The 72089-nt window shown below is 40.6% G+C and overlaps 1 long non-coding RNA gene and 1 pseudogene across 1 annotated transcript; one reads left to right on the forward strand and one right to left on the reverse strand.

Annotated features, from left to right (window-relative positions):
• Window positions 1–19392: 19392 nt before the first annotated feature.
• Window positions 19393–20324, forward strand: LOC118722368 (annotated as a pseudogene).
• Window positions 20325–35955: 15631 nt separating this feature from the next.
• On the reverse strand, window positions 35956–52163 carry LOC118724461. The gene is made up of 3 exons (XR_004989597.2): window positions 51996–52163; window positions 48316–48325; window positions 35956–36515 (listed from the first exon to the last, which is right to left on the reverse strand). It is a non-coding gene; the product is annotated as an uncharacterized LOC118724461 (long non-coding RNA).
• Between the last annotated feature and the right edge of the window lie 19926 nt (window positions 52164–72089).

The raw sequence follows: 72089 nt of genomic DNA on the forward strand, positions 1-72089 counted from the left end.
AGTGTTATCCAAGGGGACATCCGTTAATAGGAGTAGAGTGTTTGGGCCTGCCTATGGAAGGTGGAACGTGCACACCCCCATCTACACAGAAACACACCCTGGGGTGTTTTTGGCATCTCCCCGGCACTGCCCAAAGAGACACCCCACAAGTCTAGTAAAGTGTTACGGGCTTGCATGCAAGTGCGCAGCCTGGAGATGCCTGGCAAGCCAAGTAAAGGGTTTCAGGCTTGTGCACAAGTGCTCACTGCCCAGAGACTCTGGGAAGTTGAGTAAAGGGTTTCAGGCTCGTGCACAAGTGCGCCCAGCTTGGGGACACCCAGCAAGCCTAGTAAAGTATTTCAGGTTGGGGCACAAATGCACATGGTCTGGAGACGCCCCTCAAGAAAAGTAATGTTCTGGGCTGATGTGCAAGTGCACGCAGCTTGCGCGTTTCCACATTTCTGCAGTTGGGGAGGGGAGTTGCACTTACAGCTGTGGGATGGTGTGTCTTTGGAGGTCCCAGTGTCCGTGGGTCTATGCTGGGTTAGCAGGATATTGGCTAGAATGTGTGCTGGATCACGGTGCAGTTAAAAGACCTGTCTTTTTGGTAGTGTTGATGAGTTTCTAAAAAAGGCCATTCAAGATGGCATGGGCTCCACGCTGGAGTCCTGCCGTCTGGGAGTGTCCGCAGTGGTGGTAGTCCCTCCTTGTCAAGGGGAGGCTGTCATCCAGTTCCTGCTGCTTCTATGAGATTTAACTTTCCCTCATTTACTCACACACACCCACACTCATCCACACACTCCTTTCATACTCTCAATCACTTCCTCTCTCTCAGGTCTGTCCTGCTATCCACCATATTTTTCCTCTCCTCGAGGTTCATCAATCTTGTTTATCCTTTCAAAGAACCAGTTCTTGGTTTTGTTGATCTTTTGTATTGTTTCTTTGGTCTCTGTGTCATTTATCTCTGCTCTGATCTTTATTATTTCCTTCCTTCTGCTTATATTGGGCTTTTCTTGTTGCTCTTTTTCTAACTCTTTGAGTTGTAAGGGTCAGGTAATTTATTGCCATTGTTTTTTTGTTGTTGTTTGCTTGTTTGTTTGTTTTTGCAGTAGGCTTGTAGAGCAATGAACAGCTTGTAGTTGTGCTCAGTGTTCCAAGCTGCCAGGATGGTGAGCTCTCAGGGTACAGAACTTCTCAAGACTGTTTCTCAAGAACCTCTCAAGAACTTCTCAAGAACCTCTCACGATGGTTTTCGCTGTATCCCATAGATTTTGGATTGTTGTGTTTTCGTTGTTGTTTGTTGCCATGATTTTTTTGTTTGTTTGTTTCTTCTTGGATATCTCTGGTAACCCAGTCATTGTTTAATAGCATGCTGTTTAGTCTCCAAGTGTTTGAGTTTTTTTTGGATTGTTTTTATTGTAGTTGATTTCCAGTTTTATGCCACTGTGATCTGAGAAGATGCTTGATATAATTTCTATCTTATTGAATTTGAAGCGTCTTTGCCTATGACCAAATATATAGTTTATCTTTGATAATGACCCATGTGCACTTGAGAAGAATGTATATTTGGTGGCTCCGTGGTGAAATGCTCTGAAGATGTCAATAAAGTCCATCTGATCTAGTAAGTCATTTAGTATTGCTGTTTTTTTGCTGATATTTTGTCTAGAGGATTTATCCAGTGCTGTCAGTGGTGTATTAAATTCCCCTACTAGGATTGTATTGTTGTCCATCTCTCCCTTAATATCTTTCTGGATATTTTTTTATATATTTGGATGCAATTATATTTATAAGGGTTATATCCTTTTGTTGTATCGATCCCTTTATCATTATGAAGTGGCCTTCATTATTTCTTGGTATGGTTTTTACTTTGAGGTCTGTTTTGTCAGAAATAAGTACTGCTACCCCCACTTTATTTTTATTTCCATTTGCCTGAAAGTTATTTTTCTATTCCTTCCCTTTCAATCTTTATGAATCCCTTGTTTTGAGGTGGGTCTCTTGTAGACAGCATATATATGGGTCATGTTTTTTTACACATTCAGCCACTCAATGTCTTTTGATTAGAGCATTTAATTTGCTTATGTTTAAAATTATTAGTGAAAGGTACCTATATATAGTCATTTTTATTTTTTGTGTCTGTGTTCCTTCTTACCTTTTTATTTCTTTTATATATATATATATATATATATATATATATATATATATATATATATATATACATACATACCAGTCTGTTTAGCATTTCCTGCCTTGCTGGCTTGGTAGTGATAAACTCCCTTAGTTTTGTTTGTTTGTTTGTTTGTTTGTTTGTTTTTTGTCAGTGAAGCTCCTTATTTCCCCTTCAATTTTGAATGATAGACTTGCTGGATAGAGGATTCTTGGATTCAGTCCCTTGGTTTTCATCATTTTGTAAATTTCCTTCCATTCTTTTATGGCCTGATGTGTTTCTGTTACGAAATCATTTGATAATCTAATGGGAGTTCCCTTGTATGTAACTTTTTGACTTTCTCTTACAGTCTTTAAGGTTCTCTCTTTGTCCTGAATATTTGCCATCATAATTATGATTTGTCTTGGCATGGTTCTTTTTGGGTTCATCCTGTTTGGAACTCTCTGACTTTTCTTTGCCACATCAAGGGAGTTTTCTGATATTATTTCTTCAAATAGTTCTTCTTACCCTTGTCCTCTTTCTGTTGTTCTGGCACCACTATTATTCCTTTGTTTCCCAGAGCTCCCTTAGGTTCTCCTCCTGTCTTTTAATTTTTTTCTCCAATTACAATTCAGTTTGGCTCTGTTTTGCTTCCCTATCTTCTAGTTCACTAATTCAATCCTCTGCTTCTTCTAGTCCAGTGGTGAAACTTTCCATGATGTTTTTATTTTTTTATTTTTATTACAGCTATATCATTTTTCATTTCTTCTTGTTTCTTGCATAAGGTGTTGATTTTCTTTTTAAGTTTTTATTGTTTATATTATTACAAATGTTCTTCCCTCTCCCACCATTGCTCTCCTCCACCAGGTTTTCACCCCACCCTCTGCCCTTTCCCCACTCCCCACTGTCCTCACCCATAGGTGCACAGTTTATGTTCAGTCTCTTCCCACATCCCTCTCTCCCCTTTCCCCAAGAATCGTTAGTTCACTCCCCTTCCATACCTCTGATTCTATTATATTCAACAGTTAATATTGTTCATCAGATTTTTTTAATTTCCTTGGTTTTTAGATTCACTTGTTGATAGTTACGTATTTGTTGTTCATAATTTTTATCTTTATTTACTTTCTCTTCTGAAAGAACCCCCTTCAGCAATTCATATAATTCTGGTTTGGCGGTGATGAACTCTTTTAGCTTTTTTTTTTATTAGTGAAGCTTTTTATCTGACCTTAGATTCTGAGTGATAGCTTTGCTGGATAGATTATCTTTGGCTGTAGGTTCTTACTATTCATCACCTTGAATATTTCTTGCCATTCCCATCTGGCCTGCATGGTTTCTGTTGAGAAGTCAGCTGACAATCGTATAGGTGCTCCTTTATAGGTAACTACCTTCTTTGCTCTTGCTGCTTTTAATATTCTCTCTTTGTCTTTTGCTCTTGGAATTTTAATTATGTTGTGTCTTGGTGTGGTCCTCTTTGGATTCCTTTTGTTTGGAGTTCTGTGCGCTTCCTGGACTTGTAAGTCTAATTCTTTCACCAGGTGGGGGAAGTTTTCTGTCACTATTTCTTTCAGTATGTTTTTGATATCTTGCTCTCTCTCATCTTCTGGGACCCCCATAATTCTGATGTTGGTTTGCTTGAAGTTGTCCCAGAGGTTTCTTACATTATCTTCAATTTTCTGGATTCTCTTGTCTTCTAGCTTCTGTGGAGGAGTGTCTTCTGGTTCCGTATGTTCCAAATCTTTGGCTTGATTCTTGCGATCTTCCATTCTGTTTTTAGGACTCTGTATAATATTTTTTTATTTCAGACAATGTATTCTTTATTTCTTGTTGATCCCTTATCATTTCTTGTTGACTCCTTATTAATTCTAGTTGATCTCTTTTCATATCCTCATAGGTCTTATCCATCTTTTCTAGGAAATTCTTGAAAAACCTTATAAGTGTAGATTTGAACTCTATATCCAGTCGCTTTTTGTCCTTCATTTCTTTCGTTTGTGATCTATTTTGTTGCTGCATTTCACAGATACAGATGGGATGGAATTTCAGGGTGGAGCCTACAGCCTTGGCTTCTGTCAGCCCCACCCTTTGCGGTCTCAGTAATCCCCAGGGTCCTTCAGTACTCGCTGCAAAGCACCTCTGAGAGATAGGTGCCCTCAATTTTCGCCTGTTGCCAAACAGTCTATGCTCTCCCTCAATGAGCCCGGTATTGGGGTTCAGTTCAGTTGGAAGTGGAGTTGGAGGTGACGTTCAGAGCAGACTGGAGCCCCAGTCTCCTTCCGGCCAGGGCAATCCCGCTGCACAGCCGACCATCCCTTCTCTGCGTGCAATGTGCGCGCCACCGGGACCTCCTTTCGCTGCTTCCTCGGGGTTCCGCCTTACAGCCCAGCTCCCTATGGATGAGCCTGGGTCCCCGGGGTCTGGCCTAGAACTGGGGTTCAGAGCAGTCAGAACTGGGGCCCAACGCAGTTGGAGTTTTATCTCCTTCCCGCTAGGGAATGCCAGCCAGGCACTCGGCCTCCCTTCTCTCTGGCTACGTCCTCTCCACGTGCTGCATGTCTCCATACCTTAGGCTTTTACAGCTCCTCTGCTCTTCCTTCTGGTTTTCTCCTTGCTTCTCGTTGTAGAATTTCCAGTCAGTTGGCTTTCCTGTAGTTCTGGGTAATGTCCATTTTATATTTTAGTTGTATTTTATTGAAATTGTTGTGTGCAGCTGCAGCTAGGTGTTTACCTGTGCACAGCCATCTTGGATTCCCAAGGTGTTGATTTTTTCTTTCATCCAATTTATGAACTCTATGACCCTTATCCTGAATTATTTTTCTGACATATTTCATGCCTCTGTTTAATTTAGCTGCTTTTCTGGCATTTCCTTCTTTTTTTTTGGAGGTATCTTTGTCTACCCATTTTTGGTTCCACCATCTTATCTATATGTCGAGCTTTGCAATGGCTACTCATTTGGTGGCAGTGGCTTCTCTGGTTGTGGTTTCTCCTTGGGTGATTATGTTAGCAGCTGCTTCTCAGTTGGCACTGGCTCCTCTAGTGGGTGCTGTTTGCAGCAATGGTGCCTCTTTTAGCTGGTGGGGTAAGCTGCTTGTATAGCTGCTATTCCTTGGATGGGGATAGGCTAATTATGAGGTTGCTGCTCCTCTAATGTGGGTAGGCTGCTCACACAGTTGCTGCTTCTCAGATGTGGGCCAGCGGCTCACACAACTGCATCTCCTTGGATTGAGGCAGGTGGTTCGTGCAGCTGTTGCTCCTTGGAAAGGGACAGTCTACTCAAACTGCTGCTGCTTCTTGGAAGGCTGCTCATGCGACACAGCTGCTGCTCTTCAGATAGGTGCAAGATGTGGGCTGCACAGAGCTGCTGCTCCTCAGATGGGATTGGCTACATCGGGCTGCTGCTCCTCTGTAGTAGGTGGGCTGATCCTCCTCAGATGGAGTGAGCTGCTCCAGTGGTTGCTACTCCTTAGACAGGAGAACTGGCTGCTCACACAGCTGCTGCTCCTTGGACAGGAGCAGGCTGCTCACATATCTGCTGTTCATGTGGTTGCAGTGCCCAGGGCTAAAGCATTGGGCCAGTCATAGGGAAACCTGCTACCAAACTCACTGGAGCCTGTGCCCAGGCAGCTGGAGCCTGGTTGATGGTGGGATCACAACTTAGGTAGCATGACCCTGGCAGTGGTGGCTGTAGAGTCCCAGGTGTTATCTGAGGACACTCTGGGTGGAGTTGATAATGGGAATCCATTTACAGCAATGCTCCCATTCAAAAGGCTAGGCCCCTAAATATAAGGTGGGTCCAGTATTGTTTGCAATGGTCGCAGAAGCTACCTAGTTAGGCAAGCCTGATTAGCCTGAACCTGAAGGTCCTATGGGATCTACCTGTCTTCACATACACACACACACACACACACACACACACACACACGCACACACACAACCTAACCACATGCTCTTCTTTTACTTCCTCACTCACTCATGCTCTTTTCCTCACTGCCACATTCTTCCTGCCTCTGTAGTTGAGTCTGCGGTATTACTGACCCTTTCATGAATGGAGTTTCCTCTCCAGGTGTCTGATTATGTGGCTTTCTCTCAAGTCTCTTGGCCTGACCAGATAAAATTCACCTCAACAAGACACAATACAGAGGGAACTAAGCACAAATGTACTCACGACACCAATAACCCCAATATAAGTGACCATCTGAGAAAATAGAGATAGGGCAGAGAAAAGAGAGCATAAATGTTAAATGTTATCAAAGAGAGAGAAAAAGATATGGGATAAAAGACAAAGGAATAAAAAAAAGAAATATATATATATATATATATATATATATATATATATATATATATAATGCAGAACCAATAGATAAACAAATAAAACAAAAAAAAATACAAACACCACACACCCAGAAAGAGGATTGGGGAAGAATCTGTAAAAGCTAAGCTTATATAGTGAAAATAAGATTAAGATGAATATGGGGAAGACTTCAATTTAGTATTGAGGAAGTAGAAAAGGAATAAGTGGATGAAAAGAAAAATAATGAGAAGAAAAAATAATAAACTTACCAAAAAATTTATTTCAAAAATGGTATAAAAAATTAAAAATAGCAAATAAAAAATAGTGATGAAAAATAATGCAAACAAAAATTTTTAAAAAGCAACAAAGAAAAACAAAACAAAGAAAAAAAGAAGAAAAAAGGAAAAAAAATAAAGAAAAAACCGTTTTAATAAAAATAAAAGTGAAAAAGGTGATGTGTCATTCCTTTGGCTGGCTTATGATTCCAGTAGTCTGTGCCCATACTGTTTCTCAGTTTCTGGTTGCTGGGGCTAAAGATTTATCTTTAGGCCAATTCCTATAACCTCAGGGATTATTCAGATTCCTTGTATTGTTCAGGGTGTGATCTGGGTGTGGCTATATTGGTTGCCTAGAGACTGGAGGGAGAGGCTCTAGAGAAAATGGCGACCTGGCTTGGATATGACTCAGCACTAGACTCACTACAACCAGTACTCTCCCTAGATTCCACAAGCTCACACCTTCTGTACCTCAGCCATGGGTAAATGTCTGCATCCGAAAGTTCCTACAAACTAGGTTCAGTGGGGAAAGGCGCAGGTTCCAGTGCGAGGAGGGACTGTGTCCCTGCAAGCTCCTCTGTTGCCAGCACTGTGCAGCCTGGCCAGCACTTCAGGGCTGCCTCTGAGCTCAGGTTCAAAATCCAGACTCCAAGGTCCAAAATCCCTCTTGCAGTCCTGTAGTCCCTTTTTTTCCCCCCACAGACAGGCACTTTGCTTGTCCTCAGGGATGAGGCTTGGCACCCTGTAGTTTCTCCCTGACCCTCTAAGTACAGAAGCCTGGCAGACTCTCCTGCCTAGACCCTTGATTTTACCTTTATCCAGGGGACCTCTGCCCTTCCCGGCTGCAAACTATCTCACCAGCTACATCTCCTCACCAAATTCTGGCTGAATTTCACTCATTTCAGCTGCTCACTCTATTTGCTCTGGGACAAAGCTCAGGACACATCCGTCTATTCTGCCGCCATTTTGTCTCTCTTCATCTCATTTTTAATATGTTGTATTGTCATTCTCATTTGTCTCTATATATCTTTTGATCTCATTTTTTTTTATTATTCTTTGACCCAATCATTTTGTAGTAGTATATTCTTTAATCTCAACACATTGTGAGTTTCCTTACATATTTTTAACATTGATTTCTAATTTTAAGGCATCATGGTCAGAGAATATGCTTGGTATAATTTCAAACTTTTTGAGTTTGTTGATGCTAGTTTTGTGACCCAGCATATGGTCAATCTTTATGAATGATCCATGTACACTTTAAGAGTGTATAATCTGATATTCTGGGATGAAAGGTTCTGTAAATGTCAATTATATCCATTTGGTCTAGTTTTTTATTTAAGGTCAATATTTCTTTACTAATTTTCCATTTGGTTGATCTGTCTAGACCTACAAATGAAGTATTAAGGTTTCCCACTATAATTGTGTTTTGATCTGTTTTTCCCTTTAGTTCTGTGAGTTGTTTGATATATTTCAGTACTTCCTGGTTGGGTATATATCCTACCTAATAAAAGAGTAATATGCAAATTAACCATCACTCCGCTCCACAAGCCACACCCACCAGTCATACTCACCAGCCATTCAGAGAGTGTATGCAAATTAACCCCAACCAAGATGGCTGTGGCCACAGAGACTTGGGTTTCTCTGGTAACAGAAGAAGCCAAGCTTTCTGCCTGCCCTAGCAGACCTAAGCCTCCACTCCAGGCTACAAAGTTTTAATTGTAAAAAGGAAATATATCCCAGATACCAGGGCCTCTGCTTGGGTTGCTGCAGGACATGGCCGGCCTGTAAACCACCACAGACCCCTCATTCAGGCTGCCCCATGCCCCAAGGGAACCCCCACCCTGATCCAGGACACCCTTCAAGGCAAACCAGCTGGCCCCCCACTCTATGCTATCTAATAAAATAGTAATATGCAAATTGACCATCACTTCAACACACAATATGGCTGCCTCATGTAGTCAAAGATCCTGCCCCTATGTGGACACAAGAAGGACATCACAAGATGGCCAGCAGGGGAGGGCAGTTGGGAGGCATTAGGCCTGCAAGGGAGGGCAGTTGAAGGTGATCAACTCTGCAGGGAAAGGTTGTTAGGAGTGACCAGGCCGGCAAAGGAGGGAAGTTGGGGGCAAACGGGCTGGCAGGGGAGCAGTTATACATCAATCAGGCTGGCATGGGAGTGGTTAGGGGGTGATCAGGCTGGCAAGCAGAAGCGGTTAGGGGCAATTAGGAAGGCAGGCAGGCAAGCAATTGGGATCCAGCAGTCTGGATTATGAGAGGGATATCTGTGGGATTGGGCCTAAATGGGCACTTGAACATCCCTTGAGGAGTCCCAGATTCAGGCCTCTAGTATGTGTGTGTGTGTGTGTGTGTGTGTGTGTGTGTGTGTATATATATATATATATATATATATATATATATATAGAGAGAGAGAGAGAGAGAGAGAGAGAGAGAGAGAGAGAGAGAAGGGTTATGTTTTCTTTATGTAGTGTCCCCTTTATCATTATAAAGTGTCCAAATTTGTCTCTTGCTATCTTCCTTATCTTAAAATCTATTTTGTTAGATGTGAGTATTACTATACCTGCTTTTCTGTGGATATTATTTGCTTGGAAAGTCAATTTTTACCCTTTCATTTTGAATCTATTTTTTATTTTTGCAGCCTATATATGTCTTTTAAAGGCAACATAAGTTTGGCGTTTGCTTTTTGATCCCCTCTGCTATTATGTGCCTCTTTACTGGTCAATTTAGACCATTTACATTTAAAGTAATTCTTGATGTATGAGGATTTCCTACAGCCATTTTATCTTTTGTTTTCTAGTAGCTCTGTGGCTCCATTTGTTCTTTTCCTTTGTTTCTGTCTGTTGTTTTTGTTTGGTGGTATTCCATAGTTCTTTCCTCTGTTTCCTCCTTTTTTAAGTTATATGTCCTGGTTTGGGAATTCTTTTTATGTGGTTACCATTAGGTTTATAAAAAAATTAAGTTGCATATATACTATCGCTTTTTTCTTTTGATTGCTTCTGATTATCTTCATTTGCCAGTTCAGAACTTTACCCTCTCCCTTTTTATGTTTTTGTTGTTTCAAATAATCCCTGTTTATGCTTAAGTTTTTTGTTGTTCTTACTCTTAGTGTTGTGACCTTATATTCTTTGTTTCAGTTAGAATAATTTCCTTGAGTATTTCCTGCAATAGACGTTTTCTGGTGAAATCTTTCATCTTCTGTATATCTAGGAACATCTTTATTTCTCCTTCATATTTAAAAGATAATTTTGTTGGATATATTATTTGTGGCTGTGATTTTACTCTTTCAGATATTTGAATTTTTGATTCCACTCTCTTCTGGCTTGTAGAGAGGTCCTGCTGAGAAGTCAAATGAAATTCTGATGGATTTTTCTTTGTAGGTCACATCATTCTTTTCCCTGGCTGCTTTGAGAATTTTTTTGTCATTAATTTTTGACAACTTCAATACCAAGTGCCTTTGAGAGAACCTCTTTCAATTGGGTTAACTAGATGTTTGGTATGCTTCTTGGATTTGAGGATTTAGGTCTTTCCATAGATGTGGGATAATCTCATCCACTATTTGTTTGAATAGACTCTCCATTCTCTGCTCCTTCTCCATTCCCTGCTTCTTCTCTTCCTCCTCTGCAATGTCTATAATTCTAATATTGCTTTTTCTGAATGAGTCAGATAGATCTCACAGAGCTCTTTCTTTCTTCTTTATGCTCAGGTCTCCTTCTTCCCTGTGAGTCATTTCTAGATTGCTATCTTTAATATCACTAATTCTTTCCTCCATCCTGTTGAATCTGTTTTCTCTATTCAGTATTTCACTCTTAATCTCCTTAATTACATGCTTCATTTCTAGGATTTCTTATTAGTTTCTTTTCAAAATTTCAATCTCATTCATAAAGTACTCATTTTGTTCATTGATTTGTTTTGAGTGCACTGAATATTTTCTCACATCTTCTTGAATATTTTTAGAACTTCAATCTTGAAGTCTCCACCATTTATTTCACATATTTTCATGTGTTTCAGTTTGCTTTCTTTGGAATTTTCCTTTTTTTTTCTGTCATTTTGGTAACCATGGTTATTCATGGTTTACATATAATATGCTCCTGAACCTGACTCCAATGGCAATGGGAACAAGTTTTGAGAGTTTAAGTGATGGCAGGGCTCTGTGGTTCTGTTTCTTTGTCTGAAACAACACTACCCAGTCCAACAATGTTGAGGCTCATGACATACACCTGTGCTCTGTCAGAGTTCTGCTAACTCAGCCACTGTTTGCTGTCTTACTGCTTGCCCTGCTGGGCTGCCCCCCACCCTCTCCCAGCTCTTTGATCCTTCAGGATGAAAGAAGCACCTGCTGCCACATGCTTACTCCACTCTTCTGGCCAGATAAACTATTAACTTCCAGTTGCAGGGCTGCATTTGCAGGCTGTCTGAGCTTTTTCTACCTTTTATCTTCTCATTTATTCCTGGTTGCCCATCTTTAGATGTTTTAGTATGTGGGTCTCTCAAGCATGTTCTGAGTTGAGCATGAATTTCTTTGTTGAATTATAGTTGATTAACCTTTTGAAATTTCAAGGGAAGAAAACAAGGTATGTTCTCATGCTGTCATTTCTCTGATGTCACCTATAAGAATTTAATAATGCACCTCAGTGTGTCTGACAGCTAGGAACTGTGGCCTAGCAGGAGGTAAGGTAGCTGACAGGTTTCAATGCAGAGAGTGAAAACAAAAGGAGGTAGGTAGGGGATAAGACACTAGAAGGAGAATCAGGGCTGAATGAAGAAGCCAGTGCTTTAAGACAGTCTCCTAAAATGTCCTTTCCCTTTTCCAATATGAAACATAAGCCCAATCTAGAAAAGAATGAATTACTAATGTGCTGAGTCTCTAACCCTATAAGATGATTTCTCCAACACGCATTCTAGGCCCATTGCCCATATCATGTGAATTCTTCAGGGATCAACAAAAATTTTTGAGGTCAGAATATAACATTATTGACTTTAAAATATGAAAAGGATCCAGCAAAATATAAATTAATAATTGTTTATTGCCAAAATATAAATTTAAATTCATTAATTGTTCAGTTTATTATTCATAAAAATTTCATTATACTTGGAAACCATTTGTAAATTAGATTTGCTAACCTTGCAAAACTTCCCAAGTAGGCAGGATGATTGCCAAGAAATCCTAACAAATTACTAAGTTTCTAATAGCCAATAATGTCTGAAACATCATACAGAAAACTTTCCTTATTTTACACAAAATATTTATTTTTTAATGCTGACTTTGGATGTGTGCATTAATACCTGTGATAATGTGATTTGAGGTCTAAGATATGATACTGACCTTAGAAGGTGGCAGTTCTTTGTAAAAAACTATGTACTGAAAGGGGCATGTGAATCTCCAGGTGACAATAATTATCCAGACAAAATTATGGGATTCATAAGGTTTAGATTCAAAGTAGTCTAAAAATAAAGGAAACAAATTAATTCATTCATCAAACTTTAATAGTAAGCACCTACTATGTACCAGGCACTATTCTTGACAAAAGGATTCAACAGTAAAGAAGTTAGATAAAGCATCAGGTAACAATGATAGAGCTCACTAGGCCAAACTATCCCTACCTACCTTGGTAGAGCCAGATGAGCCTTACTAAAGGAAAGTGGACTTTCAGGACCCATAAAAGGCCATCTTGCTTCAAGAGAATAATGACAATTCACATAATTAAGTGCCTACTTTGTGCCAAACTGTACTAAGTGCTGTCTAATTCATTGCTGTTGAGCCCCCTCCCTGACAACTCTGTGGAGTCTCTTAATTCTCATATTAACAGCAAGGAAACTGGGCTCTGAGGGCCTGGCCACCTGCCCATGATCAGATAGATAATGAGTGTATCACTTAGGATTCAAGCCCATACACATTCCTGAGGAGTGGCCAACCCTGATCACTTCACTTTTGGGGAAAGTTATCTGAGCTGGCATGGTTACTGAGAACTCGAGACCTGGGCTATTCATGCTGTGCCTCTACTCAGGAACACAGTCCTGCCCAGGCCTTAACTCTGTCAGAGCACCTCCAAGATACTGGATGTGTTTTGACTCTGTCCTTACTTATCAGCCCTTAGATAACCTCTCACTGGCCTGGGGAATGGTTACTTGCATTTGGAGAACCCTTCACTACCCTCCCAGCTTCTCTTATCCTCCGGGTGGTTATCTGTAGCTGCAGTAATTCTTCACCTCGGGATCCAAATTCAAATGTCCTTCACATTCCGACTAGCATGGCTCAGTGCTCCTTTTCTCTCTTGGTGTCCTCAGTTCAGGCCAGCTGCTCTCCCAGCCTCTGACAGGACTTAGCGGGCAGTGGATATGCCTCTCCTGGGCTCTGCTGTCCAGCCATCCCTGATCTTTATTCCTATTTATGTCCACTGCCTCTCAGATGAGGCCTGGCCTGTCTCTCATGACTGGCTGCAGGAGTACCAGAGATAGGATTTTCTTAAGACCAACTATCCAGGGGCCTTACCTGCTCACTTTTAAACACCTGATCTGGGCATCCTCCTTTGCAAGCTGCTAGGGAAATGATTAATGACCCCCACATCTATGTGATGAAGAAAACAGTCAGCCTTCTTCTTAGTTTGTTAGCTTTTATTCCCCCACTTTTTTCAAAGTACATAGGTATGAAGAAAGAGGCAACAGTAATTACATTTATTTTTCTTCCTATGAAGAGTTAGTCTAAAAAATTTTGGGGTTCCTAGTTACTAGACTTTTTTCCTTTAGCTTCTGAAATAGAAAACAATCTCTTTGTCCTTCTAGGGGCAGCTTAAATACCATCATAAAAGCCTGGCCAGAAGCTATCCTATTGTAGTAACATAAATAAATATTCCAATGTAATATCTCTCTCTCTCTCTCTCTCTCTCTCTCTCTGTCTCTCTCTCTCTCTCTCTCTCTCTCTCTCTCTCTCTCTCTCTCTCTCTCTCTGGCTTTCTTTAGCAGACACTACCCTTTGCCTACTCAGCATCTGTTCTCTTCCTCCATTGCTTTAAAATCCTTCCCTTCTAAGCTCCCTGTGTCTTCCATCATTCAGCTGCCCTTTCATCCTGTGAGGATTTGGGATGGGATGACTTGAGATGTGGTAACCAAAGAAGAGTTTCAAAATATGAGGTCCATAAGTTTTAAAGAGACCCTGTAAGCCTCATTGCTTTAATGGATTTGGAATTTATTTTTTATAAATGATACTAGATACATGTTCTCTTCAGTTTTCTTCCAGATGGAGAGCCTGTTTCACTCATTATTTGTTAAATAAATCATTCTTCTTACATTGAACTGAAATACCACATTTTCATAAATACTCATATAAAGTAAAATGTGTTTCTGAGTTGTCCATCTGTGTCTTAATCTGTATAGTTGTTCCTAAGCTGGTATCACATGCTGATTTACTATGGTAGCTTTTCCATGTGTTAATACCTATAAAGCAAATTAGAGGCCCAGAGCATGAATTCCTACATGGGTGGGGTCTAGCCAGCCCACCCTGACAAGGGCCCATCAGGCTGGACAGGTTGAGGGGAGGGGCAATGGGTGATGGGCCAGCCAGGGGGAGGGGCCACAGGGAGTTGGCCATCCTTGCCTCTTATCAGGGTCAGAGGAGAATCGGGGGTGGAATGTCCAGGGTGGGGGAGCCGATTAGGGCCCAGATTCGGATGGTTGGATGCTGCAGTGCATGTCATAGCCACCAATTGTTCTGGTCATTCTGGTTATTCCACTGCTCTAGCTGTTAAGCGTTTATGTATATAGACTAGAGGCCCAGTGCACAAAATTTGTGCACAGGTGTGTGTGTGTGTGTGTGTGTGTGTGTCCTTCTGTTCAGCGTGCATCCTCTCCAATCTGGGACCCCTCGAGGGATGTCTGAATGCCTGTTTTGGCCCAATCACGGTGAGATCAGGCCTAAACAGGCAATCAGACATCCCTCTCACAATCCAGGACTGCTGGCTCCCAACCACTCCCCTTCCAGCCTGATCGATGCTTAACAGCTCCCCTGCCAGCCCAATTTCCCTCAACTACCCTCCCCTATTGGCCCAGTCACATCTAACTTCCCTTTCTTGCCAGCCTGGTTGCCCCTAACTGCACTCCCCTGCAGGCCTGGTCACTCCCCAACTGCCCTCCCCTGTTGGCCCAGTCATCCCTAACTGCTCTCCCTTGCCAGCCTGGTTGCTCCTAACTGTCCTCCCCTGCTGGCCTGGTCACCTGTAACTGTCCTCCAATGCAGACTTGGTCACCTCCCTAACTGCCTTCTCTTAAAGGCCTGGTCCCTCCCAACTGCCTTCCCCTACTGGCCTAATCACCCACAACTGCCCTCCCCTGCTGGTCATCTTGTGGCAGCCATCTTGCGTCCACATGGGGGCAGCCATCTTTGACCACATGGGGGCAGCCATCTTGTGTGTTGGAGTGATAGTCAATTTCCATATTACCTCTTTATTATATTGGATTATATAGGACTAGAGGCCCTGGGCACGAAATTTGTGCACAGGGGAAGGGTCCCCTCAGCCCAGCCTGCACCCTCTCCAATCCAGGACCCCACTTTTACTGGCTGTTCATAGGTATTTTTTTTTCCCTCTACATGAAATTGAAGATCATCATAATCAATTATTCCTCCCAAAGCCCTCATTGGAATTCTAATTGGAATTGCATATATATATATCAATAGTGACATAATTGATTTTGTACAGTAATAACTCTTCCACACATGAACATAAATTTTTCCATTTTTAAAAGTTCAGATGTTGATTTTTATTCTTCCACTTTATATCATCATTTATTTCATAAAGGTCTGTAGTTTTTATCCATTTTTTAACATTTTTATTGGTGTTATAAATGAAATGTTTTTCTACTTTCATTTCTAAGATCTTATTTCCAGAATAAAGGAAAGCAGTGTCCAACATTATCAAATTCTGTTATTTGTTATAAAAATTTTTTAACTAGAATTTTTTTTCTAGGTCTATAATTATATTTGATTTTCAAATAGACTGCCAATAAATTGCATGTGATATTGTCTTACTGCTTTACTCTGCTTTCTCTGTATCTTTCTTCTTATTCCTAATTTTGGATGATTTTGCTTTTTTTTTTTAATTGTGCTCAAATGTTTAAATGTACATGTTAGTAATCTCCTCAAAAATCTTGTTTTTATATTTACTTTTACTCATTAGTTTTATATTTTGCTACATTATCTTTTGGCCTTTTTACCATATTTCATACTTATTTTGAATATCACTAAGAAAAATAAAACACTTTCCCAGAATTTAGTGCATAACACCTTATCACTTAGAATGTTTATTTTGTACTTATTAGACAAACTCTTCTAGGTTTATGAAACATAACTTTAAATCATATTTTCCTTTTATCCATCTATAAAAAGGAAATATGAAATGCCTAAAACATTTTTCATATGTCTTCTTATTGAGAGTCAAGCTCGTTTAAATCATCATCCACTGGGCGATCAAAGCCACCATCCAGTTCAGTTCTGTGCTCTGAACTGGATACAGTGTTTCTCAAAGGAGAGATCCACTGTTTCCAAGATTCTCTTCCAAATTGCTGCTATTAATTCTGCAATCATCGATGCTGGTTCTCTCTTACTGGATGTGTCATTCAAAGTAGATAGTTAGATTTCAACTAGTATCCATACTCCTACCTCAAATAGTGTTTAAGTGGATTTTTGACTGGCGTGCCAAAGAGTTTCAGTCACATCCCAGGAAATCAGCTACATTCTTATGTGTACAGACAACAACAAGGTCACATGCTACATGGTCAACATAAATTGAGGACACATTCTGATTTCAGAGATGTCAAAATAATAAGCAAAGTGGTCTTTAGAGGCAACAAAATATGATAATCCTTATTTCCTGGTTTACTTTGGTTTATTATATTTTTCTATGCTTGATTTTAGTTCTATAAACAATAAATATATTTAAGGCTATGAATTTTTCCTATTATAATAGCTTTTGAAATGACTATAAGGTTTTAATATAAAGTATTATTTTCATTGCTTTTAAATATATTGTAAATTCAGTTTTGATTTTTTATTATACCAAGTGTTTATTTATTATTATTCTCTGTGTAGTGATATATTGTTTACTTTCCAGTATTTATTTTTAATTATATTGGATTCTGAATATACAATTTGCCTCATAAAATCTCCACCTTTAAAAATGTAGTAAGATGTTCTTTTTGGTAATATAAATAACTAATTTTATACATTTTTGTAGTCATACAAAAATGTATAATTTTATTCAAAGAAAATAAAAGTCATTAAAATGAAATTCATTAAGAATTAAAATCAGATTGATAGTTATTTCATTCAATCCTCTTAACTTTTTTTTTTTTTTTTTTTTAGTTATGGAAACTAGAAAATGAAAGAGTTTTAAGATGTCCAAAGTTTGTGAGTAATGTGGAAAGTAAGTGGGACTGGGGAATGAGATTCTTTTTACCCACATGGTCAAGCAGAGGCCAAGGTACAGCCATAGCACTGGAAGTGGGGATGGTGCACTCCTGTGAGCTTGTGACTGATCAGAGCCATGAAAACAGCTTCAGGGGTCCTAATAATACTCTGGTATGTTTTTTTTGTTTTTGTTTTTGTTTTTCATTTGTGTGCTTGATACGTGGGCATGTTCAGTTTGTGAAAATTGCATGATGTTTGTACAGTTCTATATATATGTTTATTTCATACAAGTTTTTTTAAACATATTTTATTGATTTTTTTACAGAGAGGAAGAGAGAGGGATAGAGAGTTAGAAACATTGATGAGAGAGAAACATCGATCAGCTGCCTCTTGCACATCCCTTACTGGGATGTGCCCACAACCAAGGTACATGCCCTTGATCAGAATCGAACCTGGGACCCTTGAGTCCGCAGGCTGACACTCTATTCACTGAGCCAACCTGTTTCGGCCATAAAATATTTTTAATGTAACCACAAGGTAAACTTATTTCATGTCATTTCTTCATTCTTAGCCTATCCCCTTTTCTTTTCAACAAATATTGATCTAAAAGAAATATTGATTCCAAGTTTCAACTTTTGTTTATGAAAACTGCTTCACATCCCTGCATCTTTTTTTCTTCATAGTCTTTCTCCCACATATTAGTCAGGATAGTATAACCTAGGGGTGTCGAACTCAATCAGAGAAGGGGCCAAAATCTAAAATCCAGCCTAAATCGCGGGCCGAATGGTTTACTGAACAGTCATAAACTGTCATTGTGATGGAAATGCAGTGGAGTGCAGTGATGACAGCGCGGTGCGGGCCACATTGCAAGGCCTGGCGGGACGGATTTGGCCCGCGGGCTTTGTGTTTGACACATGTGGCTATAACCCAATATCTCTCTGGCTGAATCTACCCACACAGAGCTCTGTACAGGTCCGCTGAACATCTCATGTCTTGTCTCCATGTAGAAAACATGACTTCTAAACATCACAGTATAGAAGAAAAAAAAATGTGGAGCATCCACCTGACTTAAGATCCAGGACTGTAAGTGGTTCATGCCACTTCTGCCCTCCGCAGATGGCCTGAACCCAGACACACAGCCCCAAACTGCAAAGGAGGATGGGGCTATCATTTTGCTTCTGGTCAAATGACTTAATGACCTAGAAGAGCATATTTCACATATCAATCCTACAATCTTCCCAACAGTTAAATATATCTCTCAATCCTGCAAACCAGCTTTTAAACTCATGAAACTGGTATCTTAATCTCTTTTCCTTCATCACCAAGCCAAATGGTGTACATATGTAAACATTTTGCTTTATTAAGAAAGTAAAAAGGGCCCAGCCATAAGGGTTCCATGGTTGAGTGTTGACCTATGAACCAGGAGATCACAGTTTGTCAGCAAAGTAAAGCAATAGCAGTCCTTTACCCTTCTATGCTTCAGGCATGACTCAAGCATCTACCATGGGGACAAATGTCAAACCCATTGGTGGCCCCAGTGAAGATAAAAAATAAAAGAAAAAGTAAAATAAAAATCTTCCACCTTTCCAAACAAAAATTTTCTTCTAATTTCTATTCAACACTTTTATATCTTTAACTACAGGCCCAGAGCACAAAATTTATGCACTGGGAGGGAGGTGTCCCTCAGCCCAGTCTGCACCATCTCCAATCTGGGACCCCTTGAGGGATGTCTGACTGCTGTTTAGGCCCAATCGCAGTATCGGGCCTAAATGGGCAATCAGACATCCCTCTCACAATCCAGAACTGCTGGCTCCCAACTGCTTGCCTTCCTTCCTAATTGCCTTCCTAATTGCCCCTAACCACTTCTGCCTGCCAGCCTGATCACCCCCTAACCACTCCCCTTATAAGCCTGGTCACCCCTAACTGCCCTCCCCAGCCAACTGCAGTGCCTTGCAGGCCTGGTCCCTCCCAACTGCCCTCCTGCTGGCCATCTTGTGGTGGCCATCTTGTGTCCACATGGGGGCAGCCATCTTGTGTGTTGGAGTGATGGTCAACTTGCATATTACTCTTTTATTAGATAGCGTAGAGACCTGGTGCACAGGTGGGGGGGAGGGAGGACAAGGGAAGCACTGGCCAGGCGGCAGTGCTAGAGCAAGTGGAGCACTTGTGTGTGTGTGGGGGGGGGGGGGGCCGGGGGGGGGGGAAAGAGGGGGAGGTTCACAAGCAGAGGAGAAGGCAGTGGCAGTCCCCACCCAGCCTCCTCCCAGCCCACATCCTGGGCTTTTTCACTCCCCCCATGGCCTGGCCACTAATATCCAGTTCACAAAAAGTGCTGTTGTTCCAGCTCAAGGGGCTACAGGAGGAGCCGGTCAGAAGCTTCTGGGTGACCCTGGTGGATGAGAGCAATCTATACAACTGGGAGGTGGCCATTTTTTCTCCCTCCCCAACACTTAAAATGAGAGCGGCTACTGAGGGCATGCCTCAAGTTTCCCATTGACTACCCTTAGTTCCCACTAGCTTTTTGATTCCTGACCAGGATGTGGCACCCTGCCGAAACCGGTTTGGCTCAGTGGTAGAGCGTCTGTCTGCGGACTGAAAGGTCCCAGGTTCGAATCCGGTCAAGGGCATGTACATTGGTTGTGGCACATCCCCGGTAGGGGGTGTGCAAGAGGCAGCTGGTCAATGTTTCTCTCTCATTGACGTTTCTAGCTCTCTATCCCTCTCTCCTCCTCTCTGTAAAAAATCAATAAAATATATTTAAAAAATAAATAAATAAAAAGATGTGGCACCCCAATATCTATGAGACAGGAGGAGTGTGCATCTCCATTCTTCACTCCCAAGTCAATGACAGCCCCCAAAGCAGCTAGCTGCCCTTGGAGCAGTGGAACCCCACCCACAATGTCAAGACCATCCCAAGCTTCATCTCCCTCCTCAAGGAACCCAACACCTTCTCCGGGGCTAACGTGGACGTCTGTGATGCACAGGAAGTGGAAAGAGGGCAAAGACAAGGACCAGGAGTACACAGACAACATCTGCAAGCAGGTCTTGGGGACTATGGTAGATGTGGTGTGGGATGATGTAAGGTGACGAGTACTGCATGAGACCAAGGCCCTATGCCCTATGAGAGCTTGACTCCTCTTTTGCAATGACTATGACGAGGATGCCAAGGCTGAAGCTAACAGTGGCTTTGGGAATGATGATGATGACTCTGGTAACGAGGAGTCCTAAACCATGTCCTGTGCAAAATAAACACAGATACTACCTCACCAGGCCCAGACTCTGTGGGCTCTCAGGCACCTCCTGACACCAAGACTACCTCAGGGAGGTGGCTCTGCTTTTGCCTTGTCTCCTTAGTCTCACTTTCCTTTCCCCATGTTTGTTCTGGGTGTTGGGCACCTGGTGGGCCTCAGGGCCAAAGGTGGCCTAAGGGCCCAGACTCCATCACTGTTTACTACCCCATTGGCTGGAGCCAGAGACTTGGGGCTCCCAGCCCATGAGTGGACAGGTTAACTTGTCATTACCTCTTCTCTCCGCTTTGGTTTGTTTAAAATCTAAATAAAACAACTTTATAAGAAGCCCAGAGACCAACTTTTCCTTGGCCTCCACAAGGACTACAGGGTACAGTGGCAGGGCATGATGTCTGCAACACTTAAGTGCGTGAAGCCCAGGGGACAGGCCTAGCACCTGGAGTGCACTCCTAAAGCTGAGGATGTGGACCCAAGGTACTGAGCCCTAGGATGAAACAACTTGCAATCTCCAACCCTCAGATGACTCCACCCTTCTGCCTGCAGATACTACACCCAGTGTCACCTAAGCCTCTGACTTTATTTTTATGTAACTGAAAAGGCTGGAGCAAGCTGGATTCTGGGTCAGAACATGGCATCAGAACTAAGGCCCAAGTGAGCCCTGGCCTGACTGTGGCTAGAGCTTGTCTGACCCCCATGCAGGTGGTAGACAAGTGCACCCTAGAGCACAGGCAGATCCCTAGAGCCTACACACCTGATCTGCTTCCTGCTCCACAAATGCCCCACAGCCCCAGTGCCACAAGCACAGCTTTTATAGTTTGCCCTCACAATTTTGCTTGTTTGTTGACATAAATGACTTTCCTACATTAAAATGTGCAAAATTAAAAAAAATCTGCAGGGAAGGGAGAAGGGAAGTGTTCATCAGCCAGTTTTTTATCATGTGAAGTTTATGAGAGAACCATTCTGAGAATTGCCTTGTGATCTGCAGAGGAAGGGGACCTAGATGACACTCAGGGGGAAGGAGATCTCATTATACTCATTATGAGAGGGTAAACCTTAGAACTATTAAAATGGGAGAAGGACAGTGCTGATGACATACTCTCACCCCAGTGTTTGTCCAATATTCATTGGCTGTCATTTTGCTAAAAACTTTCTGTCTCTAACTCCTGATGTATAATGTCATCTTATCTAAGTAGGGACTGGTTTCTACATTAAGGATTATTAAGAGAGAGAGAAATCAAGTAGGAGGCTCAAAAAAGATTTTATGTAGGAGATGGCATCTGAACCCAGTCCAATAGATAGACTTTTTAAGGCAGTGATGGGGAGGACAGCTTGATGGGAATCCATGGGAAAATGAGCAGTGCATTCAAGAGTGTCTGTGAAATCCAGAAAAGCTGTAATAGTGATATATGGAATAAGATTGGAGAATTCAGAAGCGTCTAGACCAGAAGACTAATCTTAGAACAATTCATAGGTGCCAGACTAAACTGTTCCGACTTAATCACAGGTTCCATCAGATAATCCCCCAAAGTCACCAACTAATATTACCTTAGGTGCTATCTCCTGGAAATACTTATGTTTCAATTAAAAAAAAAAAAAAAAAGTCTTGAAGACAATAAAAAAGTGTTTTCTAATCCAAAGAAATAGGTTTCAAATGAGAAAATATCTACTAGGGATGCATCTTGGCACAGGGCCTTCAACTATTCTCAGACCAGTCCTTCAGCACCAGGATAGTACTTTTTGAGGAATAGAAAAAGATGTAGTCCAAAAGCTCTTTACCCTTTTCCCCCTGAGACACCCAGGACTGACAACAATCACTAATAGAACATACTCCCATGGGTGTACCTAGAGTTGCTTGAATGATCTGAATCAAACAGGGTCTGAATAGGAGATACCTTTGTTTTCATATAGCCACTGCCTTCAGACCTGCCCTATCATATCTCCTTCTCTAGTTCTTGACCACATTTGACAGATCCCAAACTTTCTAGTCACTGTCAGTTCTAAGAACAAACGTCATTGTGGTAATCAAGACTCATTCCCAGACCTTGTCCATTCTCAGCCAAAATATCAATAACATATAAGTCCATGCTCAGCCTCTATAAACAACCTGATCCCCTTGCCTCCAGCTTAGCCCAGACCTGCATGGGAGTGGTCAGTGATCTGTACTCCCACTACCCTTTCACACCTCCTCCAGCTCTACCCAACTCTTTTACAGGGTTGATTCAAGGAAAAGGGGGGCCTGATTGGTACTTTTATGATGTGTTTGTGCCCTGCGGAAGCTCCACTCCAGGTTTGGAAGGAGGAACCAAAGCCTTCTCCCCAGGCATGTGATTCATTTCTCTTCATCAAGGCTTGTTTGGCCATGCTACCTTTTGGTAGGCGCTATAGGTTCATGATGTCTAAAAGCAATTTCCTAGGAAATTATCATCCAGTCATTGTTGACTTTGGAGCTTCAGCTGAATTTTATAAGAGTGCAGGAATATTATCCAACATTTGATGTATATGTAACTTACCACTCACTAATTGTAACAAACCCTTTCTCTCCTATTCCTGACATTATATCAAATGCAAATCAATGAGATTGAAATCATTATATAGAAACTCCTGAATATACTCATTCATTTTTAAATATATATATTTTATTGATTTTTTACAGAGAGGAAGGGAAAGAGAAACATCGACCAGCTGCCTCTTGCACACCCCCTACCGGGGATATGCCCACAACCAATGTACATACCCTTGACCGGAATTGAACCTGGGACCTCTCAGTCCACAGACCGATGCTCTACCACTGAGCCAAACCAGTTTCAGCCTCATTCATTTTTTTTAATACTAACAAATGTAAAGCATGGCCAATAACAAGTTTGTTTTGACACAGCTAATGTCTGATGTTTTGTAACTTAAATGAAACCCATCCTTTCCTAGGGCAACTATAATCTTATTCCAAGGTGAACAACTCAACAAGGAGAGGTCCACTTTGCAGGTTCATGTTAAGCATTACTTTGTATTACTAAATAACATATCATGTGGGCAAGTAAGAAATGCAACTTGCACACCTGATTGAGGCAGAAAGGAAAGTAATGGAGGTGAAGAGAGTGAACAGAGCCACAGCAGCAAACTTGTGGCATGGAGCAGATGCTGATGGCTTTGAACATACAGCCTCCACAGCATACTCTGTTGCATTTCCCAGCCACTAGGCTATGAATAACTGTGGTCTCTGTGGCCTAATATATGGTAAACCAGCATTAGAGGAACTGCTGAAAGCCTGACCTAAATGCACCAGAGCTTGAACACCAATACCTAGCCCCATTCATTGGTCTCTTGCAGATAAGGGCTTCAGTCTTCACATCAGTTTATTCAGTCAGTGTAGTATGCATTGTTAACCTCTGCTTCTATGAGCAGGAATAGGTTGATGAAGGTAGCCAATTCTTAGAAATTTCTTAATCTCTTCTCAGTTAGCAAAAATATTTAGAATCATAGGCCAATCAATAATAACAAATATCTAAGAAGCACCAACTGATGCAAGGCCCTACAAAATCCCTGTTCTAAAGAAAGTACAAGCCAGACTGCCTCTAAGGCTAGAAAAACTAGACTCATCCAAAAAGACTATAGCTCACAACATGTTCTCTCTAGGAATATGTGATATGGGTCAGGATGGGAGGAAGAGAAGAAAAAGATCATCAATAGGTGGTAGAAAGATATTTCTAGCCCATGATCCTCAGCTGACAGAAAGTATGGACTTTAAGAGAAGAGGGGTATAGTGATACAATCAGTTCTCAAATTAGGAACTATGTCTATTGACCAAGTCACAATCATGTATTCCACAGATTGGGCTGAATAATTTCAAAGTCCTTGCTACTCAAAACACAGTTCATAGACCATCACCACTAGCAGCATCACCTTGGAATTTCTTAGAAATGCACACACCCAGGCTTCATCCCATAAATATCAATATAATGAATCAAAATATGCATTTTAACAAGATCCCCAGGTGATCTTGTTAAAGTTTAAGAAGTACTGGTTTGTTTTCCAAGCATTGATTATGCATATATCTACAAATGGAGACAGGAAATCTGCTTAAACAGACCATTCTGAGCTACTAAAAATGACCCAGCCCAAAGCTTGTCCTCTGCACTTCAAAAGAATTCACCAGCGGCTGTTGCCTCTCAACTGGCACTCCTTTTGTCAGTGGGAGCCACTGACTGCCACAGCTACTTCATAGTTCAAACTATTGAGACAGGAACAGAGAAGCTGAATGAGAACTCAAAATGCATTTTCCCCATAGAACAGTGTTAATTATATGTTGTTATGTGTTGGTATTATTTTCACTTACAAATTACTCAATATAAATGATTCTATTTCCAAAAGAAAACCTACAACAGTGTGCATCAAAGAAACATGTTTGGTAGGAGGATTCAAGATGGCAGAATAGGTAAACACCTAAACTGCTGCCTTGCGCAACAATTTCAAAACTACAAGTAAAAAAAAAAAAAAAAATGTCTATCACCCAGAATTATGGGAAATCTGGCTGAATGGAAGTTCTACAACTAGAAGGAAAGAGGAAAGAGCATTGAGATGTGCACAAATGCTGAAAAACTGAGGAGTAGAGGGGTGCCATCTGGGCTGTGGGTGGGTGTTGCTTTGTTCAACATGAAAGGAAACAAGCTCCTGATTACTCTGAAATCCAGTTTCTGGGAAGATGCAGGGGACCCAAACTCCTATGGAGAGAAGCTGGACTGTCTGCCAATGGGTCATAAAGTGAAGGTGGCTTGCTTACAGAGCTGCATGCAGGAATAATTGTTTACTGCACTGGGGTGCAGGGATCAGGGACAAGGTCGGAGACACAGAGATGGCTGACTGGCAGCCATTGCTGTTTGCCATGCCCTAGCCTAGTGACACCCTGGCACTCTGCCCCACACAATCTACATACCCTCCCAAGTGCAACACAGCAGCTTTTGCATATGAATGGTATGCCCTATAACGTTGTAATCAAATAAACTGAAGTTCCAGGGAGACAGCTCCAAAACCTCCAAACCCCAAACAAAGAGGAGAAAACTGTAGTTCTTGCTGTAGCTCTTGCTGGGTGGTCTCAGAGAGTAGCTGACCTGCATCCCATTGGAAATCCAGAAGCCAGGGTACCTAGTGGTCAGTGTGAGACACCAGATTTCAACTCCTCACATCCATAAGTGACACATTCAAGAGGCAGACTCAGTGAGCACCAAAGCCCTACTGAAACAAGTCCTGTACCATAAGCATGTCTCCAGGGCAGCAGTTCTTCCATTATAAACACAGCGGGTCAGCAGGTCCTCACAGCCAATTGGCCTGGAGGTCAATTCCTCCCAGTGTACCAAAGGAATCAAGGCTTAACTACACCAAGACTTTGCACTCAGTCCACAAAGGGAAGAGCATCCACCTCAGGTGATTAGGGAGGCTGAGCTACTGGCCCCTATATATCACCTACCACACAAGGCCACTCTATCAACACAGGGAAGCAGCCAAAATTCACAGAAAAAGAAACATGTCACGAATGAAAGTAATGGAGGAAAGCAAACTACTGGACGACACAGAGCTCAAAACCACATTAATAAGGTTACTCAAGAATCTGCTAAAACCGCTGAGAAACTTGATGAGATCTTTAAGGAGTTTAGTGAGACCTTCAAGAAACTTAATGAGAATGCCAAAAAAAAAAAAATGGAAAAAGACTAGTCAAAATTAATCATATACTGTCTGAAATAAAGAATATACAGAAACTCAACTGTAGATCAGCATACCCCAAGAATCAAACCAAAGATCTGAAATATGAGGAAACAAAACACACCCAACCAGAAAAACAAAAAAGAGTCTAAAAATATGAAGATAGTTTAAGAAGCCTCTGAGACAACATTAAGCATACCAACATCCAAATTATTGGGGTGCCAGAAGAAAAGAGAGAGCAAAATATTGAAAACCTATTAGAAGAAATACTGGCAGAAAACTTTCCCTACCTGGTGAAAGAAATAGACTTACAAGTTCAGAAAACACACAGAACCCCAAACAAGAGGAGTCCAAAGAGGACAACAAGAAGACACATCATAATTAAAATGCCAAGGGCAAAAGACAAAGAGAGAATCTTAAAAGCAGCAAGAGAAAAACAGTTACCTATAAGGAAGTACCCATACAACTGTCAACTGGTTTCTCAACAGAAACTATACAGGGCAGACAGTAGTGGCAAGAAATATTCAAAGTGATGAACAGCAAGAACCTATAATACAACCAAGAGTATTCTACCCAGCAAAGCTATCATTCAAAATTGAAGGTCAGATAAAGAGCTTCACAGACAAGAAAAAGCTAAAGGAGTTCATTACCACCAAACCAAGATTACATGAAATGCTGAAGGGTTTTCTTTAAGAAGAGGAAGAAGAAGAAATATATAAAGATGAAAATTATGAACAACAAAATGATATCAAATACATACCTACCAACAAGTGAATCTAAAAATCAAGTGAATAAATAATATGATGAACAGAATTGACTGATGAATATAATAGAATCAGGGACATAGTAAGGGAGTGGACTGACAATTCTCAAGGGGAAGGGGGTATGAGGAGTGTGGGAAGAGATTGGACAAAAATCTTACACCTATGGATTAAGACAGTGGCAAAGGACATGGGGTGGGGAATCAGGTGGAGCGGAGCCATGGGAGAAAAAAAGAAGAACACCTGTAATAATCTGAACAATAAAAATTTATTTTAAAAAATTAAAAAAGAAACATGTTCAATAAGGTTTTTCAAATGCAAAACAAAAATTACATGGTATATCAGATAGGAAAAAGAAGAAGCTAAAGAAAATGCTTCAATTATCTGGTATCATGGATATTTAGACTAAGCTACTGTGGAGCTGTAGGGTTACTCCAGCCAAACAGAGAGAGAGGCTGATGAGCCACAGAACTTTCCATTATCTGAATTATTCACTTAACAGAAATATGGTCTATATATCATTAAAAGAAGGAAGTTAAGTGTTTAAAGAAGGAAAAATTAAGGACAAAAGTTTGGCCTTAAAATCTTCAGAAATGAAAAAACAAAAACAAAAATCTTCAGATGGATTTCAAGAATAAATTTTTTGCATTTTACGTACATCCTTCAAACTCTATCTAAAACTCTCCAGGACAGGAAATATGTGTCCTAGTTCCTTTATAACTCTACCAGGGTACTGAATACAACCTGAAAATTCAATACCAGGAAAAATATTTTTTCTTCTTTTCCTCTCCCTTACAAACTTCAAGTTTAAGATTCTCAAGCTTTCAAAGCATTTTCAAGTGTTATACATAGCCCTTAATCTTTGGGATATGTCTCAAGGCCCCCAGTGAAACCTGCATAGACTATTTTTCCTATACATCCATCATTTCCCTAATGAAAGCACATTAGAGATTCTTTCTGAAATATCCAAATTGCCAACTTGTTCTTTGGAGCCATTGTTAAGTAAAATAATGGTGATTTAAACACAAGCACCATAATGAAATTACAGTTGATCTGATAACCCGGATGTCTACTAAGTGACTAATAGGAGTGACTAACAGGTGGGGAGTGTATCCAACATGGATATCCTGAACAAAGAATAATTCATATTCAGGACAGGATGGAATGGGATGTCAAAAGATTTCATCATGTTACTTAGAATGGTGCCAATTGAAAACCTATAGATTTTTTATTTCTGGAATTTCCATTTAATATTTTCTGACCAAGGTTGATGGTGGGAAAAAAAAATCTTGGAAAGTGAAACCATGGGTAAGAGGCATTCTATATCTTGCTAGACCTTTACAACCTTTCTAAGATTATTTCCTCCATTGCACTATGAGGAAAGCAGACACAGGAAAGTTACATTTCTTGTCTAACATCTGGAACAGTTCTAAGAAGAGGAACAAGACAGGGATGCCCACTCTTGCCACTCCTGTTTGACATAGTACTGGAAGTACTAGCCATTTCAATTAGACAATAAGAAAAAATAAAAGGCATCCAAATTAGAAAAGAAGTAAAGTTGTCCTTATTTGCAGATGACATGATACTGTACATAAAAAGCCCAAAAGACTCCATAAAAAAACTGATAGACTCAATAAATGAATTCGGCAATGTAGCAGGATACCAAATTAACGCCAAGAAATCTATGGCATTTCTATACACCAACAGTGAACCTACAGAAACAGAGACTAAAAAAGCAACCCCATTTACCATTGCACACACACAAAAAAAACAAAACAAAACTAAGATACCTGGGAATAAACTTAACTAAGGAGGTAAAAGACCTATACTCGGAAAACTACAGAACACTTAAAAAGAGATAGAGGAAGATGTAAACGGATGGATAACATACCATGTTCATGGATTGGTAGAATCAACATAATCAAAATGTCCATACTTCCCAAAGCAATTTATAGGTTCAATGAACTCCCCATTAACATACCAAAGGCATATTTCACTGACCTAGAAAGAAGTCTCCAAAAATTCATCTGGAACAACAACAACAACAAAAAAAAAAGACCCTGAATAGCCACAGCAATCCTTAGAAAGAAGAATAAAGTAGGAGGGATCTCAATACCAGATTTCAAGCTATATTACAAAGCCACTGTTCTCAAAACAACCTGGTAGTGGCACAAGAACAGACATATAGATCAATGGAATAGAATAGAGAATCAGGATATCGACCCAAACCTCTATACTCAATTACTATTTGACAAAGGAGGTATGAACATACAATGGAGTCAAGACAGTCTCTTCAATAAATGGTGTTGGGAAAATTGGACAGATAGTTGCAAAAAAAAAAATGAAACTAGATCACAAACTTACACGATACACCAAAATAAACTGAAAATGGATACAGCACTTAAACATAAGATGGGAAACCATAAAAATACTAGAGGCATCCACAGGTAGCAAAGTATCTGACATATGCCAAAAGAACTTCTTCACTGATACTACCCCTAGAGCAATGGAGGCTAAAGAGAAAAAAACAAATGGGACTACATCAAAATAAAAAGCTTTTTTACAACACAACAACAACAAAAAACAACCATAAACAAAACAACAAGAAAGCCCACTGTATGGGAGAACATATTTGCAAATGTTATCACTGATAAAGGTTTAATCTCCAACATCTACAGACAGCTTATATAACTAAATATATGATCCAATTAAAAAATGGGCAGTGGACCTAAATAGAATCTTCTCAAAAGAAGACAGAAGGAAGCCAAGAGGCACATGAAAACATGCTCAAAGTCACTATCTGAGAGATGCAAATCAAAACAAAACAACAATGCAGTACCATCTCACACCTGTCCGAACGTCTAACATCAACAAATCAACAAATGACAAGTGTTGGCCAGGTTGCAGAGAAAAAGGAACCCTCATGCACTGCTGGTAGGAATGCAGACTGGTGCAACCACTGTGGAGAACAGTATAGAATTTCCTCAAAAAACTGAAAATGGAACTCCCATTAGACCCAATAATCCCACTCCTAGGAATATATCCTAAGAAACCAGAAACACCAATCAGATAGGAAATATCCACCCCTATGTTCATAGCAGCACAATTTACAATAGCTAGGATTTGTAAACAGCCTAGGTGCCTGTCAGTAGATGATTGGATCCAAAAACTATGGTACATCTACACAATGGAATACTATGCTGCCATTAAAAAAAAGGAATTCTTATCATTTGCAGCAACCTGGATGGAATTGGAGAACATTATGCTGAGTGAAATAAGCCAGTCAATGAAAGAAAAACACCTGGAATTACACATTATCTCACACATTTATGGATAATAAAGTCTCCATTATTTTTTATAATGTTTATAAAGAATATTATAAACTGATGTACAGATAGATACAGAGACAGTAAAGCAACAAACAGACTGTCACATTACAGCGAGGAGGGTGTAAGGTTTGAGGCACAGGAAACTACCACCAAGAAGTTTTAAAGTAAAGTTTATTCCCCAGTAATGTGCGGGACTCATTACGGAGGTAGAGAAATTAAAATTGAAGGAGTTGGGAGGGGTTTGGACCCAGCCAGGCTGCCATCTGTACATGGAGGACCAGCAGCACGTGGCTGGTCTGGGGGTCTTTTTAAGGGGAGGATCAGGAGAGGGTTGGACCCAGGGCAGAACAGGAAGGGGTGGGCTACAGGACACTTTAGCATGCGCTGATTGATGGCTCAATGTCTTGGAGATGTCTCTGTGACAGATGCAAGTAATGTCATAACTCCACCCACCAGTTGGGAGGAGGGAGAACCTTATAGATAGAGGGTAGGGAGAAATGGGGGTGATAAGAGATCAACTGAAGGACTTGTATGCATGCATATAAGCAAAACCAATGTACAAAAAACTCTGGGGAGGGAGGGCATGTATGGGAGTGGGAAGGTGGTGGCAATGGTAAGATATGTACACATATAATACCTTAATAAAAATTGGAAAAAAATAAAAACATATATAAATTAAAATTTAAAAATATGCAAACATTAAAAAAAGTTACAGGGTGTTTTACTTTATCTCACACAAGCCAAAAACCAACTTGCACTCTATTCATTGTGCAACTGAAACATTAAATGCCAACCAGCAAACATGTGACTAACAAAGGCTTCTACTGTGAGAACCATGTCCTGAAGCTCACTCTTGTTTCTCCTCTAGACATGACATTTATAATTAGATTGACTTAAAGCTTTGTCAGCAGTAGAATTTGGCCCATTTTTGCTATTAGAGATGCAACTCTGAATGATGTTTCTGTGGCATAATTATGACTCCTTTCCAATTTTGGGCTGAATTTGACAATTTTGTACTGAAAAGTGTTATTTTGTACTATACTAGAAAAAAAAAATCAAATGTCTTATCACAAAAGGTAAAAGAAGATCCCCTCCTCACTCTGGAGATTAAGGTAAAGTGTGATGCACTCCTCTGACACATTTTCTAACAGATGATGTCCTGAGAGGGGTGTACTGGTGATGGCGGAATTTCAGATACTTTCCCTTCCTGTGATTGTCATCCCTGTGGACTCACCTGCCTGGCTATCAGAACTACACCCCATGTTCTCATCAGAACCTGGTTTTCTGCCTAAAAGTGCATTACTTGAAATTACAGTATTTGCAGTACTATCGATATTTCCATCTCTATCTTTTTTGTTCCAATGAACAACTTTTGATTTATTGACCAATTTTATGAAGTGTGATGTCACAATTGTAAGAAACAATATATATATATATATATATATATATATATATATATATATATATGCCCTGTTTCACCAAAAATAAGACAGTGTCTTATATTAATTTTTTCTCCCAAAGTTGCGCTAGGTCTTATTTTCAGGGGATGTCTTATCTTTCCATGCACTAGGTCTTATTTTCAGAGGATGTCTTATTTTCGGGGAAACATTACATATAAGGATTTTTGTAAAAACCACAGTGAATATTACATGACAAAATCAAATGGTTTTGCTACTTTATCTCTGAAGTTGTCAGCAGACCCGTGGAATTGGCTAGAAATGAAGGACCTCAGGTCCCACCACAGACCTTCAGAATCTGCATCTGCGTTTTAAAGAGACCCTCAGCACATTCAAATGTCCAGTGAAGTTTGAGAAGCAATTCTCTGGACATCTGTTTTGTGACTAAGATGGCTGTCAGGAGGGTGTCCTTTCTAAATAGAGAATAGAACAGAAGGTCTGCAGGTCGTCTAGGGAGGCCACCTGCACTGACTGAGTTGGTAATCCCTGACTGCAGCAATAGCCATCTCTTCATTTACATCTGGTGAGGAGAGTTGGAAACAGGGGTAGTTCTTGGTGGAAGGTTTCACCTAAAAAAGAAGTGTGCTTGGAGGCCTGTAGCCAAGGTTGACCAGCCAGAGTTGGGCCAAATTCTGATACAGTTACTCTCAGTATTATTGTTATGAAAAGGGTATAATTGGAGTGCTTTGGTGAATAATGTTCAAGGCCACAGAGGCTATAAGGGAGCAGATATTTTTTTCTCTCCTTTTGTTCAGGCAGCTCTGGCTCCCAAATGTGCTGCATTTGATGGGGATTTACAACTTAATGATTCAAAGGTTTTTCAAGTTAGTGCTTTTCTAGCTGGACAGTGGTATCTGCAAATCATATAACTATAGCTGGGGAATGAGAATTAGATCACAAATGACAGCACCATTTCTGTCACCTTCTAATTACTTTTTATCCCATGTGTTCCTTATGGCCCCAGCAAACCTAATACCACCCTCAGGCCCTAAGGTTCCACTTCCATAAACACCACAGCTTGTTCCTCTTTTCCTTGTCCCTCAAGTGTTTTTCCCCAACATTCCATCCAAAACACCATTTCCTCTGGGAAGCCTTTGATGATTGTCTGTGACTGGATAACATCTCTCTTTTCCAGAAAGCCCCTTAGTGATTCCCAATCTTTGCTGCATATCAGAATTGTCTGGGAAACTTTAAGAAATGCTGACATTCAGGTCACAGCCCTGAACAATTCAGTAAGAATTGCTGGGAGTGAGACACAGGCAGCAGTAGTTTGTAAATTTGCTTAGGTCTATACAATGTTCAACCAGGATGGAGAACCAGTACGATAATCTTGTTCCTGTTAGGGTCTACTTAAGCCTAACTCTGGAATGGATTACACAAGAGACCACTATTTTCACTTTACCTATATGCTCTAATTGGAAGATCTCAAGTCAAAGTTTTCTTATTTCTGTATCTTTGATAGCATCTAGCAGATAGCTCAGTGAATCCCATTATTTTGCCCTCCATCATTGATCCTGTTTGGGGGCCCTTAAGTGACCACTGACTCAGAACAGAGGATTTGTAGGTACTGCTGCTCTTGTTGCCACCATCACATCCATCTCTGGATTTAGGTATTAGGGCCTAGGAAGCTAGCTAGCTAGCCAGATAGATAGATAGATAGATAGATAGATAGATAGATAGATAGATAGATAATATGCAAAGTGTCCCCTCAGGAATTCTAGCAGGAGACCAGAGTTCGATCACTCACTATGATGTGAGCTGATCACCAGGGGCGGTGCGGAATGAAGGAAGGCCCTAGTCCAGAGCTGGCAGCTGGGGGAAGGAAGGCCCCTGCCAGTAGCCAGCAGCTGGAAGGAAGGCTCTGGCTGGCAGCCTGAAGGCCCCAATAATTCCTGATCACCGGCCAGGCCTGGGGACCCTACCCATGCTTGAATTTAGTGCACCGGGCCTCTTGAAATGAAAAAAAGCCTGCTCAGATTGGCCAGAGTCAGAGAGGAGGTCTATTAAAAAAAGAACTGGTGTTGCCTCAGAAGTGGGGGGTAGTCTTATACAGCGAATATAGGCCTAAACCTATTATTTAACTGTAAAATTAGGGGGTTGTCTTATACGCCAGAAAATATGGTATATGTGCTGAGACCAGGACAGCAAAACTCGGATATTCTAGAGCCATTATCATTAAGCAAGGACTCTACTCTGGTAGGAAAAAAGTGTGCTTAAGGGTATAGATGGCTACAAACTTCTTTTTGTCTGTTCAGATAGTTTTAGTTTAAATTATCTATTGCTACATAAAAAATTATTGAAAAATTTGAGATGAAACATATGATATAATTTAATTCTCCTGATTTCTGTGGATCAGGAATTTGAGAGTGGCTTCATTGCATGTCCCTGTCCCTCATTAAGCTGCAGTCAAGACTTAAACTGAGACTATGGTGGCCAAAGGCCTCACTCCCATGGCAAAAGTTGCTGCTGGCTTTTGGAAAGAAGCCTCAATTATTTGTCACATAACCTCCACATGACTGCTTGAGTGTCTTCAGGACAGGGCAACTGATTTCCCACCAGAGTGAGGATTCAAGAGAGAAAGGCATAATTTGAAATGTTTTTTATATAATCATGTACTACTAGTAGCCATGTACAAGAATCCGTGTGCCAGTAGCTCACTGCCACCCTACAGTAGCTCTCTGCCCACTGTCCCACCCTCCTGTAGCCCCCCTGCCCCCCTCCCCTCAGTCCCCACCCCCTCATAGCTTGCTATCTTGACCACTCTTGTAGCTCTCCAACGCTTGCTTGTAGCCAGTAGATCACTTCCACTCTCTGACTGCTGCCCCAACCTCCTCTAGCTCCCTCCCCCATCATAGCTTGCTGCTCTACCCCCTCCTGTAGCTCTCTGCCACCTGCTTGTAGCTAGCTGCCCCACCCTCCTGCTGATCTGTGACCCAGTCATTATGCTTCATGGTGTAACAGTCATTTGCATATTATATCGTTATTATATAGGACTAGTGGCCTGGTGCACAAAATTCATACACAATAAAAGGGAATTAATTAGAGGAAATATTTTAATATTGCTATTTGCTCTTTCTCTACAATAGAAGTGTGCGAGATGAAAGGAAATGAGTAAAATGTATATGAAAATAACACATGATTTTATTAATAAACTAGTGGCGTGGTGCATGAAATTTGTGCATAATAAAAGGGGATTAATTAGAGGAAATAATTTAATATTGCTATTTGCTATTTCTCTATAATAGAAGAGTCAGAGATAAAAGAAAATTAGTAAAATGTATATGAAAACCTTGCTCCTGGGGTGCACCACAGGACCCAGAGTCAAGTCTCTGCTCACCCACATGCACCTCAAAATCGCATGAGACCCAGACCCAGCCGGTTCCTCCCTTTGGGCTAGACTCAGACCTGACCAGTCCCACCTTTGTCAAGCCCTCCCAGACAGGGGTCATAGCCTCAGGTCCCCTGGCTTGGTTTCAAGACGGGGTGTGTGGCCTGAGGTCCCACAGTGTAGACTGGAGAAGTGGGCATGCCTTGAGGTCCCCCACCAAGCACTGCCAGGTAGGGAAATGGCCTGAGATACCCTGTCAAGCCCCACTGGGTGGGAGACATGGCCTGAGGTCCCCCTTTAAGCCCCACCAGGTGGGGGGGGGGGGTGCACAGCCTAACGTCACCCAGCCTGGCACCAGGAGAGGGGCACAGCCCAGGTCCCCCATCAAGCCCCGCTAGGCAGGGGGCATGGCCTGAGTTCTCCCAACACAGCACTGGAGGTGCACTTTGAGGTTCTCCGCCAAGCCCTGCTGGGTGGGGAGCACAGCCTGAGGTCTCCTGTCAAGCCCTGTCAGGCAGGGGGATGCAGCCTCAGGTCCCCTGACCCAGTGCTGGGGCAGGGGCGCAGCCTGAGGTCCCCTATCAGGCCCTGTTGGGCAGGGGTTTCGGTCTGAAGTCCCCCAGCCTGGTTCTGGGGTGGGGGGCATGGCCTGAGTTCCCCTGAACCAGCACTGGGGGTGCATCTTGAGGTCAAGCCCCGCCGGGTGGGGGGCATGGCCTGAGGTCCCCCAGGAGGGCAGCCTGAGGACCCCTAGCCCAGCACCAGGATAGGAAGCGCAACTCGAGGTTCCCCATCAAGCATGGCCTCAGATCCCTTGGCCTGGTGCCAGTGTGGGGGGCATGGCCCAAGGTTCCCCAGCCTGATGCCAGTGTGGGGGCTGTGGCCTGAGGTCCCCTGTCAAGTCCTACAGGGGTGGAGGAGGGCATAGCCTCAGGTCCCAGCTGATTACCCGTTAAGGCTCCTTTTGAGAACGTGGCTTCCATTATGGGTGCAGCCATCTATGTGATGGAGTGATTGTCAATTAGCATATTCCTTCTGTATTAGATAGTATAAACAATGACAAAATGATATAAAAACAAACACATGATATAAAAATAGCAAAAAAACATGATATAAAAACAACATTGATGCAAACAATAACTGATAAAGTGATTAAACTTATTCAAATATCTCCCTGTATACCACATTTAGAGTGAAAACACTTTCAGAGTGCTTGACTAATTTCCCTTGGGATGAAGTATTTACAACTTTAACCTTAAAGTCACATGCTCTTTGAACTAAGAGAAAGCAACATATAACTGACCATGTGCAAAAACTGGTTCAGGTCAGAATATTCCTACTCTTTTTAGAGTTTGTCTTTGTGATTTATTAATAGTCATCACAAATTCTGGCATCTTGAGAAACTATCGTTGAATTAATTTAAATGGGAGGCCAGTGTCAGATGGGACAAATCAATTCTTGAAATCAGAACAACCTCTCCCTCTGCAGATCCTGCTAATACTTCAGCTTCAATTATGTTAGGTCATAATCTTTTGATAATAAATCTAGTACCATTACAAAGACCCCAATTTACTATTAATATTTCTCAATACCATGATGATTGCACTGACTTTCAATTTTAATTTATGACATGGCATTCCCAATGGAGTAATACTATTAATAAGTTCTATGGGAAAATTTTCCTTTTAGCATCATCTGTTGAGAGAATGGAATCATCACTCAAATAAATAGGTGTGAAAATCTCCATCAAGTATATCCAAAATGTCTTCATTTAATTTTTGAATGTGCACATTTAGATATATTTTTAATATTACCTATAGATATACTATTTCCAAAGGTAGCTTCAAGAACAGATTGGTTACAAATTATTTCATGAGGAATTTCAATAATATCCATTCCTAAATGAAAACTGCTAACAAGTTTGCAGTCTCCAAGTTTTACTAACCATCCTATCTAATAATAGAGTAACATGCAAAGTAACCGTCACCCTGTGACAAAATGGTGGCACCCATAGACACAAGATGGCAGCACCCAGTCCTCTCAGGCCGGCCAAAGAACCCCAGTTCCAGGGAGGGCTGCTGATGAGAGCTGGCAGCATGGCCCAGGCTGTAGGCCTGGGAGACACGATCTGCTCCCAATTGTGACTTGGGCTGTAGGCCTGTTGGCTGGGTGATGCCTGCTCCCCTCTCAGCATGTTCTGCTTTCAGCAGTGGCCTGGCTGTGGGCCTGGGAGGCAGCCGTGCCCCTCTCCACTTGCTCCACTTTCAGCAACCACCAGGGCCGAGGCCTGTGAAATGGGAAGCGCCTGGGCCCCTCTCAACTCAATCTCAGCTGTGGCCAGGGCTATAGGCCTGTCAGCTGGGAGGTGCCCATGCTCTTATTGGCACGGTTTGCTTTCAGCCTGCACTCCTCTCTGTGCGATCTGCTCCCAGCTGTGGACCGGGCCATAGGCCTGTAGGCTGGGAGTCATCTCCGCCCCTCTCTGCATGCTCTGCTTTCAGCTGCTGCCAGGGCTGAGGCCTATCAGCTGGGAGGCATCTGTGCACCTCTTGGCCTGGCCCATCCAGGGTTGTGGATCTGGGAGGCATCTGCGCCTCATCCCCTCTCCCCTATTGAACAGCTCCCAGCTGCAGCCAGTGTGTATGCTTGGGAGGCAGCCGCATCCCCCAGAATGATCCCCTCCCAGCAGCAGCTTGGGGTATCAGCCTCCAAAGGGCCTGCGCTCCCATGGAGTGATCCCCCCCACACACACCTATAGCCTCAGAACTTCTCTTGTCCCCACCCAAGTGATTGGAGATTGGGGTGTGTGTGTGGGCGGGGAGGAGATATCTGGGTGATGCTGCCCAGCAAACCTCTCCCATTGGATAGAAACTTCTGACCAGGTTAGGGAGGTAAATGGGTTTTGTTTAAAATCTTTAGAAACCCACAAAGGAAATGTCTGAGGTATGGTTGCACATCAGAAGTAACTTACAACTAATTTGTGAAGGCAAATGGGGACACTGCAGTTACATTACTGGAAAATACCCAGAGATCTGGAGGTTGGTACTGCAAAGGGGCGGGTGCTCCACACCTTAAGCAGGGCTTGAGCCCATCCAGGAAGGCCTTTTCCCTTACATTTTTCACCAAGGCAGGGAGGTTTTGTAGACATGAATAAGAAGTGCCCACACTGAAGATGCCAGGGTGGCAGAAATGACAAACCCAGAAAAGAGCAAAACCAGAAACACCACCAATCCCAACATAGATCATCTTTTTCTTCAGATTACTGTGTGTTTCCCTCTTCTTTGTCTTCTGGAATCGAGACAGATTCAAGTATTGATGATTCTACCAATGGAAAAATTAAGAGAAAGAGAAGACAGTAAAGGAATAAAAGGAGAAAAGAAAGAAATGTCAAAAGATGAAACATCAAGAAAAAGAAAGAGAAGGAAGAAACAACTACATGATATCACCTTTTCAAGGTCTCATGAAATTCTTGTTTATGGAGTTTACATATGTCAAAGAAAAAACCCTATCTAATAAAGAGGGAATATGCAGGGAAGGGCATTTGGGGACAATCAGGCTGGCAAGGGAACAGTTTGGTGACCGGGCTGTCAGGGTAGGGCAGTTGGGGACGATCAGACTGGCAGGGGAGTGGTTAGGGGCAATCAGGCAAGCAGTTGGGAGCCAGTAGTCCCGAATTATGAAAGAGATGTCTGACTGCCTGTGTAAGCCCAATCCCTAATCAGGCAGTTGGACATCTCCTGAGGGGTCCAAGATTGGAGAGGGTGCAGGTTGGGCTGAGCGACACCTCCCCACCCCACCCCCAGTGCACAAATTTATGCACCAGGCCTCTAGTTCATTATAAGTAGAATCCCCTTATCTCATATTTGTTTTAAGAAACAACTTTTGAAACATTCTCAAACACTACAGTACTTTAAACTTGTTTGTACTATAGCTGATAGCATATTATGCGGCACAACACAGACATTGTTGAAAGTTTCCTCCAAGAAGGAGTACTTTCCTACCAAATGCAACATTCAAATTTCTAATTTCTCTTAGTAATCTGTCTATGGTGTTTAAAGCATGTCTGCATGTCATGGTGCATTCATCAATAATAAGAAGCTGGGCCTTTTTAATGGTTTTAGCAACTTTATTCTTTATATTGAGTCTAGAAATTGAAGTTCCATTTAATGGAATTGGTCATTTATATTGGGAATGAAAATTCTTCCTCCAAAAAGTAAATTTGCAGCAATTCCTGTAGATGCTGAGGGTAAAACAATACCACCATGACTTCTAATATAATGTATTAAAACTTTATACAGATAGGTTTCCCACTACCACCTGGACCATCCAAGGAAAAAGCATTTGGGATATACAGTTTGATCTTCGATGGCTGAAGTAATAGTCTGAAAGGCTGCCAACTTTTCATTATTCATAGAATTTATCAAAACCTCTGCCTGTTGTTGCTCGTACAATTCATCAGATTTATTTGCATTTATTAATAAAGGATAGTCTGGGAGTTTTAAATGTGGACATTTCATTCCATGCAATGTGAATACCTCTTGAATTTCATTAAGGGCATACAATTCACAGGTTACACAGGCACCTTCTCTTTGGTGTAATTTTCAACAGAAATCTTCAATAAAATGAGATTTATTCTCATTCAAAAATTGTCTGCAGCAGAAGGACATCCAAACACACATATGTATGCAAAAAGTTGCCATAGTTGTTTGGGCATATTAAGGATGATTGCATTGTCAATCATCTCTTTCCAGATAATGTCATTAAGTAGTAATACTTGGTGTTTAGCAGCTTCATGAAATGTATGATAAATTATACCTCCTACAGTTCGAAGATCATCAAAACTTATCGCACCTTTTACATGAAGGAGAAAAGGCCTAAGGTAATATTGTTCTGGTTCTCAAAAGTTCACAGTGAACAGTCTACCTAATACTTTAAGCCCACCCTTTTGGAATTTTGTTCATAAAGAATTATTAAACACACCAGTGGCCTAGTGCACAAAATTCGTGCACAGGGAAGAGCATGTGTCCCTCAGCCTAGCCATCATTCTCACCAATCTGAGACCTCGAGGAATGTCCAAAAGCCTATTTAAGCTTGATCCACTAGGATCAGGCCTAAAAGGGAAGTCAGATATCCCTCTCACAATCAAGAACTACTAGCTCCCAACCACTCGCCTGCCTGCCTTCCTGATTGCCCTTAACTGCTTCTGCCTGCCAGCCTGATCACCTCCTAACCACTCCCCTGCCAGCCTGTAAGACACCTAACTGCTCCCCTGCTGGCCTGGTCACCCCTAGCTGCCCTCCCATGCCAGCCTGGTCCCCCTAACTGCCCTCCCATGCAGACTTGGTCCCCCCAACTGCCCTCCACTGACTGCCTTCCCCTATTGGCTTGATCACTCCTATCTGCCCTCTCTTGCAGGCCTGGTTCCCCCAAACTGCCATCCTCTTCAGGCTTGTCCCTCCAACTGCCCTCTTCTGCATTCCTAGTTGCTTCCATCTGCCCTCCCTGCAGGCCTAGTTCCCCCCAACTGTCATCCTCTGCAGGCTGGGTTGACCCCAACTGCCCTTGTCTGCTGGTAAGGTCACCTCTTACTGCCTTCCCTTTTAGGCCTGGTCATCCCAACAGCCCTCCCTTGCTGGCCTGATTGCCAACAACTACTCTCTCCTGCCAGCCATCTTGTGGTGGCCATCCTGTGTCCACATGGGGGCAGCCATCTTTGACCACATGAGGGTGGCCATCTTGCACGTTGGAGTGATGGTCAATTTGCATATTACTTCTTTATTATCTATACAAATAAAAGCAATATGCAAACTGATGGCACCTTCATGACATTGACTGCCAATCAAGAGTGAGGATATAACTTAAACCAACAAAAATGGTGGGTTAATTTGCATACACAGGTGCCTGGCAGCCAGGGGTGGGCTATGATGCTTGCTTGTCAATGACACAGGCATTTAACACCACCCCAGCCACTTCTGGCCTCTGGGAAGCATGGGAAGGAGGAAAGGTGGCTCTGGGCTGGAGCAAAAAGGTGGCTTCAGCAGGGAGCGATGGCAGTGCCAGTACCAAGGGAAGAAAGGCCCATTCTTAATTTTTTTTAATTTCTTTATTGATTACAGTGTTACATGTGTACTTATTCCCCCACACCCCCTATACCCTCCCCCCACCATCATGCCCTCATCCCCCTGTTGTCTGTGTCCATTTGTTAGGCTTATATGCATCTTTGGTTGATCTCTCCCCTTTACTCCCACCATTCCCTACATTCCCTCTGAGGTTTAATGGTCTGATTGATGTGTCTCTGTCTCTGGATCTATTTTTGTTTATCAGTTTATGTTGTTCATTATATTCCACAAATGAATGAGATCATGTGATTTATCTTTCTCTGCCTGGCTTATTTCACTTAGTATAATGTTCTCCAGTTCCATACATGCTGCTGCAAATGGTAAGAACTCCTTTTTTATAACAGCATAGTATTAGATTGTGTAGATGTACCATAGGGTGTTTTTTTTTTAATCCACTCATCTGCTAATGGGCACTTAGGCTGTTTCCAAATCTTAGCTATTGTAAATTGTGCTGCTATGAACACAGGGGTGCATATATCCCTTCTAATTGGTGTTTCTAGTTTCTTGGGATATATTCCTAGGAGTGAGATTATTGGGTCAAATGAAAGTTCCATTTTCAGTTTTTTGAGGAAACTCTATACTGTTCTCCACAGTGGCTGCACCAGTCTGCATTCCCACCAGCAGTGCACATGGGTTCCTTTTTCTCCTCATCCTTGACAGCACTTCTTTGTTGATTTGCTGATGATAGCCATTCTGACAGGTGTGAGAAGGTACCACAATGTTTTGATTTGCATCTCTCAGATGATTAGTGACTTTGAGCATGTTTTTATATGCCTCTTGACTTTTTTATCTTCTTTTGAAAAGTATCTATTTAGGTCCATTGCCCATTTTTTAATTGTGTTGTTTATCTTCCTTTTCTTAAGTTGTATGAGTTCCCTGTAAATGTTGGAGATTAAGCCCTTATCAGTGATAATATTGGCAAATATGTTCTCCGATGCAGTGGGCTTTCTTGTTTTGTTGATGGTTTCTTTTACTGTGAAAAAGCTTTTTATTTTGATGTAGTCCTATTTGTTTATTTTCTTTTTAGTTTCCATTGCCTAGGAGTAGTATCAGTGAACAAAGTGCTTCAGCATTTGTCAGAGATTTCACTGCCTGTGGATTCCTCTAGTATTTTTAAGCTTTCCCATCATATGTTTAATTCCTTTCTCCATTTTGAGTTTACTTTTGTGTATGGGGTAAGTTGGTGATTTATTTATTTATTTATTTATTTATTTATTTATTTTTTACATGTATCAGTCCAATTTTTTCAACACTATTTATTGAATGTCTTCACTCCATTATGTATTTATGCCTCCTCTGTTGAGTATTAATTGAGCATAGTGGTTTGGGTCAATTTCTGGGTACTCTATTCTATTCTATTGATCGATATGTCTGTTCTTGTGCCAGTGCCAGACAGTTTTGAGAACAGTGGCTTTGTAATACAGCTTGATATCTGGTATTGAGATTCCACCTACTTTGTTATTCTTTCTCAGGATTGCTGTAGCTATTTGGGGTCTTTTTTTATTCCAGATGAATTTTTGGAAAGTTTGTTTTAGGTGTACAAAATATGCCTTGGTTTTTTAATGGGGAGTGCATTGAATCTATAGATTGCTTTGAGTAGTATGGACATTTTAATGATGTTGAAATCCATGAACATGATATGTTCCTCGATCTGTTTATGTCTTACTCTATCTTTTTTTCAAGGTCCTATAGTTTTCCGCATATAAGGAGGAATTTTACCTCCATAGTTAAGTTTATTTCTAATTATCTTAATTTTTTGGGAGGGTGATGGTAAATGGGATTGCTTTTTTAGTCTCTTTCTATAAGTTCATTACTGACTATAAAAATGACATAGATTTCTTGGCGTTAATTTTGTATTCTGCTACATTGCTGAATTCATTTATTATGTCTAATAATTTTTATGAGTCTTTAGGGTTTTTGATATACAGTATCATGTTATCTGCAAATAAGAACAGTTTTGCTTCTTCTTTTCCAATTTTGAAGACTTTTATTTCTTCTTGTCTGATGGCAATGGCTTGTACTTACAGTTCTATGATGAATAGGAGTGGTGAGAGTAGGCATCCCTGACTTGTTCCTGTTCTTAAGGAAAATGGTTTGTTTTTGCCTATTAAGTATGATATTGGCTGTGGATTTGTCATAGATGGCTTTTATTATGTTGAGGTTTAATCTTTCTATTCACACCTTGCTGAGAGTTTTTATCAAGAAAGGGTGTTGGATTTTGTCAAATGCTATTTCTGCATCAATTGATATGACTGATTTTTATCTCTCAATTTGTTTATGTGATATATTATGTTTATTGATTTGCAGATATTGTACTATTCTTGCATCCCTGGGATAAATCCTCTTTGGTCATGGTATATGATTTCTCTTTTTTCTGTCAGTGAAGCTCCTTATTTTCCTTTCAACTTTGAATGATAGCCTTGCTGGATAGAGTATTCTTGTATTCAGTGCCTTGCTTTGCATCACTTTGTAAATTTCCTTCCTTTTTTTTCTGGCCTGATGTGTTCCTGTTGACAAATCATTTGATAATATAATGGGAGCTACCTGCTATGTAACATTCTGTCTCTCTGGCAGCCTTTAAGATTCTCTCTTTGTCCTGAATATTTACCATCATAATTATGATGTGACTTGGTGTGGGTCTTTTTGGGTTCATTTTGTTTAGGATTCTCTGTGCTTGTGTGACTTTTTTCTTCACCACATCAGGAAATTTTCTGACATTATCTCTTCAAATAGATTTTCTAACTCCTGTTCCTCTTCCTGTTGTTCTGGCACCCCTATTATTCATATGTTGCTTCGTTTCATGTTGTCCCATAGTTCCCTTAGGTTATCCTCCTGTCTTTTAATTTTTTTTCTCCAATTGCAGTTCAGTTTGGTGTGTTTTGCTTCTGTCTTCTAATTTGCTAATTCAGTCCTTTCCTTCTCTTAGTCTACTGTTTCCATGGTGTTTTTTATTGAGGCTATATCACTCTTCATTTCTTCTTGATTCTTACATAAATTGTTTATTTTTTCCTCCATCCAGTTTATGAACTGTATGACTCTTATTCTGAATTCTTTTTCTGACATATGCTTGCCTCTGTTTCACTTAGCTGCTTTTCTGGCGGTTCCTCCTTTTCTTCCTGTTGGGGGTTTCTTAGTCTACCCATTTTTGGTCTCACCTACTGATCTAATGTCAAGTTGTGTCAGGGCTGTTCTTTGGGTGGCAGTGGCTCCTCTTGTGGGCGCTGTTCACACAGTGGTATCTCCTCTGGCTGGTGGGGAAGGCTGCTCCCACAGCTGCTGTTCCTTGGATGGGGCAGGGCTGCTCACATGGCTGTTGCTCCTTGTATCAGGGCTGGCTGCATGCTCATGCTGTTCCTCAGATGGGGCGGGCTTATCTTGAGGCTGCTGCTTCTTGGACAGGAGCAGGTTGCTTGCCAGGCTGGTGCTCCTCATATGAGTGCAGGCTCCTCACACAGCTGCTGCTCCTCAGACAGGGGACAGGCTGATTGCTTGGCTGCTGCTCCTCAGACAGGGGAAGGCCACTCACTCAGCTGCTGCTCAGACAGGTTCAGGTTGCGTGTGGCTGCTGCTCCTCGGACCAGTGCAGGCTATGCAGGACTGATGCTCCTCAGTCGTGGGCAGTCTGCTTATGTGGCTGCTAATCCTCAGACAGGGGTGGGCCATTCACCCACCTGCTGCTCATCTGTTAGGTGAAGGCTGTGTGTGACTGCTGCTCCTTGGACCAGTGAGAGCTCTTAGGATGTGGGTGGTCTGTTCATGTGGCTTCTGCTTCTTGGTCTGAAGTGGGCTCCTGCTCCTCAAATGGGGGCGGGTGCTTGTGGCACTGCTGTTCCTCATATGAGGTTGGGCTGCTTGCGTGGCTGCAACTCCTCTAGCCGAAGTGAGTTGCACATGCAGCTGCTGCTCCTCTGCTGGCAGTTGGCCACTCACCCAGCTGCAGTTCAACAGACCAGTGCAGGCTGCGTGTGGCTGTTGCTCCTTGGACCAGTGCTGGCTATTCAGGGCTGCTGCTCCTTGGATGTGGGCAGTCAGCTTGTGTGGCTGCTGCTCCTTGGTCTGGGGCAGGCTGCTTGGGTGGCTGCTGCTCCTCTATTGGATGTGGGCTGCTTGTGACACTGCTGTTCTTTGTGTGGGGGCAGGCTGCTCACACAGCTGCTGCTCCTTGGATGGGGGCAGGCTGCTCATGTGGCTGCTTCTCCTTGGACAGGGCAGGTTGCTCACACAGCTGCTGCCCCTTATAAAGGTACAGAGTGTGGAATGTGCTCAGCTGCTGCTCCTCGTATGGGGGCGGGCTGCGTGGGGAAGCTGCTCCTCAAATGTGGGCAGGCTGCTCTTGAGACTGCTGCTCCTCAGATGAGGCGGGCTGCCTGCATCTTTGCTGATCCTTGGATGGCTGATTGGGCTACTTATACAGATGCTGCTTTTTGGACAGGGACTGGAGGAAGGCTCATTCTGGCATGAATCCTCATATATTGGGACTCTAGTATAAGACAATGCTGTAAAATCTCCCTATAATAATTATTATTTGCATCTGAATCTTCTTTATTCAATAAAAACCAAGCCATCAAAGTTGAGTTATGTCTTCTACCCCTATCTAAAACATCAGCAAAATCATCAGCATAAAAATACAAATTTATTAATTGGTCATGCATTCGCATTGCAAAAAGTTTCCAAACAGCCTCAGGAGTGCTCACATACCTGGAGTCAATGAAATACTGTACTTCATCATGATTGATAATATTTTTTCAGAAATTTGAATATTTGTACAATTGTGCCCTTTATAGATGTATTTAAATAGATATTTGACACTTTTAATCGATCCACAGACTTCAACATTTATATGACAGTTATATTTGAGGCACAAATATGGTTATAAGGGACAATCCGAGTGTTATTGACAACTTTATTTCCAATAAAAATGGTACTACCAGAACTTTCTTTGTATTTGGGATATCCATCAATATTTCCAATGGTTGCATTTTGAAATTTTTTTGGACATCCCTTCAAACATTTTCCATTTTCCATACATGTCCTATTTGAATTTTGTATTCCACATGGTCCATATACCATATTTGATTTTACAATTTGAAAAAGTTGAGGACACTGATCTTCATCTGGAATTTCTGTCTTAACTATACAGTCAGTGTCATCTTCCATTCATAATTTGGATTCATTATCTAATATCAATAATCTGTGAGTGTGAGGCAGTCTATGTTTCTGAAATTCAATGACATGAATTTTAGCTATTACTTTGCCAAGTAAATGGAATTTACATATATCATTTAAATGAGCACTCAGCTAAATATTAAAAACTCTGGTATCAAGTCAGGTCTGTTTTCAACTTTTTGCCAGCACTGTAAATTGTTTGTAATGTCTGCCCATTTGGGGTTGTATGTCATGGTTATGAATAAATCTTAATCATGTGGCTGCTTGCCATACTTCATTACAATTGCCATAGCATCCTGATATCACTGCTGCGTATTTCTGGGACTACTCTCGAAAGATGATGGAAGTATTATAATTTTATCAATCAGCATATTGTCATTTTCAGATCTAGATTTGAAATAATCCATCAAAACACTATATTTTTCAACTCTCAACTTAGATTGGTTTGCTTTAATGAAATTTTTCAAATTAGCCTCCATTTTTTTATGTGAATCCACAATAAACTGTAGAGTTAATTTTCCTACATTTAAAATTGGATTGAATGTGTCCCCCACAGAGAGGTGAAATATATAATGGCCGCCACCCAGAGGTCCTCTCTCAGTAGCCTGCTGGGATGTGTGGGAAGCTTGGTCTCCTTCATCACTGGGCAATGAAGGAAGCCAAGCCTCTCACCGGCTCTGGCTGGCTTGTGGCTCCAGCCGGCATTGCCATCTTTGTGATATGGGCACCACCATCTTTGTTGTGGAGTTATGGTTAATTTACATTTTATTAGTATAGATTATCTCCACAATATTATACTGGCTATACAAGTCATCATGTGAAGGGGAAACCCAGAGGACTTGGATTTTCTTCACTACATGAGCTGTGATTTAAATGGTTCTGATGCTTCTCCATGGTTATTGGATTAACCCAATAACTCTTGGTTACTTGGTATAATTATTCATGGGCTTTGTGTTTCTCTGTCTCTGTCTGGATTCTTTCCTGTTGTCTTGTTCTATGTCCTAAGAGCTATTCTTATCTCTCCTGCCATAACCAGCTTTCAGGGTGGTTTTTTTTTTTTTTTTTTTTTTTTTTTTTTTTTTTTTTTTTGTGTGTGTGTGTGTGTGTGTGTGTGTGTGTGTGTGTCTATCTTATTCCTGCAAAGAGATGGTCTCTTATCTCTGCCATATGCACTTGGCGGCAGTTCAATAGGCTGTGCATCCAAGGTTAGGGAATCTTAAATCTTATTCTGTTCAAGGGGGAAAGCACATGGTTTCCTGCATTTTGGAACAGCTGTTTAAAGACAAAACTCCCTATCTTTCTTAGGCTGATTCTGGGAGTGACTTTTGCATTTTCCTGTGAGGATATCTCTTGCCTCCAAAGTATTGGTACAAGTCCCTATAAATTCTACTGGTTAAGGTGTGAGGGGCAAAAATATAATATTGGAAATGAATTTCTTATAATTATAAGAAATATAATTGATCATGCTCTGTTGACCATGATGATTCTGATTGGAGAGTACATTTTCATTTCACTGAGAGTTTTACACCCTGAAACATGGGAGTTAACATCAGAATGCAGTCCATCCTCCTGTCCTGAGAATTGACTATCATTATGGAATGACTTACAACTTCATGGCTGAGACAATCTAATCTTGGAGGCATCTGCTCTTTACAATCCACAGCCCCTATTATCTATAATCTGCCCCCCTCCCCAGCATGCATTACTTGTAATCTACAATGATTATTCCCTGCCCACTTTCCAATACCTACAATTTCTACTTTCCCAGGAAATCTTTGTCCTTCTACCCAATATAAGCAACTGGTTTATGGTGGGTTGATTGGGGAGGAGAGCAGATTTTTGTGAATGACCTGATACTTTCCCATAATGCTAGCATTATTAGAATAAAAGCTTATATATGGAATAAATGCTTATATATGATTCAATATTGTCTCTGTTTAATTGTCTGAAGTAGTGATAGACAGCCAAGACCCCTTGATTGTCCAATTACAAAGGCCAGACAATGGATCTTTTTTATTTGGAAAAATTTTGAAATTGAAAAGAAAAAAAAATATGTTTAGAGAGCTCTCATATCATTATAATAGTTAGTCAGAAAGATTCTCTTAATGGCAAAATCTTACTAAAATCAACCTAAACATTTTATGTTTTCAGAATTAAGCTTGATAACTGTCGGGTTGGAAACTCCAAAATATGGCCAGAGAGAAATGTGGGCTAAACTCCATTTACACCTAAGGACCTATCAAACTGCTGCCAGCCCTGAAGGAAATGACAGACTCAAAGGAGAAAATATAAGGAAGGCTACATAAATCCATTGGTGTTAGATTAAAGAGATAGGAGAAAGCAAAGTGGGATAATCCATAGGACTGGATAAAAAAGAAAAATGAATAGACACATATTTCCTTTATATTGGTGGGTATAGGATAGTAAACATTTAACATTTGTGGACAAAAGTTCCAGAGGCCTCTTAAGAGAATTTAAAAGAGAGTTTTATTCTGATATTTGCAAATCAGAGAATGTAGCCTTAGGCATGAACAGGAGCTGATCAGATCAAAGGGATGGGCTGCTAGGGAAACAAAACCATAATATTATATTATGCACCTTCTGATTGGTGGGGGCAACTGACTCAGTGGTCAGCAAGTGGGGTTGGGAGATAAGAACAATGATTAGTTTTAGTGACTCATGGTCAGCAGGAGGAATCATGGGATACAGCCAATAGTTGGAATCATCAGACATGATCCATATACAAGGGGTGTCATAAGAGAGGGGCCAATGTCTCAGTTTCCTTTGGAGACCGCAGAATAAACTAGTAAAACTAGTTTTGTGGTGAAATGTACAATGCAGGGAATGTGGTTTGTCAGGCACACAGAGTCAGAGTTTAAGCTGCTAAATGGCCTAGTCACTTGAACAGGGTCAGAGTTCAAACTACAGAAGGGTCTAGATATTTGGTCACAAATTTATAATATTAGAATCTTCACATGTATAATAAATAGAGATGATATGCAGGCAAAAAGATAAAAATGAGGAGTTTTATGGCCTGGTACTCTGATACCCCTGGTTATGCCCCTAAGGGGTCTGAAAAAAGAAAATTATTGTGACATTTCAAAGGTATGTTATCTAGATGCATAAGAACAATGAACAGGCTTATGTAAGGTAAAGATTAACCATTAGTAAGGGAGCTATGGCCTGGGATGTGACTATACATCATGACTTTCCCAGTTAGGAATTTATGATTAGATCATCTTGTGTGGTTACCTTCAGTTCATTAAGCTGGTCAGACCCACCATATAGCACCTTGAGCTTGCCCGATTTGCTATGCACTAAAGTTTAGATGGTCTAGTTCCTTCCTTTACCTACAGGATGGCTTGCTGGAGTCCTCTTCTCCCCACTCATTCCCAAGACTAATCAGTGTGATGAAGTGATGAGATGGGCCAAGACACCTCCAAATTAATATGCTTTATGGACTTTGTGAGGGTTTAATAAATGTTTGTCAAACTGAGTGAATGACAAATTGATAGGCAATATTTGGGAGATATATATAACCTACCATAGGTAAGCTTCTTATTCCTTGAAACCTCCCCCTCAGTCTAAAAAGTGCCCTGCTCTGAATAACAAATGCAACTGAATGCTTCTTTGCTAATCTCACAAGTGCTTACATCAAGCGTGTGTTTCATAGTCATTTGATAAACACCAGTTTTTCTTCACCTGAGGTCTTTCAAATATACATAACTTATTCTGAAGTCTTCCTTGACAGTGTATACTCTGCCTCCCACAAAACAACTCTCAGAATTGACCATACAGGAATATAGAAGCATTGTAAAAATTAAAATTAATTAGAATAAACCAAAGGCTCTCTTGATCCAGCCCTCCTAATATCACTCCCCTTTTGTTACCAGTCTGCTGTGGATCATTACAGAGTATTTTCTCACTAACAGTTTATTTTGGAAATATTTCCATGTAGACCCATTTCTACACAGAATATAGAGATAGGCCTGCCCTGTAGATTACTCTTCTGCTTTTGATAGGTATTTTTCCTCCAATATTTTGCAATAACAGTCCTACAATGAATATAATTGTATATGCCTCCTTATGCATAAATATCAAGTATTTTATTCCTATATAAATGCATAAATATAGACTTCTGGATAAAAGATATATATATATATATATATATATATATATATATATATATATGTATGTATATATATATATGTATGTATGTATTTGTTTCTACATATTTTTATATTTGGTAGGTTTTTTTTTTTCCTCATGTGTTGGTAAGAGTTCTTTATGTATTTTGAAGAATTGTTCTTAGTTTGATACACACATTGTTATGCCCATATTTCAAGATCCCCAAGCACCACCAGGGAGCCGGGTCCAATGCAAAAGCAAAGAGCCTTTATCAGCTGGCTGGGCGAGCAACTAACAGGGCAACTGCTCTACTATTCTCCACAAAGGGAGACTAGAGAGCAGTAGCAACCCTTTGTATAGAACCGCTTTTAAGCATATTAACCACATCCTGTTCTTACAGAGCAAGCAACTCTAGACAAAACAATTTTTCCTAAGCTACATCAGTATCATGCCATTGACGACCATGTTATTCACAGGGTCATCCTGTTCTTCAGAAAGCTGACATTGTTCTATGAAAAAACACCTATGTGCTGGAAAGGGGCCATCAGACTGTATCTCAAGGCCTGGCCTGGTGCCAGCACTGACAACTCTATCTGGGGCATAGTCCACGGCCTCTCTGGAAGCATTCTCAAAAATTCCCACTCTCCAACATTCCCCACTGGTTTTATATACATGAGTCAAATCATTGACTCTTTTGGGTCATTGTTGGCGAGGGAGTTATATTGACCCATGAGGACTATAAGTTTCTCTGCTGAATAAAGTCAGTGAGCCTGTTTATAAGATGAGGTCCCAGAATGAGGGCCAGGACTAATCTTTAGAGGGTCCAAAGAGTCCTGAACTCTCTATTTTGCCTGGGCTGTCTTAAGCCAGGTATGATAAAGCCACGTCAGGATCCTGTCAACCTTGACTGTGTGGGGGTGGTCCTTTCCAGGTAGGAGTCATTCCTTTGTGGCAAATTTCTTTAACCCAAACAGAGTTACAAGGGTGGAAGGATGGACAGGATTAGACATGCTTCTGGACTGCTTTCTGGGTAGACTGTAAAGCCTGTAAAAACTTGAATAAAGATTGGTTATGGATTACAGCTTTTCTAGATTGGGTTTCTAAGTAAGCTGGTGAGGTTAGTAGGTCAGGGTTTGGAAGAGTCAGTAAAATCTATAGAGGCCCCACTGGTTTTAGGGCAGCCTCCCAGTTATCTGCAGCCTCAATCCTCCTTGCCTCTGTGGAGTCCCCTTGTCTCACATAGGTAGAGATGGAAAGAATTATATCTGGTAATGCTAGTTGGTCCATTGTCCTTGCTCTGCTTATATCTGTCTAACTGCCAAATATATTACCTCAAGGATCCTGGCTCTGAATTCTTTTAGGGAAAATAGACATCGGTGGGCTCTTCCAGCTACTTCCTGGTGAGGTGGGTTAGAAGTTTCTTTCAGAGTGAAGAGATCCTTGCTCTCTGTCAGAGGGACAATGAGGCCTGGGCACAGAAGGTGGTGGGCCTGTGACCTGGCGGAGACAAACTGTAACAAATGGTCTGGTGCAAGGGAAAGAAAATCTTTAAGTTTTAATAACTTCTATTGAAATAGAATTTTTCTCCTTAAAATTACCCCCATGTTTATCAAAAGAGCCAAATTAAAACCAATTTATCAATTGTATTTAATTTGTCCTGATTGTTTGCAACAAGAATGGTAACCAACTACCTTTGCTGGAATTTCATGATTGAATCTTAATGTGCCCTGTAGGGCCAGGAAGCCAAGCTATCCAGCTGCTATCAGGCCTGCCTGTAGTATCTGCTGAATTAGGTGAAGTCCTCACATGTAGTGGCTCTACCCAGGCTCATGCCCTAGGCTTCAAGTGTCACAGCAGCCGTCCTACTTGTCACGGCTTAGAGTGTGTAAGGTTCTGAAGGGATGCAGATTCATCCTTATTGCTCCCTTTCTACTCTGAGCAACTGCCAGTGATGGTAGGATATGGGCCTGATGTTCCACCACCGGCTATTTTCAGGGCTACCAAGCAGGATACCAGGATTTCACGGTGGTACTCATATTGGCTTCAAGTTTTCAGAGTTTAGGCAGAACTCTTTAAAACATGATACTCCATTCAATGTTTCTGATCAATAAAACCACTATTGGAAACCAGTCTTATTGAATTTATGCAAATAAATGTATTTCCATGATTTATTAAGTAATGCCAAATCTCGGAGGAATTGTATAAGAAGAAAAATATACTGAATTACTTTCAGATAGAATTTTTTTCTTGCCAGTCCTTTTTGTGGACTTTCTAAAGTAATATTTTCTGAACAAACAATAACTGTCAGATTTCTTTTATCAGTCCTTCCCTAAGTACTTTGGCATAACTATTTACCCTCTGTTTAGGAAGGCAAAATGCAAATTATTTACTCTTCCTGGATTACTGGCCTGTATTATTTGATTTCTTTACAACATATCTCTTCTCCTTCTTTCTATATACACAACCTTCTATTGTAATAGACACTTCTAAATTAGCATTTAAGCCTTCTTTCTATGTCCTTTGAAAATGCATAACCATGCCTCAGACCTTCTACTCAGTATTCCTTATTCTTTGAAACCTTAATCCTTTAATGAATCCTAAAAAGCAAACAGCCAGAATTTCTTAGAATTACACTTAAGACCATACTTTAAATGTACTTTTTCAAGAAAATAAGGACTTAACCTTCTGTGATAAAAATAAGAGTAAGTAAAAATATTTCCTTTTGAGAAACAGAGATTTTAAAACTTAAACTAGTTGTCAGCCTTAATATTATATCTTAAAGTTGCTGAATATTCCACCACCACCCAAGAAGTACCCAGTAACCCCACCCTTACCAGGCTCAGTCTTTTATTTTTTAATATATTTTATTAATATTTTATAGAGAGGAAGAGAAAGAGATAGAGAGTTAGAAACATCGATGAGAGAGAATCATCGATCAGCTGCCTCTTGCACACTCCCTACTGGGGACATGTCCACAACCCAGGTACGTGCCCTTGACTGGAACTGAACCTGGGACCTTTCAGTCCTCATGCCAATGCTCTATCCCAGCGTTTTTCAACCGCTGTTCCGCGGCACACTAGTGTGCCGCGAGATGTTGCCTGGTGTGCCGTAGGTGCAGACAAGACAAGAATTTTATAATTTTTCACTATTTTGTTTACTTAATATTTCATAATAAAGTAATTATAAAATACTTTCTTTGTGTTTATTTGATTCCTATTCAAGAGAATTACTTTATAGGCACAGAGTTAAATTTTTTAACATTTTCTAATGGTGGTGTGCCTCGTGATTTTTTTCATGAAACAAGTGTGCCTTTGCCCAAAAAAGGTTGAAAAACACTGCTCTATCCACTGAGCCAAACCAGTTTCAGCCAGGCTCAGTCTTTATGTGTATTGGAAAGGTTAAAGGGAAGAAAACAGGGCAGAGGAAGATCTACTGTGTTTTGCCAGCATAGTTCAGATAAGTAAGAAAACAAAGATGCCAGCAGAACTGGTTGTAACTAACAAATTTAATAAAAATCTATCTTTCCCTGCCCTCCTCGCCTACATCCTCCCTTTTCTGAATTAACAATCTACCCTGTCCTTAGAAGGGAAATAAGGCAAGCAGTCTGAGATCCTGTATAACCAGGCTTTTTACACTTAAGGAACAGCTGCTCTCCCTCCAAGATTTTCCTTCTTTACTCCAAGGCCCCAGATCTTAACCTTTACCACTTCTGATATCTCCAACCATTCTCCTGCTCCCCAGCCTAGGGCTTCTCTATCTCAGCAGGCTGAGAGTGAATTCCACTTCCTCTACTCTTTCTCACACATGCTCTGGAGCAGTTTTCTGCTTTCTTCCTCTTCCCAAGACCCACTGTAAATCTATCAGGAAGGGCAGGCAAGTTGCAATTCTCAGGACCACTTGATTTTTTTTTTTTTAAAGGCAGTCTACAAAGCAGTTAGAAACACAAACACAGACAAACAAAGGGCCCCAAAGAACAGTCCTCCAACTCTATGGGAGCAAAACCGAAAGCTAGACAATGGCCTCACACTGACGAGCGGAAGCAACGTGCCTCGTCTCAGATGCTTGAGGGGAATCCACATCCCTCCAGAGAGGAGGATCGGAACGTCTTCAGAGTCCTCCTGCAGATGGTCCTCCAGTGTGTCCACTTAGACCGCATTGGGCACTACCAGAATACCAGAGATGAGCTCACACAAGAGGGACAGAAACACACAAACACACAGACACCTACCAGGGCCAGTCAAGCTCTCTAGGTTGGGGTCCCTCATGGAATTTGGGGATCCCAGACAAGCCCCCAAATGTTATGCCCAGATTTCAAGATCCCGAAGGACCACCAGGGATCCCAGTCCGATGCAAAAGCAAAGAGCCTTTATCAGCTGGCTGGGCGAGCAACTAGCCGGGCAACTGCTCTGCCATTCTCCACGCAGGGAGACTAGAGAGCAGCAGTGACCCTTTGTGTAGAACCACTTTTAAGCACATTAACCACATCCTGTTCTTACAGAGCAAGCAACCCTAGACAAAAGAGTTTTTCCTAAGCTATGTCAGGATCATGCCATTGACGACCATGTTGTTCACAGGGTCATCCTGTTCTTCATAAAGCTGACAGTGATCTATGAAAGAAGGCCTACGTGCTGGGAAGGGCCATAAGACTGTATCTCAAGGCCTGGCCTGGTGTCAGCACTGACAACTCTAGCTAGGGCATAGTCCAAGGCCTCTGTGGAAGCATGCTCAAAAATTCCCACTCTCCGACATCTACACTAATAAAACAGACAGCTACAAATTGACCATACCTTCATGACACCCACCAGCCAATCAGGAGTGAGTATGCAAATTAACCCTACAAAGATGGAAGGTTAATTTGCATATGCAGGCACAAAGCAGCAGGGTGGAGTGGGACACTTGTGTCAGTGCCATGGCAACAATGCAGACATTCCACAAAGCCCCAGAAGCTTCGGGCCGCTGAGCAGCTTGGGAAGGCAGAAAGGTGGCTCTGGGCCAGAGAGAAGGTGGTGCAGGCAGCCAGGGGAAGGAAGGTTCATTCTTGCATGAATCTTTGTGCATCAGGCCTCTAGTACTTACATATATATATTCTTTTATTTGTAAGTACTAGAGGCCTGATGCACAAATATATATATTCCCCATTACAAATTTGCATATTGTCTTTTATAATAAAAATTTTATATATTTAACTAGAGGCCAAGTGCACAAAATTCATGCATTGGGGGGCGGGCGTCCCCTCAGCCCAGATTGCACCATCTCCAATCCAGGTCCCCTCAGGGGATGTCCGACTACTGGTTTAGGCCCAATCCCCTAAACCAGCAATTGGACATCCCTCTAACAATCAGGGGCCACTGGCTCCTAACTGCTCAACTGCCTGCCTGCCTGCCTGATTGCCCCAACTGCCCGCCCCCCTGCCAGCCTGGTCACCCCCAAATGCCACACCTTTGAGCCTGGTTGCTCCACGCAACCTGCTGCTCGGTCATTTGGTCTTCACTAACCCCCCCTGCTGGCCTAGTCTCCCCATGCAGTCTGTTCAGTTGTCCATTTGGTTGCGATGGTTACTTAGGCATATATATATATATATATATATATATATATATATATATATATATAATTTATATATATATATAAATTATATATATATATATATATTGCTGTAGTCAAATTTATTAGTCTTGTGGTTAAAGACAGTCCATATGTCAAGGTTATTCTCTATTTTGTTATCCTATAATTTTATTTACATTTAGCTGTTTGAATTACTTATGTTAGAGGGTATTACCTTAATTTTCTTTCTTTTCCAAATTGAAAGTCAATTGAAGCACACTATCCTACCTTATAAAAGAGTAATATGAAAATTAACCATCACTCCACTCTAGCCACACCCACCAGCCAGTCAGAGCAAATATGTAAATTAACCCCTTCCAAGATGGCTGCAGCCACAGAGAGCAGTTGAGAGAGGCTTGGGTTTCCCCGACAAAAGAAGCCAAGCTTTCCACACACCCTGGCCAGCCTCGGGATACAAAGTTTCAATTATATAAGATGCATGAACCCCAACAGAAATGGCTAATGGCACAGAGAGAACAGGGGCATTAGCTTTGCCCCAGGCTACAAAGTTTCAATTGTAGAAGTAAATAAATTCCAGATACCTGGGCCTCCTCTTGGGTTGCCAGGGGTTATGGCCCTCTGTAAACCCTCACCCAGGCAGCCCCACACCCCAAGGGAACCCCCACCCTGATCTGGGACACCCTTCAGGGCAAACCAGCTGGCCCCCACCCATACACCAGGTCTCTATCCTATCTAATAAAAGGGTAATTTGCAGATTGACCATCACTCCAACACACAAGCCAGCTTCCCCCATGTGGTCAAAGATCTTGCCCCCATGTGGACACAAGGTGGCCACCACAAGATGGCCAGCAAGGGAGGGCAGTTGAGAGGGACCAGGTCTGCAAGGGGGGAAGTTGGAGGTGATCAACCCTGCAGGGGAGGGCAGTTAGGGATGGCCAGGCCAGCAGAGAAGGGAAGTTGGGGGCAAACAGTCTGGCAGAGAAGCAGTTAGACATCAATCAGACTGGCATGTGAGTAGTTAGAGAGTATCAGGCTGGCAGGCAGAAGTGGTTAGGGATAATCAGGAAGATAGGCAAGCGAGAAGTTGGGAGCCAGTAGTCCTAGATTGTGAGAGGGATGTCTGATTGCCCGTTTAGACCTGATCCCAGTGAGGTTTAAATGGGCAGTTTAACATCCCTCAAGGTGTCCCAGATTGGAGAGGGTTCAGGCTGGGCTGACACCCCCCTACCCCATGCATAAATTTTGTGTACCAGGCCTCTAGTCTGTTGAATAATAATCTATCTATACTCATGCTTAAATTTAAATGACATTTTTTTATGAACTAAATTTCTAAATATATTCATGATTTTGTTTCTGTGCTTTGTAGTAGACTTTCTTGATCTCTTTGTTTATTTTTTGGTCAATACCACACTTTTTGGTTATTATAGCTTTATCATCTGTTTTGGTATTTTATAAGGAACCAATTGTTTTTTGGCTGTCTTCTATTAGATATTTGATGGATAAAAATTCATATTTGTCTTTGAATGTCAAAACCTTTTACATAGTTTACATGAATGTGAGCTGAGTGATGGAAATGTATAGACCCAGAAGCCTTTGATGCTATTGTTACTACACTTTGCAATCTCTACGTCTCAAAGATCATGGCAAAAAATAATAACTTTCCTAGTTTTTACTCTATTTTCTATTGTAGCTCATTACTTCAATGGGTTACTTTCATAGGAATTTTATAATTATTATTTAACTTGTTGTTATTTTTATTGTTGATAGTATTAGAGATGTCCCTATTTTTCCCTTCATTGATTCTCTCCACCCTGTGCCCCTTCCCCCAGACCTTTATCACACTATTGTCTGTGTCCATGGGTTATTTATATATTAATATAAAGAAATAATGCATCTACAAGAGGTTCAAAATGAGAAGTTAAGTGTCTTTTGTGTTCTTACGAGGCAATTATACTACTAATTTCTTCATTAATCTTATAGAATGGCAACATACGGTTCACTCTGTTCTGCATTTTGCTATTTTTATTTAACAATATATTTATTATTCCATATTAGTACATATCAGATGCTGTTCCATAAAATGGTTGTGCATTTTATTTAACCAGGATGGCAATTCAATTGTTTTAATAAATATTCTTTATATGCATAATATCCTCAAGATTCTAGAAGAAAAAAAAAGGTCTGCACATAAAATTGGTGGGTCAAATAGTATTTAAATTTTCAGCTTTTTAAAAAATATTTTATTGATTTCCTAGAGAAAGGAAGAGGGAGAGAGATAGGAATACCAATGATGTGAGAGAATCATCAATCAGCTGCCTCCTGCACATCAACTGGGGATCGAGCCCACAATGCAAGCATGTGCCCTTGACTGGAATCAAACCCAGGACCCTTCAGTCCACAAGCCAACACTCTATCCACTGAGCCAAACAAGCTAGGGCTCAGCTTCTTTTTTATATTAAGTTGCTCTCCAAAATGTGTCTAGAAACTTTATGAATGAAAACCCTGATGACCTTTGCCACCAGGCTTTAGACTTGCTCAGGTGACCATTGAGGAACAGGGTAAACACATAGAAACTCAATCGGGACCTGACACTGGGAAACTGTGGGTGTATGAACAAGTGCACATGAATGGATGTGTGTGTGTGTGTGTGTGTGTGTGTGTGTGTGTGTGTGTGTGTGTGATATATACATATGGTAAGAAGCTTATGGGAGAACTGTAAATCAATTAGAATCCTGTTAAAGCTCTAATAATCAGTGGAAGTATTAGAGGTTTGAATAAAACTCCTGACTTTATTATTCCTTGGAGACTGGTAGTAAATAATATTTGAATTTCACAGTCCTGGTGTTGGGAATTTCAAAGAACATAGCATTTCTTAAGCTTGTAAATTAGCAGGAGCAAAAGGGAAATCTGATATAATGGGTCACTAACTGAAACACTAGCTTTGTTTGGGTCTGGACTGTTTCAGAGGAATGGAGCCTAGTAGAGACATCATGAAGCTTCAAAAAGGCCCACAGATGGGGTAGGTCAGTTTCCTCAGAATCAGTGCCAGTAAGTGGCCTGGGTGAAACAGGCCCTCAATATCCTTGCTGGCAATAGTTCCTGAGGTTTGGCTGGAAATAGAATTTTTTTCTAAGCAAGAAAAGGAGTTTGCCTGTGAAACAGGAGGCTATTTTTTTCTGTCCTCTTAGGGAGCTGGTGCAGGGTTGAGGCTGCCTACCTGCCCAGCCTAATCATCTCATTTCTGTGATCTGTCATATTTCCCTCCCTTCTGATCCACTAATGTTTAACTTCTGTTGGGTGAGTTTCTCTTTCCGTGGTGTATCTTTCTCCACTCAAATGAAAAGAAACAAAACACCATGCTCTCATTTCTTCTTTTCATGCGATAAGGTCAAAGATAAGATGAAACCTTACATGGACCTTCCTTTATTTTCTCTGCAGTCTCTCATCCCTAATTTTGAAATTCCTTATATTTTTGGCCATCCACAATGAGAGGAGGAGGCCACCTCACTCAGCTATTCTCTCTGCCCTGCACTGCTCTCAGCTTTATCCTCATTGAAAGATGACTTGGCTGGCCAGCCTCTATGGGCTCTTTCTGGGTCAGAGGATTCCTGTATATCCTCATGTTACCTTTCCATGCTTGTTTCACCTTTTCTTCATGTACAGGACTTAGAACTACCAATTAATACAAAGAAAATGCCTCAAATAAACATTAGCCAAATGTAACCATACTTTTAGAAAAAAAATTTATTAGGATTAAGTCAAATTAGAATACTTTATGCTTTACTATTTGCTATAATTACCTGGAATTGCTAGATCTATATTTTGCTGAGTATAAAAAAATTTGTGTCCCTGAATTGTATTGTTTGGAAAACAAGTAAATCAGTATGTGTGGCAGTGTCTTGATATCACAATGGTTAATGTTTAAGGCCTGATGACTGGTCAGCAAAACATGTTAATTCCACCAAAACTGGTTTGGCTCAGTGGAGAGAGTGTCGGCTTGGGGACTGAAGGGTCCCGGGTTCGATTCTGGTTGAGGGCATGTACCTTGGTTGCGGGCACATCCCCAGTAGGGAGTGTGCAAGAGGCAGCTGATCGATGATTCTCTCCCATCGATGTTTCTAACTCTCTATCCCTCTCTCTTCCTCTCTGTATAAAATCAATAAAATATATTATAAAAATAAAAAGCTCAACACTGAAGAAGGAATTAGCCTTTTAAAACAAACAAACAAACAAAAACAAAACAAAACATTAAAAAAATGTTAATTCCCAGCTCCAAGAGGAAGATGTCATTCTCTTCCTCCCTGAAGCAGACTCTAATAGCTTTTGGAGTCTATTATTAACATCTATATTTCAAGAGAAGCTAGGCTCCTCCACCTTCCCCACCCCACCCAATTCATTGATAAAAATGGTTGCTGTCAAAATTTAAATTCCATTGTATAATATAGAGTAATAATGATAAATTCTCATTTCTTTAGGCACCAGAGGATACATATGACAAGGGCTTGATTCTCTTCAATTTGCACTCTTGGTACATTTTCCAGTCTCTCCTCTATGCCACCATGTTAGCTTGGTTTGTTCTCCCCAGTGAGCCCTGCATGGCTGTGATCACATCTGTGCTTTTGGTGACCATTAATTCAGCTGGGTTGACCTGGAACTTGCTTGAGCTCAAGCTCATAGCCTCCTAGGCCCAGTTCCCCCTCATAAATGTTTATCCACTCATCTACTGATGAGCCCTTGAGCTATTTCTAAATCTTAGCTATTATAAATTGTGCTGCTATGAACATAGGAATGCATACATTCTTTCTGATGGATATTTTAGGTTTCTGCTATATTTTAAAAGTGTATCCACATAGTATGTTTCTTGGGATATGTGTCACAAGACTTAAAATGGTTTAAGTCATTGTAGTGGACAATGGTGTAAACTAAGTAGCTCTGCCCAGGATAGTTTTCCTCACATAGAAGGAAAGAACTGAGGTGTCAACCTTTCTTTCATTGGCTTTGGGAAGGCCATGCAAAATCACTTGTGAAATCAGCCCTCGCCAGGTGACTGTTGGCCATTGGAAAATCTCAGCCTATACTAGAACCACTTGGAGGGCTTCTTAGATCAGAGATGCTGGACCACAAATTTAGGGGATTGGAGTCAAGAACTAATAATCCACACTTCTCAGAAATCCTGAGGTGGTACTGAGGCTTTGAGTCTGGGGACCAGGCTTTGAGAACAGCTGCCTTGGGCTGAGTGCCCTGAGTGGGTGAAAGATGCGTTTTCATGTTTATGAAGTGTCAGCTGGACAATCTGGAAGAGTGCCTCCAATTCTACAATGTTTCTCTTTTGCAATCCCTGACACTGATTTGCTGTTAATGATTCTGATAGTCTCTCAGCATTTTTTGTGCCATTCCCATAAGCTATATAGCACAGGCTCATACATTCAAAACCTTTGAACATAGCAGTTTGTGAGCACACATTACTTGTTTTACATTTCTAAATTTATTGTATGGTTAAAAATACTGATAACAATAACAATTTGCATTTTTCAAAGATGAGCCCACATCATCAATAAAAACAGCTTTTGGAGCAGTAAATTTTAAAAATGCTTCCTCCTGAAGCTATGAAGGAATAGCCTTGAGGTTACTGGGCTTCCCCTTCCCTGTCCCACTCCAGTTACTCACCACAGAGGTCTGAGAACTGGTGAACAGTCTGGAAACTGGTTGTGGTCAGTGGAGGAGCACAGTGGGTTAAAATTGGTTTCAGATATCTGGGAGGCCTGTTAAGGAATACATGCCAAAAGGAAGTTAGGATTTAGTTTCTCACACAGCACAGACCTTTGCATGCAACAAAAAAGACAGTTATATTTTCCTTTAAATCTTCTATTCCCTCATTTGGGAGACAATTTGCCATGCAAAAACTGGTGTTTATAATCTTTGTTCAACACTTTCCCAGCCCTCCCAGCAGTCTTTGGTAATGAAGAAGTGGTGGCTGGAGTAGCCAAGAGCTATGACATGCTCCTCTCCTCTCTTCTCCCACTTCAAGGTCTCATCTGGTTAGAGAAGGTATTCTTTTTTATTCCTTTTTTTCTTTTTTATTAAGATATTATATGTGTACATATCTTACCATTGCCCCCCCAGTCCCATAAATGCTTTCACCCCCCAGAGTTTCGTGTCCATTGGTAATGCTTATATGCATGCACACGTCTTTTGGTTGATCTCTTATCTCCCCCACTTCTCCCTAATCTTCCTGCTGTAATTTGACATTCTGTTTGATGCATTAACTGTCTCTGTATTTATCTTTTTGTTCAACAGTTAATAATTTTCTTTATTATCCTAAAATGAGTGAGATCATGTAGTATTTTTCTTTCATTCACTGGCTTATTTCACTCAGCATAATGTTCTCCAATTCCATCCAGGTTACTGCAAATGGTAAGAATTCCTTCTTTTTCATGGCAGCATAGTATTTCATTGTGTAGATGTACCATAGTTTTTTCTGATTCAATCATCTGCTGAAGGGCACCTAGGTTGTTTCCAAATCTTAGCTATTGTAAATTGTACTGCTATGAACATAGGGATGCATATATTCTTTCTTATTGGTGTTTCCAATTTCATAGGATATATTCCTAGGAGTGGCATTACTGAGTCAAATGGGAGTTCCATTTTCAGTTTTTTGAGGAAACCCCATACTGTTCTCCACAGTGCCTGCACCAGTCTACATTCCCATCAGCAGTGCACAGTGTTACTTTTTCTCCACATCCTTGCCAACACTTGTCGTTTGTTGACTTGTTGATGATAGCCATTCTGACAGGTGTGAGATGGTACCATGTTGTCGTTTTGATTTGTATCTCTCGGATAATTAGTGACTTTGAACATGTTTTCATGTGTCTCTTGGCCTTCCTTCTGTCTTCATTTGAGAAGATTCTATTTATGTCCATTTCCCATTTTTTTATTGGATCATTTATCTTCCTTTTATTAAGTTGTATAAGCTGCCTGTAGATGTTGGAGATTGAAACTTTATCAGTGATAACTTTTGCAAATATGTTCTCCTATACAGTGAGATTTCTTGTTGTTTTAGTGATAGTTTCTTTTGCTGTGAAAAAGCTTTTTATTTTGATGTAGTCCTGTTTGTTTATTTTCTCTTTAGCTTCCATTGCCCTAGAAGCAGTATCAGTAAAGAAGTTTTTTTGGCAAATATCTGAGATTTTGCTGCCTGTGGATTCCTCTATAATTTTTTAAATTTCTTTATTGATTAAGGTATCACATATTTGTCCTCAACTCCCCATTCCAATCCCCCACCTGACCTCCACTCATGCCCTCACCCCCCTATTGTCCTCGACAACTGGTTAGGCTCATAGGTATGCACATAAGTCCTTTGGTTGATCTCTCCCTTTTATCCCTTTTATCCCCACCCTCCCTTTGAGTTCCAACAGTCTGACCCATGGCTCCTTATCTCTGGGTCTGTTCTTGTTCATCAGTCTATGTTGTTCACCATTTTTCCTAGATGAGTGAGATCATGACCTACTGGAAATATAAGAATCAAAAATGAAAACAGCAATAATGGTTATGCTGCGAGGCAAATGAATCAGTCTGTAGAGAGTTTCTTTCTGGGCCACCAGTTCTTTTGAGACCCAATTTCAATGTCAAACAGTTTTTTATGTATACATGTCAGCAATGATATTTCAGTTCTGGATGGTGGACAAATGGTGGTAATGCAAGTCCAACCCTCTCTGGTTGGTCCTTGGAAACCTGCAGTGATACACAGCTGCTGACTGCTATTATGGCAAGGTGCCGTCAGTGTCTTCCATCTCTGGATTGCTTCTCTTCTGTCTTCATGGTTGGATTAGTCCTGTCAATTCCTTTCTGTTGCCAGAATCCACATGGTCTCAAAGTTGATTTCTGAAAATATACAAACATATTCTCAACCAAAAGTTAATAAAGGAATAATTTCTATAAATTTGACTTGGGATCCTTTTTCATTTTTTTGCCCAAATGATTTTCCTTAGTTTGTTTTGAAACCATGTGTGTTTTTCATGGGTATTTTACTGATAGCATTACAATTCATTTTCTAAAGTACAAATTTTCTAGATGTAATTTACTTTCAGGATATTTTTCCTTACATGATATTCTTCTACTTTCCCCCTTTTTTGATTTAAATATTAGGAGGCTTTTGAAAATTTTATAATGTAGTCTTTATCGCTTTTAAATTTTAACTTTTTGCACTATAATGACTGCTTTAGGTTCATTTCCTGTTGTGAGATTTTATCCTGAGATGAACTACAAATAAAAATTTTAGTTAACACTTTAGGAATAGCTTTTTGTCAAATGCGATTTTTCTAGGATATTCACTTACTTCAATTAGCCAATTTAATTAGCCTGAAAACTTATCTACTATTTTACTGTCAAATTTATTACTCTAAAATAATCTTATTTTTCCATGTAAATATTAGGGGAAATTATTATTTGCCTTCTTTAATAGGCCCTGAGCATTCTTAATGGTAGGCTGGATATAGATATCAAAAATCCACTTCCCCACACCATGTTTACAAGACAACTCAAACAAGTCTTGTTGTAGTGCAAGGACAGCTGCTGTCAGCCAAGTCTCTGTCTTTTACCTGGGTCCTGATTTGAGCTGGGCATAGGAAATTAAGCAGCCATGGGGGTAGGAGACTTTCTTAGCAAGGGTGAAGTTTCAGGCCCCTGCAAAGTTTTGGGGGTGAGGGTCTGTGCCCCATCTCAGGTGACCACCAAGTTCACTCTTGATGGCCCCTCTTCAACTGTGCCTGTTTTAGGTTGTTCCTTCCCTGAGGAATCTTACCCATCACTGGCTAACCAGCCATCATCTGGGCCAAACAGGGTGATGTGAAGTTCAGTTCTGTCTCCTTGGTATCCTATCCATGGCCTCCACGTCCAGCTCCTGCCTTAGGATCCCCTCACCTGCTGGTGGGGTCCCAGCACTAATCACATATCTTGGGAAACCTGGGTTTCTTCTCCAGGGAGGGCTCAGCTCGCCCCATTCGGTGAGAGACAGGTACCAGTCATCACAATGCTTCAACCTCGACATGAACAGAAAGTTTAGGCACCAGCTGTGGGCAATTGGATTGTGAGAAGAGGGTCCCTCTTGGCCAAAAGAGCAAGAGGGGCCAATATAGAAGGCTCAGGTACCTTTCCAGGAGGCCCTCTACACAATGGAAGGGATTAGCCGAAACTGGTTTGGCTCAGTGAATAGAGCATCAGTCTGCAGACTGAAAGGTCCCAGGTTTGATTCCGGTCAAGGGCATGTACATTGGTTGCAGGCACATTCCCCAGTAGGGGGTGTGCAGGAGGCAGCTGGTCGATGTTTCTCTCTCATTGACGTTTCTAGCTCTCTATCCCTCTTCCTTCTTCCCTGTGGAAAATCAATAAAATATATATTTTTTTAAATGGAAGGGATTAAATCCTTTCATGTCATTTTTAAATTGCTGCCAGACATTCAAAGAATTGGTTTGTAAGTTTGCTTGGGATAATTGTATATTATGCTGTTGTAATTTTAGAATATTAAAAAATGTGTTACCTTTGTCTCCAAGCACCAAAAAGATGATTTTTTATTGATCCCCAAGGGTTCGAGGTACTATTATAAGTAATTGGGGTAACACAAATCTGGGGGAAAATTTTAATGACGTTGTAGAATAATATCATGTAAGGATATTCTTTGTTCTAGGCCATGGCAATTCCATTTCATACTGACTGTCCATTTCTTTTTCTATGGACCAAGTCTTAGTTACATTTTCTGCACCTCTCCAAGGGGCTAGTACTGACAGTAGAGACACCCTTTCTTTGGTGTCCACACAAGCAAGAAACCTCTCTAATTTTACACACAAAGGGGCAGTGTTTTCATTTTGTGTCATACAAAAGGGAAGTTGGGTGGAGACCCCTGTGTAATTATACTTTCTTGCCCCTCCCATGGTCCTCCTGGATGACCAACATGTTTGGTATTATAGGTGACTACATTAGGTGGGGGATCAGCCCATATAAGGGGTCTTACCTGTGAAGTGTCAGGAACGTAAGTCCAAAATACTTCCCCATTTGCCCCAGGTAATTTTACCGTACATCTGATGATTGCTAGTACGGCTAGAACGGCGTTCTCAGGCATTTTTGAGTTTCTAATTACCTCACAATTTTTTCCCTGAGGTTATACGTTCTGATTGACATTTCTCTGTCTCTGGACATATATATATATATTTCCCCCAGTAATTTATTATGTTCATTATATTCCACAAATGAGTAAGATCATGTGATATTTATCTTTCTCTGTCTAGCTTATTTCACTAATCATAATATTCTCCATCTCCATCTATGTTGTTGCAAATGGTAAAAGAGCTCCTTCCTTTTTACCGCAGTATAGCATTCCATTAAAAAACATGTACCACAGTTTTTTAATCCACTCATCTGCTGATGGGCACTTAGGCTGCTACCAAATCTTAGCTATGGTGAATTGTGCTCCTACGAACATGGGCATGCATATATCCTTTCTGATTGATGTTTGTAGTTTCTTGGGATATATTCCTAGAAGTGGGATCACTAGGTCAAATGGGAGTTCCATTTTTAGTTTTTTAAGGAAACTCCATACTATTCTCCACAGTGGTTGTACCAGTCTCCATTTCTACCAGCAGTGCATGAGGGTTCCTTTTTCTCTGCATCCTCGACAGCACTTGTCATTTTTTGACTTGTGGATAATAGCCATTCTGACAAGTGTGAGATGGTATCACATTGTTGTTTTGATTTGCATCTCTCTGATGATTAGAGACTTTGAGCAGGTTTTTATGTGTCTCTTGGCCTTCCTTCTGTCTTCTTTCGAAAAGTGTCCATTCACATCAGTTGCCCATTTTTTTTTATTGGGTTGTTTATCTTCTTTTTGTTGAGCTGAATGAGTTCCCTGTAAATACTTAAGATAAAACCTGTATCATTGATATCATTGGCAAATATGTTCTCCCATGCTGTGAGCTTTCTTGTTGTTTTATTGATGGTTTCTTTTGCTGTGAAAAGCTTTTTATTTTGATGTAGCCCCATTTGTTTATTTTCTCTTTAGCTTCCATTATCATAGGAGCAGTATCAGTGAAGAAGTTCTATAGGCATATGTCAGAGATTTTTCTGCCTATAGATTCCTCTAGTATTTTTATGATTTCACTTCTTATGTTTAAGTCCTATATCCATTCTGAGTTTATCTTTGTGTATGGTGTAAGTTTGTAATCTAGTTTCATTCTTTTGCATGTATCTGTCCAATTTTCCCAACACCATTTATTGAAGAGACTGTCTTGACTCCATTGTATATTCATACCTCCTTTGTCAAATATTAATTGAGCATAGTGATTTGGGTTGATATATGGATTCTCTCTTCTATTCCATTGATATATATATATATATATATATATATATATATATGTGTGTGTGTGTGTGTGTGTGTGTGTGTGTGTGTGTGTGTATGTCTATTCTTATGCCAGTACCATGCTGTTTTGAGAACAGTGGCTTTGTAATACAGCTTGAAATCTGGTAGTGAGATACCTCCTACTTTGTTCTTTCTCAAGATTGCTGTGGCTATCTGGGGTCTTATTTTTTTATTCCAGATGAATTTTTGTAGAGTTCGTTCTAGGTCTGTGAAATATGCCATTGGTATTTTAATGGGGAATGCATTGAATCTATAGATTGCTTTGGGTAGTATGTACATTTTAATGATGTTGATTCTACGAATTAACGAACATGGTCTTTTCTTCCATCTGTTTACATCTTCCTCTATCTCTTTTTAAGTGTCCTGTAGTTTCCCACGTATAGGTCTTTTACCTCCTTAGTTAAGTTTATTCCTGTGTATGTTAATTTTTTTGATGAGATGGTAAATGGGATTGCTTTTTTAGTTTTTTCTTCCCAAAAGATCACAATTGGTGAATAAGAAAGGCCATAGATATCTTGGCATTATTTTTGTATTCTGCTACATTGCCAAACTCATTATTAAGTCTATTAGTTTTTTTGTTGTTGTTTTTTTATGGAGTCTTTTGGTTTTTTTATGTGCAATATCATGTCATCTGTAAATAAGGACAGTTTTACTTCTTCTTTTTCCAATTTGGTTGCCTTTTATTTAATATTCTTGTCTAATTGCAATGGCTAATACCTCCAGTACTATGTCAAACAGGATTGGTAAAAGTGAGCATCCCTGTTTTATTCCTGTTCTTAGAAGAAATGGTTTTAGTTTTTGCCCATCGAGTATGATGTTTGCTCATATATAGCTTTTATTATACTGAGGTATGATCCTTCTATTTCGACTTTGTTGAGAGTTTTTATCAAGAAGTAGTGTTGGATTTTGAAAATGCTTTTTCTGCATCAATTGATGTGACTATGTGATTTTTATATCTCAGTTGGTTTATGTGATGTATTACGTTTATTGATTTGTGGATATTGTACCATCCTTGCATTCCTGGGATAACTCCTATTTGATCATGGTGTATGATCTTTCTAATGTACTGCCGAAGCCAATTTGCTAAAATTTTATTGAGGATTTTGGCATCTATGTTCATGAGGGATATTGGCCTGTAATTCTCTTGCATTGTGTTGTCTTTATCTGGTTTTGGAACTAGGGTGATGCTGGCTTCATAGAAGGAGCTTGGAATAGTCTGAGGAGGATAGGTTTTAGTTCTTCCTTGAATGTTTGGTAAAACTCTGCTGTGAAGTCATCTAGTCCCAGGCTTTTGTTTGCTGGAAACAAATGACTGTTTCAATTTTTTCCATAGTTACTGGTCTATTCAGTTGTTTGGATTCATTCTGATTGAGTTTTGGAAGGTTATATTTTTCCAGGAATCTGTCCATTTTCTCCAGTTTATTGGAATAGAGTTGTTTGTAGTATTTTTTAACAGTCCTTTGTATTTTGGCGGGGTCATTAGTTATTTCATTTCTTTCATTTCTGATTTTATTTATTTGGGTCCTCTCTCGTTGCTTCTTTTTGAGCCTGGCTAGAGGTTCATCAATCTTGTTTATTCTTTCAAAGAACCAACTCTTGGTTTTGTTGATCTTTTGTATTGTTTCTTTGATCTTTAAGTCGTTTGTCTCTACTCTGATCTTAATTATTTCTTTCCTTCTGCTTACACTGGTTTTTCTTATTGCTCTTTTTCTAACTCTTTGAATTGTAAGGTTAGGCAATTTATTACCATTGTTTCTTGTTTTTTGCAGTACGCTTGTAGAGCTATGAACTTCTCTCTCAAGATTGCTTTTGCTGTGACCATAGATTTTGGATTGTTGTGTTTTCATTGTTATTTATTTCCATGATGTTTTTTATTTTATTTTTTTTAAAGCTCCTCAGCTTGAGTGTTTCCATTAATATAAAACTATAACTCAAGATTCACACACACACACACAAGGACCAAGTGCCCTAAAAAATATTTTCCATTCCTTCTAAAGATTTTATAATGTACTGTAATAATTAATCACATCAAACTTAAATGGCCAATTGAGACAAACAGACCTTGCCTCCACCACTGATCAAGACTGGATAGTTGCAGAAATAAGATTCATTTAGGTTTTTGAGCTTGCTGGGTAGACTTGGTGACTTTGCCAGCTTAAGCTTTCTTCTTGTAAATAGTTAACTTAAGAATTTGGTCCCTGCTTTCAATCTTTTGGACCACAATTGTTACAATTCCATACCTTCAAATTAATAAACATGGACAGAAATTTTGTTAGGTGGGCCGATTCCCCTCTGACAGAGAGCAAACACCCCTGGGAAAAAGAAATCCCAGTGGCCACTTGGAGCAGTGTGCTATGTGTCAGAACACTCAGCCTTAGACAAATTAAAGGTTTCTTTCTTTCCTTTTTTTTAAATCAGACCAAACATGTAAATATATTTTTGAATTCTTAATTATTTAAGAAAAAACACATATTATTTTCTCAAAAACAAATTGCTATAATCTAGGCATTTAGTTACCACAATTATATAACTTCTCCCAATTCAATTTGAATCTAAACTTTCAGAGCTTGCAAGTCAAATATTTAGCAGTGCTTTATTAATAAATTTTTATATTTTTAAGAATAAATTTTAAAATCTAATAATTAACTTTAAACCTTTTGGCCACTTGTCCTTTTCTGGGAAGGTTGGCTAGCAAAAGGTGTAGTGATTTCAATGCAAATGAACACATTCATTAAATATGTCTGCTGGCTGGAATTGGATTACCTGTTCTGGGAGGGCATGTCCACCCCTTCTTTCATAAAAAAAAGGTGTAGCTTTACTTTCAGAATTTAAAATTTTTCAGGTAGCAAATCAAATACTTAGCATTTCCCAAATCAATAATACTTTTACATTTTCAAAGATACATTTCAATTAAAATATAAGGCATATTTAATTAATAGACTAACTTCAATTCTCTAGACTTCATGAAAGGCATACTTAGATCAACACTTCAATATTACAACAATTCAATACATTTAGATTTAAATTTTTATCATTTGATTTAGTAAACTTCTAAATTCTTTTCAAAATGGTCATAACTTTCCTGCTGGGGAAGCAAAGAAGCAAACTCCCAGCCATTAATATGTAAACCTGTTATCTACTTCCTGCTGGTTACTTGCCTCAGGGCAGGAAATTTCAAAAGCTGCTTTAAATACCTTGGGAAACTAGCTTGTATTTCTTTCCCCATTCATGTTTGCCATCCCCAAAGCCAAAAAAAACAAAACAAACAAACAAACAAAAAAAAAACACCCAGGGTTTTCTGCACACAAAAAAGAGTCAAGCCCAGCTCAAAAACTATGCACACTCATTCTTAAACTGGTCTTTTCCCCTTACATGAGTACAGAAATCCCCGATGCATCCATGAATTTGTAAAAGCTTTGTTATTAGCTGGAAAAAAAAAAAAAAAAGATGGAATTGTTAGCTCTTTCCTTAACTTTCTGAAAATGATCAATCACAATGCTCAAAGGAGTAATCTGAGTCTGTCCCATAACATCCATACAGTGAGTCCAGAAAATCACAACAACCAAAAAGAAGAGGGCGCCCATCAACATTTCAACTTCTTAGAAAAAAACCAAAGATGTCAGCCTCATGCGAATCGGCAGAAGCGACCCGCCTCGTCCTGGGAGGGGATTCCATCTCCCTTCTGAGAGGGGATTCCACATCCATCTTATCTGAGAGGGGATTCCACATCCCTCCTAGGAGGATCGAAATGTTTTTCGAACCCTCTGGCCCATGGTCTTCCAGCAGTGCGTCCACCTAGACCTCTTTGGGCACTACCAAAATGAGGGGATTCCACATCCCTCCAGAGCCAGCTCACACAAACTCACAGTACCAACATGAGGGGATTCCAAATCCCTCCAGAGCCAGCTCACACAAGCTCACAGTACCGACATGAGGGGATTCCACATCCCTCCAGAGCCAGCTCATACAAGCACACAGACACACACACACACACCCTACCATAGCCAATCAGGCTCTCTGGTTCCGGGGTCCCTCAGGATCTTGGGGACCCAGACGAGCCCCCAAATATTATGTCCAGATTTTGTTATCTGCAAGGACCACCAGGGAGCCGAGACCGATGCAATAGCAAAAAGCCTCTATTCAGACTAGTCTGAGCTCTGTCCAACTTACACTGACAGTGGCGTGGTGGAAGAGGATGTTTTGTATTTCTTATTGATCTCTTTGGTAACCCAGTCATTGTTTATAGCAAGATGGTTAGTCTCCATGTGTTTGATTTCTTTGGATTATTTTTATTGTAGTTGATTTCCAGTTTTATGTCACTGCGACTGAGAAGATGTTTGATGTTATTTGTACCTTCTTGAATTTGAAGAGACTTTGCCCATGTCCCAACATGTGATCTATCTTTGATAATCACCCATGTGCACTTGAGAAGAATGTATATTCTGTGGCTTTGGGTGAAATGTTCTGAAGATGTCAATTTATTCCATCTGGTCTAGTTAATCATTTAGGATTGATGTCTCTTTGCTGGTTTTTTGTTTAGATGATTTTTCCAATAGTGATATTGTGATATTAAAATCTCCTACTATGATTGTATTGCTGTTAATCTCTCCCTTGATATCCTCCAGGAGTTTTTTTGTTTGTTTTGTTTTGTTTTGTTTTGTTTTGTTTTATGTATTTTGGTGCTCCGGTATTGGGTGCATATATGTTTATCAGAGTTATTTCTTCTTGTTGGATTGTTCCCTTTAGTGTTATGAAATGTCCTTCCTTATCTCTTGTTATGTCCTTTACTTTGAGACC

This window comes from Pipistrellus kuhlii, unplaced genomic scaffold (genome assembly GCF_014108245.1).
Source record: "Pipistrellus kuhlii isolate mPipKuh1 unplaced genomic scaffold, mPipKuh1.p scaffold_m20_p_2, whole genome shotgun sequence".
Classification (NCBI taxonomy): Eukaryota; Metazoa; Chordata; class Mammalia; order Chiroptera; family Vespertilionidae; genus Pipistrellus; species Pipistrellus kuhlii.